Below are 72089 nucleotides of genomic sequence, written 5' to 3' on the forward strand. Positions count from 1 at the left end.
CTAATGGGGCTAAAATTGAAGCCATAGTGAATTGGGCTTAGCCTAAATTAGTGAAAGAGCTGAGAGGATTTCTTGGCCTTACCTGTTACTATAGGTGGTTCATCAAACAATTTGTTGTCATAACCAAACTGTTGACTAATTTGCTTAAGAAAGGAAATTTTTGTTGGACCATGGAGGCTACACAAGCATTTGAAGAATTAAAGCAGGTCATGGTCCAAGCTCCCCTCTTAGAATTTCCTAACTTCACAATACCATTCGTCATCAAAGTAGACACTATTGGCAAGAGTGTTTGGAGTTGTTTTAATGAAAATGGGAGGCCAATCGCTTTCACTAGTCAGGCTTTGAGTCCCGAGCATTTGGGATTGTCTACATATGAAAAGGAATTGGTGTCCCTATTACATGCACTTGAAAAGTGGAAACATTACTTGCAATCCAGTCATTTTGTGATAAAAACAGATCATTTTATCCTAAAATCCTTAAAGATCAGAGAATTACTACTACACTACAGCATAAGGGTATTACTAAGTTATTGGGCTTGGATTATGAGATCCAATACCGCAAATGGGTGAAAATGTAGTTGTGGATGCTTTGTCCTGAAAATCTGAGGAAGGTGATTGTTATGGACTAACCATCGTTCAGCCTAAGTGCACTAAAGAGGTGACGAGCAGCTACCAAGATGATGATATCGCTCAAAAATTAATTATGCAATTAAGTTTGGATCTAGCAGCAGTTCCTGGTGTTTAGTTACAACATGGTATTCTGAGACATGATGGAAAAGTTTGGGTGGGAAGCCATGGTTCCCTCCGACAAAGATTGATAACAAAAATGCATTCAACTCCATGGGGAGGTCAATTAGGGATTCATTCCACTCAATAGAGACTACAAGCAATGTTTTATTGGCCGAATTTATTACAAGACGTGAAAGACCAAATCAGAGAATGTGAAGTTTGTCAACAAAACAAAGGGGAAAATGTGGCATACTCAGGTCTTTTATAACCTCTGGCTATACCTAGGGCATGGGAACATATTACAATGGACTTTATGAGTGGGTTACCTAAATCACGTATGAAAGATTCGATATTGGTGGTGATAGACAAGTACACTAAATTTTCCCACTTTTTTGCCCTGACTCATCCATATGATGCAAACCAAATAGCCCAATTGTTCCTAGATAACATATGCAAACTGCATGGTATGCCAAGCTCCATAGTTTCTGATCGAGACCCGATATTCCTAGTATATTTTGGAAAGAATTGTTCAAGGGATTACAGGTGCAACTTAAGCCTAATAGTGCCCATCACACTCAAATAGATGGGTAATCTGAAAGGTTGAATAGATGCTTAGAAACATACAAGCCACAAGCCATCCGATTGGAGCAAGTGGATATCACTGGAGGAACTTTGGTACAACTCTAATTACCAATCTGCCATCGAAATGATACATTTCAAGGCTTTATATAGTTATGAGCCTCCACAACTGACAATTGAATTGATAGCCCAAACAAAATTGAAGGCAATGGATGTGGTGATATGGGAAAGGCAGCTGATGGATAAAGTTTTACGAGACAACTTAACAAAGTCCCAAGTAAGAATGAAGGTTTATGCAAATACAAAGCGCAAAGAAGGAGTTTTTGATGTAGCTTATAAATTGCAGCTCCCGAGTGGCTCCAAGATACACCATGTATTCCATCTATCCAATTGAAGAAGAATATAGGAGAAAAGAATTCTTATACAAGCCCGCTATTGCACCAGTGATGGCAAAATTCGGACAGAGACCTTGAAGATTCTGGAATGCATCATGATTAAAAGAGGCAATCGAGCAGTGACGGAGGTGTTGGATCAATGGGCAACTTGGCACCGGAAGAGGATACATGGGAGGATTACACCTTCCTAAAAAGTCAATTTTCACACTTTGATCCTTGAATAATATCAAGGCTCTTTGAGGGGAATGGAGTGTAGCCGGCCTAAGGATTCGGTAGCCTAATAGCTTTTTTGTTGTTTTAGCCCAAGTAGTAGTAGTAACCCATGTTGTTAGCATTAGCTTAGCTATTTTTGTTATCCAATTAAGTCCAGTTTCTAGATGTTTCTAGAGAAGGGACATGTGTCAACTGATGAGTAGGTTTGTGAGAGAACTTTTAGCTCTATATTAATCCTTTTTGCATTGTATTTAGAGCATATCTATGAATGAAAATCTATTTTGTTTATTTTTTATTTTATTTCCCTTTCCTAAATTACCTCAGTAGAAGCATAATTGCTACAATGTTTATGTGTGCCCGTAGCTTAGATCTCTCTTTTCACAAGAAAACAAAGCTATTAGTTTTAGATTGAAGAAAATAAGTTCTGATATTCACTCAATGAGTAAGTAAATGACTAGTACTAGGAATACTCATTCAAGAGAGAGAGAGAGAGAGAGAGAGAGAGTTTCCCTAATAAACAAGAGAAAGCAATAAATTTATAAGAGGCAACAAAACTTACCAACATATTGATTACTTGAATTGTGCTTAGATCTTTTTCGTACCCTAATTTTCATAATTATAGTGCTTATATTTGTTGATATCATCATTAATTTATCCCTCATTAGCTTCTATTTGTCAGGCTTAGGTCAAATTAATTATAGCGTGTATGCACACAATAAACAGTTATGTTTAATTAAACCCTTTAGTCATGTAACCAAAAAAAAGGATCAATATCTCCTAATTGATCAATCATTTAAGTGTTTTTTTGTCAACAAAAGATTGAGTTTCCATTAAGTAGGTAAAGAGATATAGGAAGCGGGGTGCTTAGTGGGCACCCTAGTTACATAGTTGCTAATACAAGAACTGTCTGCCACACTCGTAACGGGTTCATTACAACCAAAGGTAGTGTCTAAACTACTAGGAGGATCTACTGCCAGTGGTGGATTTACATGAGGGAGTTGTGACTATCAAAAACACAAGTGCTTACAAGTCGTTTGTAGGTTGTTCCGGCACAGTCAGCTTGGTAGATGTTGGCTACAAATGATGGGGGCGTCAAAAAGATCCAACTTGCTCCTAGGTGCTTGTGTGCTCCATAGTTTGCTAAGTTGCCTGCTATATAATTTTGCTCCATGTATATGTGTTGAATCATTAGATCATCCAGTTGTTGGATCAATGACCTGCAATCATGAAGGAGATTAGTGTAAAATGGGGGATCTTGTTTAAAGAATAGTACCTCTTTTGCATCCACCTCAATTATGAGTGGCAGAAAGTCATATTGTTTTGCTAGTCGGAGACCCAGCAGAAGTGCATGTATTTCGACCTCTATAGTAGAAGTTGCCAAAATATATGGGGACAAACCTAAGCTCCAAGTCCCTAAGGAGTTACAAAAAACACCACTGATACCTTGCTTGTTTGGTTTAAAATAACCATCCAAATTTAACTTATAATGATCACTATGTGGGGGTGCCATTTAACGTGGAGCGAAAATTGTTTAGGCGATCGATGATATTTGTTTGTAAGGAAATGGTATTTTGATGCCTTTGATATTACAAGTGGGAGACTGATTAGTATGTTTTTATTCTCAAAAACATATTGATTTCATGTTAACCAAATTTTCCATAGGCAAAAGGAGAAGAAAGTTTTTGGTAGGATATTTTTAGGGCACGGACCAAATGGCAGGTGTAGGAAAATGTATACCCAGTGTGGTTGATTGTGGTGTTCAGCCAAGAATTTGGGATGATTCTTGAGGTATTTAGACGTGACCAGAGTTGGTTAGCTTTTGGACATTGAAAGAAAATGTGTTGTGAAGTTTCAGGTGCCGGGTGAAAAATGGGGCAAATGTTTGAGTTAATGATGGAGATGCATGCTAGATAATTGTTTTTTGGAAGTCGATAACCAAATAAAGTGTAATAGTTTTTGCAAAAGCCTGAATTTCCATACCCATGTGAAAATATGTGAGGGTATAGTGGGATTGAGAGAATGGTAACTGATTTAACCGAAAATTTGCCATCATTTGTAAGTGCTCAGACAAACTTATCGAATCTTAGGGAGGTGTGGGGCAGGTACATGCTATGAATTTGTTGTATGATATCATATGATAGTTGAAAAGATATGGTACTTAGATTCCATAAGGCATTTGAGGTGTAGTTTGCTACTGTGGAGAGCTCTTCAGTTTGCATTAGGGGACCATGGATAAGGGAATGAAGATTTGTGTTATTATTAATCCAGGGATCAAACCAGAAGTTAATGTGTTTGCCATTTGCTATTCTCCATTTATAACCTTGTTGACAGGCTGTCCATCCTGTCAAAATATTTTTCCAAATAAAAGATCGTTGTGAGAATGGGAACTTGGGTTGTATTTGACAATAGAACTTGTGCCCAAAGTTGCATTGGATTATGGAACAGTAGCCATGCAAGGTTGGCTAGAAATGCTTGATTTTTGGTATCTAGCTTTTGTATACCTAGACCCTCTTCCGATTTTGGACTAGTAACCTTGTTCTATTTAATAAGGTATAGTTTTTGCTTCTGTTCGGTAGTACCCCAAAAAAAATTGTATTGGTAGCAATTTAAGTGTGACAGGATATTTTTTGGGACAAAGATGTATTGCATACGTGATTAGAGAGAGTGTTTAGAGTGGATCGAATTAGGGTTATCCTTCCTACCATAGTAAGATGATTAGATTTCCATCCCGCCAGTCGTGTCTTAAAAGTATATAATAGAAATTGGAAATCATTTTAGTAGGTCTACGAGTGAATATAGGGAATCACAGGTATTTTCCAAAATGGTGCCCTTCAGTCATATTGAAATTTTGCAAAATAAATTGTTTATCATTGGATGCACAGTTTTTGGAGAGAAATATTTTAGATTGGGCAAAGTTTATGGAAATTCCTGAGATAGTAATGACGTAGTTTAAAGTATCTACTATAGTATGACAACTCTTCGTTGTTATATTAGAGGTGAGAATGATGTCGTCAGCAAATAAAAGATGAGAGATACTTGGCCCACAATTGGATAGTTATATAGGCGACCAAAGTTGGTAATCTACAGTTTTATGAGTATTTCCATGGTGAGAATAAATAGATATAGAGATAAAGGGTCGCCTTGACATATTACTCTAGTTGGATGGAAGAATTCCGTAGGACTACCATTAATTAGGACGTAGATGGATGGTTTGGAAATGCAAGACATGATAAGTTGGATAAGCGGTCCACGAAAATTTAGTTGAGTAAGCATATGGCGTATGAAGGACCACTCTACCCGGTCTAATTTCATAAGCATATGGGGAATTTTTCCTTTCAAGCGCTGAAATTTAGTAATGATTTCTTGGACAATAATGGTATTATATGTCGCTCGCTTGTTTTGTTGAAAACTGGTTGGGGTAGGGTTGATAATTTTTTGAATAATTGGCTTGAGGCGATTGATAATAATTTTTGTAATTATTTTATAGATAATATTACATAAACTAGTAGGTCTATATTGGGTGTATTCCATCTGCACCTGGAGCCTTTAAGGGTTGAAAGGAGTTGATTGCATCAACTATTTCACTATCTTGTAGTGGTAGGAAGAGTGTAGTTTGATCTGCTTGCGAGAGTGAGTTGTGGGGGTATGTGAGATAGGAGTTCATGGGGGAAGATGAACTAGTAGTGAATAGATTTTGTAGTAGTTTAGGATGTGGGAATGAACGTGTGAAGGTTCAGTAATCCAATTGCCTCCATCATCTTGAAATGTTATAATTTTATTTCTATTATGCCTTTAGAGAGTTGAGAGGTGAAAGAATTTGGTATTGGCTTCGCCTTGATTGAGCCAAGTAATCCTAGATTTGAGTTTACAGAATTCTTCCTCTTGTTGAAGGATGTAGTTAATTCTCCTATTAAGTCTTCTTCTAGGTTTTGTAAAAATATATTAGTTGGGTACTTTGGAGAGGATTGAATACCCGCTAACCTGGATAGAAGTATTGTTTTCTTTTTAAAAAAAATTACCAAAATGAGTTTTGTTCCACGCTTGGACAGTGATGGTGAAGTTTTCAATGGCAGACAATAGTTGATCATATGTAGACCACACTTATTGGATTAAAGATCTTAATTGAGGGTGTGAAGCCCAGATTGTTTCAAAGCGAAAGACTTTGTTTGATTTGCTCCTGTGGTAGTTCAGTTGTAATAATAACGGGCAGTGGTCCGAATGTGTACAAGGGAGGTGAGTAACTAGAGAATTTGGAAATAAATTAAGTCATTCATAGTTGTCCATTAATCTATCTAATCTTTCTAATATATGATTACTCATACTGCCACGACCCAAATCGAAGGGCTGCGACGGGCACCCGATGCCTAACTCAATCGAGTACCAACGTAACGTATCCTTCTTATCATACTATCATAGGTAAATGGGTCAGAAGGGCCGTCGTGAGATAACCAGATTAAAATATAAGGAAATTGAAAATGTTGGTTTATGTTTAGTCAATAATGGCATGCCAATTGGAAGAGTTGATGAAAAGAGTTGGTGTGGATGCTAGGAGGAAGCTTCCTCCTTTGATGTCACCCATGACATCAAGAGGAGGTAGTTTGATGTCACCAATGACATCAAGAGGAGGTCTTTACCTCTATAAATAGATGCACTCCTTCATTTGTAGAAATCATCCCAAAAATAATACAACACATTGTAGTGAGTAGAGAGTTAAGAGAGAAATTCTCTTAAGTGTAATTGGGAACTCTCCCCTTCCTTTGTTAATAATAAAAAGGCAATTGTTCTCTGGTGGGTGTAGGATTATTTTGATCTGAACCACGTTAAATATTGTGTTCTTTCTTTTATGCTTCCGCTAAAAATTGGTATCAGAGCTGCAGGATTCTTTAATGATCTAAGGAGGAAGAACAAGCAAAGATGAGTTCCATGAAGTTTGAAATCGATAGATTCAGTGGACGCAACAACTTCAATATCTGGAAGATCCAGATGATGGCGTTACTGCGGAGGGAATGTTCAATCCATGCTAATGACGGAAAGTATCCTAAGGATATATCAGCTCCCGGCAAGGAGAAGATTGAAGGGGATGCATTGAGTGCAATCCAACTATCCCTTGCACCTAACGTGCTTTGTGAAGTGAGTACGGGTACCGAAGAAACGGCCAAACAGTTATGGGAAAAGCTAGAAGTGCTATACCAAGACCGATCAGTGACAACAAGGATGTTGTTACAACGACGTCTTCACACATTTAAGATGGGGTCAGGTACTTCGTTACAAGATCATTTAGATGCGTTCAATAAACTTGTCATGGACTTACAGATTGCGGGAATTAAAAAGGAGGAGGAGACCCTTGCATGTGCTTTGATATTTTCATTGACTTTAGGATATCGTGATATTGAGAATTCAATGATGTATAGCAAGGAACCTATCAAGCTTGAGCAAGTACGGCAGGCACTTAACTCTAGTGATGTGCGGAGGCACATTGAAGGAGACAGAGATGACCAGGCAAGTGGGCTCTTTATGAGAGTCCAGACTAGCCAACAGGGAAAGAGCAAATCAAAGCACAGATCAAAGTCTCGTGTGAACAAGAAGAATACAAAGTGTTGGGGTTGTGGCAAGAAGGGGCACTTTGAATGAGATTGCCCAATGTCAAAGTTCAAGGAAAAGGCGAGTGCATCTACAATTGAACAGGTACATAATTTTGATAATGATTATGTACTAACAACATCGTGTAATAATAGTAGTTATGGAAACAAATGGGTGTTAGACTCTGCTTGTACTCTACATATGACGTTCCGAAAAGACTGGTTTAGCAGCTATGAGAAAAGTGGAGGAACCGTAGTAATGGGAAATAATACAACTTCTAAAATAGTTGGCATTGGCTCAGTTCGGGTTCGTTGCGATGATGGAGTAGTGAGGACTATTACACAAGTCCGTCATGTTCTTGATCTGAAGAAGAATTTGATCTCCCTGGGTACTATGGAAGAATAAGGCAACAAGTACATGAGCGAAGCAGGAACTATAAAGGTAACTAAAGTTTCTTTATTCATGCTAAAAGGCAAGCTGGAGAACATCCTTTACACATTGGCCGAAAGCATCATTGTTGGCTCTACAAATGTATCTACAGTGCAGTTATCTAATGATGACAAGGCAGGACTATGGCACATGAGACTAGGTCATATGAGCGTACGTGGACTGGATATGGTGAGCAATCGTAACCTTTTGGAAAGTGAGAAGATCAGCACACTTGACTTCTGTGAGCACTGCGTTCTAGGGAAGCAGAAGAAGGTTAGCTTCAGCACTGGCAAACACAAGACAAGAGGAGTGCTAGACTATATCCATTCAGATTTATGGGGTCCCTCTAAACTTCCATTGAAGGGCAGAAAGAGGTATCTTCACACTTTTATTGATGATTTCTCACAAAAGATTTGGGTGCATTTTTTGAAGGCAAAAAGTGATGCTTTTGAAGCATTTAAAGAGTGGAAGATTTTGGTTGAAAATCAAATGGAGCGGAAAATCAAGTATCTTTGCACAGACAATGGCTTGGAGTTTTGCAATGAAGAGTTTAATGAATTCTGCAAGGGTCATGGGATCTCAAGATATAGGACTGTTAGGCATACCCCACAGCAGAATAGAATTGCCGAGAGAATGAACAGAACTCTTCTTGAAAAGACTCGTTGTATGCTCCTACAAGACAAAATGTCCAAAGTATTTTGGGCTGAAGCAGTTCACACTGCTGCTTATATTGTCAATCGATCTCCAGCATCGGCAATTGACTTTAAGACTCCGAATGAGGTATGGTCAGGTGAACCCTCTAACTATTCATCCTTATGAGTATTTGGGTGTCCAACTTATTATCACGTTAATGAAGGAAAGCTTGAACCAAGGGCTAAGAAGGCCATATTCGTAGGGTATGTGGATGGAGTAAAAGGGTACAAATTTTGGTGTTTATCTTTACTCAAATTTATAGTTAGTAGAGATGTCACCTTCGATGAATCTTCTATACTTGACCCCCGTAAAGTTTCCGTGGAGTTTTCAGGAAACAAGAACGACGAGTAGGTGGAGCTTCCAGTGGAGCTTGCCAAAGAAAAGGATTAAGAGACTCGGGTTAAAGATGAGTCAGAAGATGTAGACCTTGAACTTGCTGTCAATGAACCATACACAATTGCGAAGGGGAGGGAGAAGAGGCAGACACAAGAACCGGAACGCCTTATAGATCAAGCAAACTTGATTGCATATGCGTTAGTAGCTACACAAGAAGAGATTAAGGATCTAGAGCCCTCCTCGTATATTGAAGCAACTTCTTGCAAGGATGTTGTACAATGGCGATTATCCATGACTGAAGAGATGGAGTCTCTTTACAAGAATCAGACATGAGTCTTAGTGAAAAGACAAAAGGGGAAGAGGACAGTTGGATGCAAGTGGGTCTACCGAAAGAAAGAGGGAATTCCTGAAGTGGAAGATGCTAGGTTCAAGGCGATATTGATTGCAAAAGGTTTCAGTCAGAAGGAGGGAATTGACTACAATGAGATTTTCTCTTCATTCGTGAAGCATAGCTCAATTCGCGTGCTACTAGCATTGGTTGCACAATTTGACTTGGAGCTTCAACAGCTTGATGTCAAAACTGCTTTCTTACACGGTGATCTAGAAGAGACAATCTATATGGATCAGCCTGAAGGTTTCCTAGCTGAGGGAAAAGAAGATCGTGTATGCCAACTAAAGAAGTCTTTGTATGGTTTGAAGCAATATCCTAGACATTGGTACAAGAGGTTTGATGCATTCATGACTACACATGAATTCTCAAGGAGTGCATTTGATAGTTGTGTGTATCACAAGAAGATGTCTGGTAACTCAATGATTTATTTACTGTTGTATATTGATGATATGCTTATTGCTACTAACAACATTACAGAGATAAATGCTTTGAAGAAACTGTTGAGTAAGGAATTTGACATGAAGGATTTAGGAGCTGCAAAGAAAATCCTTGGTATGGAGTTTTCAAGAGAAGACGGTGTTGTACATCTTTCTCAGAAGAGGTATATTGAAAGGTTCTCGAGAGATTCAATATACATACGTGCAAGCCTGTAAGTACACCATTAGCTCCTCATTTTAAACTTTCAGAGTTACAAATGCCTCAGTCTGAGGATGAGGTAGAGCATATGTCAAAGATTCCTTATGCCAGTGCAGTTGGTAGCATTATGTATGCTATGGTATGCACACGTCCAGATATTGTTCAATCTATAAGTGTGGTAAGTACATACATGTCCATCCCAGGAAAGAGGCATTGGAAAGTTGTCAAGTGGATATTGAGATATCTCAAAGGAGCTTCTGGTGTTGGTCTAACCTTTCGAAAAAGTGGTGGAGGTATTTCAATTCCTTGTTATGTGGATTCTAACTATGAAGGAGATTTTGATAGAAGAAGGTCCATAACTGGATACATCTTTACCCTCGTTGGCAGTGCCATTAGTTGGAAGTCGACTCTGCAGTCGATTGTTGCTTTGTCTACGACAGAAGCAGAATACATGGCAGCAGCGGAGGCGGTGAAGGAAGCTAGCGGAATTGAGTTTGGTTCAATTTGGAATCAACTCTTAGACGTGATAGTCAGAGTGTTATTCATCTAATGAAAAATCAGAGATTTGATGAGCGCACTAAACACATTGACGTCAGATTTCATTTTATTCGAGATGTTGTTGAAGAGGGAACTATCAAGGTCGTGAAGGTTATCACAGACGATAATGTTGCAGATATGTTGACCAAGATAGTCCCGTTCGCTAAGTTTGCACACTGCAAGGACTTGGCGGGGGTGTGCATCAACTGATGCAACTCCGAAGAGAACAGTTGTTAGGTGGAGGTGGTATGTTCAACAATGGTTTGATTCTTCTTGTTTCTTACAACGGGGTTGCCCAGTAAGCTTAGAAGTTTTGGCCAAAGTTGTTCACATGCACGCTCAAAATGCAAACCATGGTGGAGATTGCAAATGTTGGTTTATGTTTAGTCAACAATGGCATGCCATTTGGAAGAGTTGATGGAAAGAGTTGGTATGGATGCTAGGAGGAAGCTTCCTCCTTTGATGTCATCCATGACATCAAAAGGAGGTAGTTTGATGTCACCAATGACATCAGAGGAGGTTTTTAACTCTATAAATAGATGCACTCCTTCATTTGTAGAAACCATCCCAAAAATAATACAATACATTGTAGTGAGTAGAGAGTTAAGAGAGAAATTCTCTTAAGGGTAATTGGGAAATCTCCCCTTCCTTTTTTAATAATAAAAAGGCAATTGTTCTCTGGTAGACGTAGGATTATTTTGATCCGAACCATGTTAAATCTTGTGTTCATTCTTTTACGTTTCCGCTAACAGAAATACTACACATAGGACGACCCCACATGATATAGAAACTTATATGTGTGACATACGGGTCTATACAGCCGACATGATCATTTGTATACTCAAAACATAGGCCGACAAGGACATATAAGTATTCATATGCACGATATATGTCTATAAGACTCTAAGAGTACATAAACGTCATAAAGGTCGGGACAAGGCCCCGTCATACCAATCAATACATATCCAAATCATACTGACCAAATAGGCAACTCCGGAGCAAGTGGAGTATACCAACACCATCCGCTGAGCTAATAGCCAACTTGGAAGATTGTCACCCTGTCTATCGGGACCTACGAGCATGAAATACAGTATCCCTGGTCAAAAGGGACGTCAGTACGAATAACGTACCGAGTATATAAGGTAGGAAAGCATAAATAAGAATAGTAATGTAAAGAGAGATATAGGAGATACAACCTATAGCATCTAAGTGCCTCTGAGGGCTATTGACATGAAATGCATGATATATATATATATATATATATACACACACACACACACACATTAACTTTTAAAAACATACGCCTTTGTGGGTATCATCATTATCATATCGTACCCGGCCTCGAAGAGGAATCGGTGAAAATGTACCCGGCCATCATAAGGCTCGGTAGAATCGTACCCGGCCACGTGGAGCTCGATAAAACCCAACTGATCAGTGGTTGAAAAATAGGTGTCGTACTCGGCCGACTATAGCGCGATTCAGTAGAGTAAAATAGATACTATATATAATGCATGCTGGAATCATAGAATCACGTTCTAAACCTTTCGGAGTGATGTATGGTCGTTGCATCTTCGATTAACATTATGGACATAAATACCATCAATATGAACCTCGGTAGGATTCAAGGATCATACATACTTTCTTAGAATAACTTTATAAGTAAAGAACAACATGGACAACCTTAGTTTCTAGGAGCAGATCCGTTATGAAATAGTGTATCGTTTACGTTCGTTTCACTTTAGATCATGCCAAAAGAAATAAGGAAGTTCGTTAACATATCTTAACCCCGTTTAGTACTTAATACCTTTCAATCAACTCTTCAAACAAGTTAACTCAATCTATCATAGCATAAGGAGATTCAAAATCAGTGCTGAGCAAAGGCTAAGTCTGTAACTTATGCTAGTAGCTCGTTTACGTAAATTCGGGCAGCATCTCCCATGTAACAAGGGCCTCCTTAAATACCATATACCAACAACAACCAAAGAAATCCAGCAACATATAAATATCAATAACAAGATACTATATAATAACAACAGGTCACAACTATTTCACGACGAGTGGCAAGCTCCGATTGGAATCCGTAGAACCCATATCGCCCCTTATAAACTTCTTAAATTACCTTAATAGTATCATTAACATGATAATAAAGTCATTCATCAATGATTCTACCCTTATACCATATATTTATAACAAAGGAAATAATCCACGACTCCAACTATCCTCAATTAGCAACTTTATTCACTAGTTCATGTCTAGTCCATCTATTTTACTTAATCAACATCAAGATAACCTTAAGCACATGCAAAAACACAATACAAATACCTCCTATAGTATCTTTAAGTTGAAATCCAAGTTATATTTAGCTTACAACAGCCCTCAATGGCAATATAACACCATAGACGTGACTTAAGCTAATCCAAGTATTATCTTGTAGTATCTTGCTCAAATAATGAAACCAACACACAAACAACTTCAAGAACATGTAGTAGAGTATTATACATGCTTAAACCAGCAGCAGCCACTTGAAAATTCATCCAAACACAGTATCCTTAATGACAACACAACCTCAAAAAGGTGTTGTTCTTTATAGAACTAACTTTTGATGTTGAAATATGGTGTAATCACTTTAGAATCACTTCAAACCCTTATGGTATCTGTTGGGAGGGTTAGGAGAAGTTTGGAGATAAATTTGAGTTGAAAATTAGCAAAAAATAAGCGTCCAAATCATTTATAAAGTGAAGTAGGTCGATCACAGCCTAAGTGGGTCCCATTGGGAGCTGCTTGCGCGGTCTCGCGAAAATACAAATATCTCTCTACTCCGAGATCGTATCGATGAACAGTTTAATGCGTTAGAAACTAGACTCGAAGATCTTCAATTTGATATGTATATCACCCCGTAATTCCAAGAATAGTAGAAAAGGCACAACTACATTTGACCTAATTTTCAGCATATTTATGAATGTAACATGTAATGACTTTTGCCAACTTTTGTTCCACAACTCGCTTGACTTTAAAACTTAAATAAGACTATCATACGACTATAATAACTTATAACATAACCTCCTTATCATGTTAAGCACCCTAGTCTCACCCCAAAAGTACATGTTATAACATTCCCAACTTGTCGACTTTCGACGAAACTAATTTTCTTTAATTCATTTAGCTTCTAACCTTCCAAACCTCTTGTTACTTGGTATTTGTGATCTTAAGTATTTGTAACCTCCAAGGTAACATGATTAACTTACTTTATAAACTTTTCAAAGATGATTTTATTTTTGAGCTTACATCAATTGACTTACGACGTACGAAAATATGGGGTGTAACACATACAACGATTGTTAGTCCAAGTGTAAAGACTACCTTTGAAACCTAAGTCTGCAAAGTGACAATAATTTATACAGTCTAGGAAGTGGTGAGATCTATTCAAGTTAATATCTCTTCTACCATATTTATCACCCGCTGAACGAATCTCATTAAAATCTCCACCTAGTATCCATGGACCCAAAAAAAGATCCTTTATACACTTAAGATTGTGCCATAAAATATTTCTATCTGATAATGAGTGCTAGCATACAGTTCATAAAATAACCATTTTTGATGATGGGGAGACCTTGATCATGCAGTGAACTTCTTGCTGAGTAGTGGCAAGAATTTTCACTTTAAGTGCTTCACGATTCCATAAAAGAACTATACCTCCATATTGGCCCACTGCAGACACCTGAGCCATGTCAGATAATTGAAAATCCTCATTTATAGCTTGATGGTCAGCTAGGTGGGTTTCCTATAGAGCAAATAGAGATGGGCGGTAATAGTTTAGTAAGGACCTAAAGTTTCTGCGAAAATCGGGCCATTGGGCACCCCTACAGTTCCAAACAATGAAATCCATATTCATATTATTTGGTTATTGTATGGTTTGTTCAATCATGGTTGTTGTGTGTTCAGTGTTCCTCATGACCTGTACATGGAGTGAGGGAATTAGTACCACTGCGTATTTACCCACCCGATTTGTGGTGGGCCTTATGCGTAGGGAGCATGTGTGTAGGTTATGAGGGCACTTTAGATGAAACTTTTTTGCGTACTCCTCCTTTACCACAAAAATTTTAATTCCTGCTAACCACAGTGGTTCTAGCGGTGTGTTCTTGTAATGCTCCATTGTTGTTGCTATTTCTTGCTTGAGATTTTCGTTTGGTTCTTCATGATTGGGAGGGGGGTTTGTTCCGTGGGGAGGGAGTTAGTGGGTCGTGCGGGACTAGGGGTGAGGTTGTTAGTTGTTGGTTCATTTAAGGGAGTGTATATGGTTATATCCAGGGCATTTGGGAAGGAGTGTTGGTGACGGGTAAAATGAAAGTTGGAGAATGTGAGGGTATAAGTGTGTGTGATCCCAATAGGGGGCCGGGTTCGGCAGTGGTTGGTAAGGTTCTAGGTGTGGTGCTTGCATCATATACCAATGGTACTGGCCATAGATGTATGTCGCTAGACGGATCCCCTCGTTGACTATTTGGGCTAGGTCCATTGGGTTGGTGAGTAATAGCGTGACCTCCTGCCCATTCACTTCCAATGTGAATATGAGAGCATGGTCTTGGAGGAGTTGTGGGTATGAGGTTGGCTCGATCACTGCATGGGGTGTTTGAACCGTAAAGATACAAGAGTTGGGGTTCATCACTGAGTGAGTGGATTGGAGATGATGGTAATAAGGAAGGGTTGTGGGTGGACGAGGAGTGGGATATGATCTGGGAAGGAAGAGTGTGTGTGCTCGATGCATGGTTTATAGTGGTACTAAGATCAGTGTAGGAGTTTGGAGTTGTCGTGGACTGTGATGATTGGTTGATATTTGTAGAGCCTGTAGTGGTGAGATGTGGTGGTGAGCAATGTTTGGGCTTGCGTGTATTGTGATATGTGATATGGGTTGAGGAGTGTTTGGTGTAGTTTCTTCTTAAGCTGGATTTCCTAATTCATTGTGAGGAGTTTTGTATATTAGAGGTTTATCAGGGTGATGCTCAGAGGTGGATGCACTATGGTAGTTACGGGTTCAATTGAACACATAATTTTTGACGCAAAGTAGAAATTTATGTATAAAAATTTATTAAAGTTATAAAAATAATAAATTTGAACCCATAACTTTAAAAATATAATGGGTTCAATATTAAAAATCTTAAAAGTTGAACCCATAGAGTTTAAATCCTGGATTCGCCTCTGGTGATGATTACTCTTAGTATTCTGAAATTGAGAGGAGATTTGGTTTTGGATAATAGGGCTAGACGGTGTGTGTAAGTCTTCAGACATGGAGGTGTGTGGGGTAAGGGAGTTGTGATTTATGGCAGGTGAGTCTACGTGGTGAGTGTTGTCTTTAGCAAGGTGTCTTTTGGATTCAGATATTGGCAGGAATTCATGTGTAGTATGGGCTAGTGGGGTGGTGGACGTAAAAATTGCACGGGGCACCCTATTTGGTAGCTCCTATTTAACTTATATACATTTTTTTAAACTTTTAACTTGTACCCACATTTTAAATAACTTCAGCCCCCTTTCTCCTCCTCTTTGCTAAGCAACTCTCTCGAATCATATACAGGAGAATCTCAGCTAAGCAGAAAATATATTGGATCCATGACAACTGGATATCCTTCTAAATAGAACAGCATAAACTTGACATTTAAATGTAAATTAAAATTACAAATATTCACATTTTTCACAGAAAATATCACCGACGTTGAAAGTTCTATGAACCCTTAGAAGAAAATGAATATCTTTTAGACCAAGAAGTGATTCTTTAAGAACAATAGCAATACAATCCTCTGACAAAATTTTATGCATTCGAGTAGAAAGAATATAACGAAGAGAACCTTCTGACATATATGGCAATGAAACGCATAAAACTTCATTAGTATCGTCGAAATAATTTTTGACTGCTATTAAATTTCCACGAGGATTAGTAAAAATCGTATGTGCTTCTAGTTGCAACTCGACCCATTCATTTTCATGATAATCAAAGGAGTTATTAGTATCTAGGTTAACTAAATAACTTCAGCTCTAGAGCTAAAGTTCGACAGTTACAAAACAAAAACTTCAGCTCTAAAGCTGAAGTTCGTCAGTTACAAAACAAAAACTTCAGCGCTAGTTACAAAACAAAACTTCAGCTCTAGAGCTGAAGTTCGCCAGTTACAAAACAAAAACTTCAGTTCTAGAGCTGAACTTCCGGCCCGTCTACTAGAATGCTGAAGTTTTGCGTGATTGTTTTTGCTACTTCAGCCTCGTATGCTGAAGTTATGCAAAAAAGCGGGTACGCTTGCAATTTTTTTGCAAAGCGGGCACAAGTTAAAACGTTACACAAAAAACGGGTATACACGCAAATGCGACTGTAATGGAAGTGGTGGGCTTTCTAAGTTTTGGGCCTCCGCTTCAGTGTCATTGGGAGATTGTGGGTCATCTAATTGTAGTTTGGCAAATTTATTTGAGTGGTTAAAGTTTTGTGGTCCCCATTGATTAAAAAGGGGATTACTTGCAGTTCTTGAAGCTTGGTTAATTATGTAGTTAGTGTTAGGGGACGTACCTATGTGTGGCGCGTGAGTCAAATCTTTCACTGTAGTCGGCGAAATCCCTGTGTCGGAGAATGTTTGTTGGTGTACGCGAGATTTGGTGGCGGTTTTTCTCAAAAATTGCACCGTCTTCCATTCTTGGGAAGGATTTGTGTCTTGTGGTGCACTGGTAGTGGCGTTAGGAGAAGGTGAGGTAATTTGTAAGGAGTTGGATGTTGATGGTGGATGGATTAAGGTGGAGCAGGTCTTTTGTAAATGACCTAGTTTACCATAAACTGTACATAGGAGATGGATTCCCTCGTATAATATAATTTGTTTGGGGGTGCAATGAAAATGTGTGATTTCAGTTGTTTTTCTAAAGACACCTCGACACAAATTCTTGTGTACTGGCCTCGATTAGTTGTCGAGGTATAGGTATTAATTTTTAACAGTTTACCAATTATATTGCCCACTTTTTGGAGTATATCTAGGTCGTAAAATTCCGTTGGGAGTTCAGGCAGCAACCCAGATGACTGAGTATGTGAGCTTTGTTGTGGAGGATAGGAATTTGGGTTCCCATTTTTTGATGGAGAGAAAATGGTTTAGAATGAACTGAGGCCCGTCGTGTAGGGCTCTCGACATGTTTTTCTTCTTCTGAAACTTTAGTAGAAAGAAATTTGAGCCCAGATCAACTAGGGGTAATTCTTCCATAGCCTTCCATTGTGCGTAGATCTTTTGTCGTAGTATTTGGAGGCCCACTTTACGCCCAAAGACCTTCAGGATGACTGAAAATTGCCATGATGAATAGAGTCTTGAGACTTGATTTTATCTTCAGTAGTGATGGGAATAAAGTTGTCTGGGTCGCCAGGTCAGTGGTGGTATTTCTTTCATCGGTTAGATCAATGGCATGCAGTTGAAGGTGAAGATTATTGAGATCCGGAGATAATTGTGTGTTAGTTATTAGTTTATTCAAGAAAGAGGGGTGGTCGGGGTTTGTGACGTGTGAGGGTGTATCAATTTGCATAGTTGCATTATCTGGTGGTTCTGGGATTTTGGAGTCTGTTGAGTGTAGTTGTTATGCCATGATTGACTATGATTTGTAGGGTTGGAGTGTTGTGTTGGTGCGGCAAAAGTAAGAGATAAGTTGAGGGCATTATGGAATCAGTGAGCCTGTACTTCATTTAAGTGTTTTATTACATGAAGTGAGGAAGAACATCTTGTTTAATATATAATTTAACTTATATACACCGTCAGACTGTTAGTGCAAGTAATATTTTACACCATTAGATTATCATAAGGATATCTACACGTAGCTCTTGTGAAAATGTGAAATTTGCAATCTTGAAAATATGTGAAAATGTGAAATTTGCAATCTTGTAAATAAGACAGCTCAACTGCTACAATAAGTAAATGCGATATGATGATCAGAAACTGTTTATGCTGACAACATATATTACTTAAACTCTACTCTTTATTCCATCAACACATCCTTACACTTACTTTAACACACTCGTTTGGTACGAGGGATAAGGGATAATTAATTCCAGGATCAAATTTGAGATGAGTTAATCTCATATTTGATTGGGGTAAAATTGCGATATAACTAATCCCGGGATTAGTTATCTCGGAATAATTTGTTTCCAACCAAACGACCCCTTAGTGCTCCAACGAAGTTGAGTTGATAGCTCATTACAAATAGTAAAGTTTTTCATGATGTCTGAGCAATTCTCTGCCTCATCTTACAAAGAAATCTATTAACCATAGATAAGAGAAAGGATGAGAATGTTACAAACTAGGCGACAGTGAGATATCAAATTGTGGTCAAACTATAGATCCCCCAAAAGGAGTACCAGCAGGTGACGAGAGCTTAAAGAAGTAAAACTGATGAATTTCAAACTATTAATTCTGAAACTGTAATTCAGAAACAACAACAGCCATAGAGGCGGATCCAAGATTTCCGGAGCTTGGGTTCACCATTACTTTTTAAAAAAAAAAATTAAACCAAAAGGTTGATAGGTGATTTAATCCCCTGACCTTAGGCTATTGGAAATAAGAGACCAAAACCAGTGCATCACTTGGTGTCTTTTGACCTTGGGTTCCATCAAGTATATATATTTATTTTTGCCAAATAATGTACATCATATCTATACTATAACCCAAGGACCACGGGTTCACGTGAATCATGTGTTATATGGTAGATCCGCCCCTCAGCCCACTAGAATCCCACAAGTGGGGTCTGGGGTAATTCAGAAACTGTTCTCAAATATACATGTTTCCAATCCCCATTTCTTGAGGATATATAATCGTCTCCCATTGGTTTCACATTTTTGGTGCTAGCTGAGGCTTCCCGTCATATCGGAATATACTGTTGCAGTTTTTCTGCTTCCGGTCACTGCCTTTTCTAATGTCTTGTTCAAATGAAATAATGCAAGTTCTCCAGTAATAATTAACATGGCAGTCAGGAGAAAAATAAACAAATTACTATTAAAACTCCTGCTTTCCGCCTCAATGACCTTCAAACCACTTCACAGGCATTTCAGCCTCTCCGGCAGTCTGACTCACGTACAATGCCAAGAACAATAGGAAGCAAAGAGTGGCGAAAATTGCCGGGTTCAGCCATCATGCCCCGAGCAAAGGAAGAGGCGCCTCGGATGATGGGCTGCATAGACTACACTGGCACGCTAACAGAGCATAGTATTTCGTAAATGCTATAATCTGCAGCATCGTCAAAATCACAGTGTCACTCGACTAAGAGAAAGATTTCACAGTTAATATACATAAATATTAAGGTCATCGTCAAAAAAAAATTGGAAAAATCATGTCAAGAGTATAAAATGCCTTCAGGTAAGACTAGCCTTCTAGAGAAGCTATTGAGTTTTCAACCAAGCATCAAGAATATAAACAGATAGTTATCTCATTATTCATCACCTATGCTTCTGATTAATCTAAACGGAGACTTAACAGGGAAGACAACAGAGTGGAGTTAATTCTAATTACTAAAGATCATTTCATATCACTTTTCTTTTAGATGCATAAAGCAAGAAGTGAAAGCAGCATAAGATGGAATACGGAATTCTACATCTACTTATACAAACTGATGACGGGGCCCAAGGATCCAGCTCTCCCGAGTCAGCATCAGCTAATTGTTCTAAGTCGGAGTCGAGTTCCAGATGGAGAGCTCTAATCCCAAATAATCATACAGATGGCTTAAAGAATCTACGATGTGTTACAACCATTATATTGCACTCAACTCACCCCTACAATTAGTCAGTTAATAAGGCACTCAACCATGAAATCATAGCTCAGCTACAAAGTATAATAAAGCACTCATGCTTTTTAAACAGTATTAACTATTACTGACCATCCTGTAGGCAGCAGATAAACAATAGAAACAAGTATTGCCTCAGAGTGAATTGAATGCTTTTGTCTCTTCAAATGTTCATATAGATCTTAACCAACTCTACATCAATTTGAAGGTCGGCCATTGAACAACATTAGCATAGATCATCAACAAATATGAGAAGAATTTAGATGGTGGGTCGTGGGTGAAATCACACATAAAAGCATACTCCCCAAAAACCATTTAATGACTGTCTCGCTTTTCCATTTCAAAGGAGATCTATAGTCTTTCTTTAAAAGTCAAAAAGAAATACGAATCAACAACAAAGAAATCCTTCGCAAGCAAAAGTGTCCACAAGATAATAGAGAAAAAGCAAACAGGGTGATTCGAACATACCTTGAAATTACAAAAAGAGTTGTTCATCTGATTTCCAAGTTGCTAAGGAAATCCGAGAGCCTGTGGAAACCAGTAATATGGAAGAGCGGATCAAATGGTGGTCATAAACCAAAGCAGAGAATAACACAATGTAAAGATGTAACCAAACATGACGAACTAAAGGTTCAAGGATATATGACCTGATATCTTTAGCAATTACTGTGTTTCCATCTTCAGAACCAAGATGGCGCAGCACCACTTCCTCCAAACGACCATCACGGTATTGATGCTGCAATGGAAGACCATAATGTCCATAAAATGCATCTTAAACCAAAAATATCAAAATATGAAGAAAGGATACAAAAGATGACAAATCCAGAGAGAACATCAAACCTTGTTTGGATGGTTGTTACCCATCGTTTTATAATGTATTGAATTGGGATACAACGTTTGGATGGATTATATCATTTGTTGTGGTTTAATAACATTTTTAGTGTTTGATTTGACAGTAGGGTATTGCAAAACTGATAAGTTTACTAAAACGCACTTAACTGTTGTAAATATATACTAGTATTAGATTTATCAACAATTATTCATAAGAATAATTTAAGACTTCTTTTTTCCTAATTTATCACCAATTATGCCTTTTAAATATATTAAACAATTAAATTCATGCAATTCCTAGTGAAATGTATATTCCCTTGGAAAAAATAGTTTTTCCACAAAAGAAGAAACAGATAAATAAAAAGGACCAGACCTTACTTTTTAAGAGTTGATTTCCTTTGTCTTAAGTAAATTAAATGAATTTGTTTTTAGTAAAATACAGTTATTTTGCTTGTGAGGGCAATAAATTAATCATAAAAATCTAGCTGGACTGATGATGGACTTATGATTGAGAGGACGGATAATAGATGTCTGACCATGACTCATGTCAAACAGCCATATACATGCCGCCTGACTAATATTTTTAATGGACACCAGCAAAGACAAACAAAAATCATGACAAGTATTGATTGCATAAAGTTTAAAAAAAAAAAAATCATGACCGAGTAAATAGTGATTGCATAAGAAGGAAAGGAAGCAGTGTTATCAAAGGCGAAAAGCGCAAAAAAGCTCTAAGATTCGTTGGGGCTTTAAGCGCAAAGCGCAAATAAAGCGTGGGCTTTAATGAAAAAAGGCACAACTGGAGAAAAAAATAAAAATATGTATATGTAGTCCAAGACGAATAATTATAACCATGAATAGCAACTATATGGACAAAGAAACTGGAAAAAAAGTACGATAAAGTGAAATATCAATAGTTTAGTGTCGTCTGTTCAAGATTACACTTATTGGCAAGTAAAAGTATGCCTTGGAGCCTTGATGCGACACTAAAGCGCCCACAAAGCGAGGCGAAGCGCTCAACATGTTTTGAGCCTCGCTTCAGGGCTAAAGTGCGCCTTTGACAACATTGAAAGGAAGTACCTATAGATTCAATATGAGTTCGAGGCGTGTAGCTTATAGTTACAGTTAACCGACTCAATCGAGGTGGGATCAGAAAGGGAAGTGACATCCAACATGGGAAGCTCGGTAAAAAAGTAAGAGGAGCGGCCAAAGAACGAGAACCTCATATAGATGGATCTGCGAATGATTGTTGAACCGAGAATAGAGGACTGGGGGCATGCAAGAAGATAGGCTACGTGGAGCAGTGGTTCTGGAGCAGGTTCTTCAACTTGATCAATGCATGTTCTACTTACTTCCTTCTAGAAGCGAAGGTTGGCAAGGGAAGACCCATTCATGTTCTATTCTATGCCATGCCGAAAATTCAGTATAGTGATACAAACCTATTGACTTGTTGTGGATGAAGTCAATGAGCATACACGTGCTTTAGTTCCATTATGTAATGAAAAGATTGCACAACTTAAGTAGAAGAAGGTGAGAGAGAGCTCCTCCTTCTCTTTAGGAAGGTCTAACCTCCTTCTCCCATCCAATCATTCTTACCTCGTTTAGATCAGCTTTCTTTGGATCATTCACCTAGTGCACTATTAAAACTAGTTTCCTTCTTTATTAATGGAAAGGAAAATTCTTTTTTCCGTTGGACCAAAGTTCTGAGACAAAAGAAAAAGCTACTGAGCATGAAGTTTGGTATGAACGGATTGAGAGAAAGCCACGATGTGTTAGCGGAGTTTATTGTTCTAAGCTTGTCACGTTACGGCCTTGACTTCTGAGAGACACAGTGAAATCAATAGCAGGTGGGTTAGAAAGAAGAAGCGCAGCAATTCATGGTGTTTTAGAACTACCAGAAGTTTGGCAGGTATATGAGAATAGTCACTATGCAAAGACAGGAAAAGTTTTATCATCCATCCGGAGTTCTCTTTAAATGCGGGCTGGTCTGATGTCGCAGATAAGGTCTGGAGGTTTGTCGAAGAAGGTGCCACCACAATTTCACGCCGATACCCCCTCAACAACCTACTATAAGTTATGACAATGCAGCTGAAGGTCTTGGTTGCTGAGAAGAGAACAAGCAAAGCAGATTGAATTTGCCAGGAGTCAACAAACTTGTGATAAATCTGATTCTACGAAATCCAGAGTTGCCGCTCTTAAAAGGTGCTTGGTGGGTTAGAGAGAATTTGAAGACGGACAGATTAATGCTCGAAATCCCCCCCCCCCCAACCCCCATAGAGAAAGAGAATAGAGTTTTCATATGCAGATGGTATTGGCAAGGAAAAATCTTTCTGCTGAACTGGTGGTGCAACAAGGAACCCGACATCACTAGTTGACTTCGTGGTTTCCTACTGTAGTTATGGTCATCAAACATATTCTAATGGGTCAGCCACATGTTTGGAGGACTAGTGGAATCGATTCTTAACGCATAGGAGAGGCAAAATCTATGTTGGGTTAAATTACGAATAAAGGTTCAGGCTCAAAGAATTACAAAGGAGATGGATCTCGGACACAATTTTTTCCGTAGAATTCGACCAAATTGAAAGATGAATATACGGTCTCATTTTGGCCAGAAAACACCTCTTCCCAGAGAATGAAATATTTTCACTAAGTAGAGACAAACTTATGGTTTAACTAAAGGCCGTCCTTTGTTCGGCATTTGCTTGGACCATGTAAAGACAACCCAAAAGTTGTTACTAAGGGGAAGGACCCACGTGGAGTTGTCACATTTGGCCAAAGTCTCACCATCTCTTCAAATTCAAATATTTATTGCTATGAACGGTCGATATCAGCACATTCCCACCTTTGGGCCAAGCGCAATCTCATCTGATTCTGCCCTCCCACAACAGAACAAAACCCTCACAAATATACAAGCCCAATCTACACTGAAAATAAGCAAGCCCACTCCCTAATACCCAATCTAATACAGAACACACTCCTAATAATTTACCCAAGCCCATCTACACAAAACCACCCATCAGAAACATTTTTACTCACATGACTTTTCTCCCAAACTCCTCAAACCATCGAGCACACCTCTTAGTGCCCAATCCCCACATACACAATCCTCGATCTAAACCTGCGACCGACCTTGCTCAATCCAACAGCCCAAGCCTTTCCCCACCCAAATAAATCCCCAATACCGACACCCAGAATAACAGAGCAGTAACGGAAGCCTTAATGCACTGATTTGATGCAGCTCATAGATAATGATACTGAGCATATTGCAGTTAACTTTGTCGAAGACATCCATCTTCTCCATTGGTACTCAAATGAGGATTATCCCTGTTTGCATGTATCTACCCCAGCCATGGCTAAAGCTGAATATTCACTGTGGATCCGACAGAAGGCAACTAAGGTGGGTGAACTTCTGGGAGTGAGTAAGGAAAGGATAGAAGATCAGATTACTGAGTTCTTATTGAATATCAAAGGATGCCAAAATCACAATTAAGCCAATCAATGATGATAATAGCACCCAATTCTCGGGAAAAGGTCAAAAAGGGATCCGGAGGTAAAAAACTTCTTGGATTTTATATCAACTATGAGACTGGTACAAGTAAAAATAAAGGAAGGAACGTCTCATCTCTGATGTAGCGATGAAATTGAAAATTCTGTATTTGAATGTCAGAGGCATCAATGATCCAGAAAGAAGGAGCATAAGGAAGCTATTGTTCAAAAAATGGAAGGTTGATTTCAAACGTTTACAAGAGACTAAATTGGAACACTTTCAGCTTTAGTTTGCTAGTAAACTTGGGCCCAGTAGAAGGGCTGGCTTTGCGGCATTAGAAGCTGAAGGCACTAAGGGAGGACTTGTGATTATCTGGGATGGCTTTGCGGCATTAGAAGTTGAAGGTCACCTTCTATCTAAATGCACTTCAGAAACTTCTTCACTGGTCTTGAGTGGGTGCTTTGAGGGATTTAAGGCCTCACACACAGAAACGAAGGTCTACAACTTTGCTCGAGTTATCTGCAGTCAAGGGCCTCATCACCAAGCCATGGGTAATCTGTGATGACTTTAATGTCACCAGGATTTTGGGAGAAAGAAGACACAGCAGTAGAGCTACCGGAGAAATGGAGGAATTATCTGAGTTCGTTGACGAGCTCAGACTTGTAGCTTGTTGACCCCCCACTCACTGGTGGTCAATTCACTTGGTCAAGAGGTCCCTCTAGCTCAAGAATAGACAAGTTCTCATTTTCAACAGACTGGGTTGACAATTTTAGTAATATCAAGCAGTCTTTGATGCAAAAAGTTGCCTCAGATCATTTTCCTCTCATCTTTGCAATGCAGACAGTGGTCAAGCAAATTCTTATTACTCAAATTTGAAACATGTGGCGGGGCCGTGAGGGCTTTGAGGAATTGGTGAAAAATGGTGGAATTCATTTCACATTTATGGCAGCCCGGACTTTGTTTTGCGGAAACAATCACAGCAACTAAGAAGCAAAGCTGAAGGAGTGGAATCAGCACATCTTTGGAATATTGGAACATAGGAAATCTGAAATTTTGAGAAAAGTGCAGTGGTTTGACAAGGAAGCAGAAGCTAGGGAACTCACTGAAGATGAAAAGCTCCCCAAAGCTGAATCCTCCATAGAATTAGAAAAACATTGCAAGATTAGAGGAAGTAGCATGAGAAAAAAATCGAGGTCCTTATGGCTAGAAAGGGGACAAAGCACCAAGATTCACAAGATGATAATGCTCATAGGAGATACAATCATATTGACGCGCATTGGGGACCTTCATGGGTAGAATGGTTTAGGCTGTCTAGTTGATCTCATTGGGTCCTTGTAACTAAGATTTGCCTTGTTTTTGTCTTTCTGGAAGTCTTGTAACTAGGGTCTGTTTCCATTAGCACTATCTTTGTGCTAAGTTCAATTTTTAATGAAATATGTTACCATTTCAAAAAAAAAAAAAAGATTTCCATTTGGAAAGAAAGAAATAAAAACTGTAGAGCACGTACAAGTACACAAATATGTGGCAGTTAAAGTTCTAGATTAGTGTCCCCTAATTAAAAAATAAAATTGTAAAGATATTCGGGCATCATAACATTTCTTACCCTGTAAAAACAACTAGTCCCAAATGGGCAAGTCCCACTCCCAAAGTCAAAGTGCTTGCAGTCGATAGATCTGAAAACAGGAAATAGAAAGAATTACTTCAAAAGAAAAAAGCACTTCAGAAAAAGAAAAAGAAAATGTTTTAGAGAAGTTGGGGCATGATAGCAACAACAACCTAGTGGAATCCCACAAGTGTGGTCTGGGGAGAGTAGTGTATACACAGACCTTACCCCTACCTATGAAGGTAGAGAGGCTATTTTCGAAAGACCCTCGGCTCAAGAACGTAAAAAATGGAGCAATATAGAAACAATAGCAACAACTATGTAATAAGACAGTGTAAGCAAATAATACAACGAATAATAACAGAGATCCAAGGAAATGAAACAACAGGAATAGCGTCAATCTCACCGCTAATACTGACATACCGTATATAAACAAAGGACTAGGAATAGGAAGGTACCCGACTAGTACAACTACTATTAGCAAGACAAGGCAAACTCTAGACTGTCTATCAACCCACCACCCTAATTTTTGACCTCCACACCTTTCTATGGAGGGTCATATCCTCGGTAAGCTGGAGCAGAGCCATATCATGCCTAATCACCTCACCCTAGTTCTTCTTAGGCCTCCCTCTACCCTCCTCTGACTCGCCACGGGCAACCTCTCGCACCTCCTAACCGGGTATCAGCGTCATCAGCGTCTCTCCTTTTCACATGACTAAATCATCTCAACCTTGATTCTCTCAACTTCTCTTCCACAGGGGCAACACCCACTTTGCCCCTAATATATTCATTCCTAATGTTATCTTTTTTGGTAAGCCCACACATGCATCGCAACATAGCATACTAATTAAAAACTTTATGAAGCATAAAAATACTTCCTCAATCAATCAAAGCTTGGCATCATCACAGCAATGTGATAAATATAAATATTATAAAGCTAAATCCTTTCTAGATTTTTAAGTTTAGCTTTTAAATGTTCATGTAGATCATTATGAAAGACTGAACATCAAAATAGCTGAAATGTTTCCTAATATGAAAGCTCAGGATCATACTAACTACTTTGAATGCATGGCAGAATGTAATCAAGGAAAACGTTACTGTAAAAGAGGTACATCTCTAGAGAGAGAATTCAATAATCCAGTCATAAGAATTCACCATTTCTGGTAGATTGGTAATGCACAAGGTCCAAACCATTCTTCAAAAGTACATGTTTGGGTAATCAATTAAGCTTCCAACACAACTCACATAAGCTAACATCCTTGTTCCGTTCAACTTTTTCCTTGATGATGCGAATTTTTGGCAATCCACTACTTTCTCCCCGAAAGTAAAACACCTGGTGTGTTAGAACAAAAATATACAGCATCCGTCTCATTCAAAACCAGAGTCCACTATGTCCTAAAAGTTCAAGAAAATGATCATGTAACTTTAAAGTAAAGATGAACATCTCGAATAGGATGAGAAATGTCTCTTCCAAAGAAGCTTGTTCCTAACAGCAATCTTCCCATATTCTTATCTATTCTCTATCCAAGAACATTTCTTGTTTTCCCATCCACCACTTTCAACTTCACCAAATATCCAAATATGTGAGTTCAACCCAAATCTTCCTGAGTTTTCAGTATAGCCACCCCATGAGATGTTGTAAAAGGACAAGTACACCATTCCTTTTCATACTATATCAAGCCCTGATTAATTTCTTCCATGAGCTTTCCCATCTGAGAATGTTTCTATCTATGTTAATTCTGCTAACAAAATATCGTCTTCTCTCTAATAGCTCATATAAGACTGATAATCTTCCTCCCAACTTCCTAAGTTCAAATGACTTTCTCAAGAAAATTTTCCTTTCCATTGCAATAGTTAGCTTATATGATTTAATTTCTCCTTGTCATATACTAGGCTTGAAGTTACTCTAAATCTAACCTCTAACTTTGCCAGAAGAGTAATCAGTGAAAATGATAACCGCCGCAAAGACTCTGTTGACTGAATATCTCAATAATAGACCTAAACTACAGCACCCACAAGCTTAGCTAAGCTTCAACACCTTCAGCACTACGTACTTGTTTCTTAGCAGATGCATGGAACTTGAAACCATTCGCGCTCTTCTGGAATATATTCACCTAAATATAGTGATATGCTTCAGCTGGTTGGCTCTAAAGAATGCCTGTAGAAGCTTCCAGCTTGTTAACAGATGCTACCCAAGGAAGCTTAGAATCAGTTAACCATCTATTATTGCAATGTGCTGTAGCTGTAGACATGTGGCATATGTTTCTAGCTTTATTCAATCTCGAATGGGTGATGCCACAGAATATCGGAGATGTTGTCGAGAGCTGGGCCTTTGGAAAGTTGATAGGGCCATCAGGGGCACCTAGAGGATGATACCAGAATTTTTTTGTGCCAATGGACTGAAAGAAACCTCAGATGTTTTGATGGAGTCTCAACTCCAATCCACTTGCTGAAGGCCAGATGTTTTCTTAGTATTGTTTGTTGGGCCAAACAATCCTATGTAAATAATTCTACTGTCTTTTTAGATTTTTTGAGCTCCCCCACTCTAGATTAGCCTCATTAAGGTATAATTTTTTGGTTATTGGCTAGCTCCCAGGTCCTATCATAACATCTTGTAAAGGAGCTAGCATCTCTATATTTGTAATCACTGCATCTGCTTGATGCCTTTCAATGAAGCAACTTACTATACCAAAAATATTCACCTAATATATCTTATAAATAGCATTAGCATGCTCATAAACACGGACAAACAAAAACAAAATAAACATCCACTTTAAACAAGACAAGATATGGCACAAAATCTAAGAACCAGTTTCAAATTTGACTATCATCAAAAGATGCAATGGTTACCCAAGCTACAAGGGGCACTCCTGGAGATGATCATATTCAACAGAACACTCACCAAAACTTGTCTGACACATTCTAAGTATAATCAATATATGGTGTCCAATGCGGATGGATAAGTTGGTGTTGTATCCAAATTCCCACATAACATGAAAGTCCTTGTTTTGGACAGGTCATGTGAAGTGTTTCCAAAGGCTCACCTAACTACCTAAGGCACCCTTAAGCTCTGAAACTAGGTGCAGAATAGGTTGTGCCTTTCACCTTATTTAGGTGGCGCTTCAACGTTAGCACCAATGGACTAAGTTGTACATCTCATCCCCATGGGCTTGATCTTGAAGAGCATGTCACTAAACAATAAATATTTCTTCTAGCTGTAATCTTTTCAAACTTTTATTCACATAATTATTGTTTGGGTGTATAGGTATTAATCTTGAACTACATATATAATTTTTTTTATCTTTTTCTTCATTTGCACCTTTCTTCATTAAAGGTCACGTTTTACTTGCACTTTACGCTCAAATTTCAGCTCATTTTAGATCTTTGCCTTTGATAACACTAGTCATGTGCATGTTTAGATCTTAATGCTATTTACAAAAAAAAACAAGGGAAAACATATAACAACAAACAACATTTCTCAATTTCCAAGATAGAGGTACGGCTACATGACTTCCCACTGTCCATTTTGCTCAATTTGAAATAGTTTCACTCTAATATTCAATAATTCAAGTTCTTTGACACGAGAAGTTCTAAATATTTTATACTAATATATACATGCAAATTCTAACGGGATTAAAAAAACTCTTAGCAAAATTATATTTAATGTAAACTTTATTCCAACTAGTTGGTAATGCATAGGCTGATCTTTTCCCTCCAACATCTTCTATACTTCACCAAATCTGCATGAATTCCAAGAGATTGTACGCCTTTCACGACTTCCTTTCAAGTCATTTTAAGTCTATCTTATCCCCTTCTAATACCTTCAGGCATCATGGTTTTAGACATGCTAGTTCATGCATCAAATGTATCATTTTTTATCTTGTTTTTATATGACCACACGTCCACCTTAACATTCACACTTCTGTCACTCATCTTCTGAAAATGCTGGACCATTAAAGGCTCCACATTCGCTCCCATAATACATAGCTCATCTTACAACCATTCAATAGAATGAAAAATACGTACAGAAAAAGAAAGAGAGTGATAAACCTGAGTTTTGTTTTGTAGCTGTCAACTATTTTTTCCTTCTCTTCTTTTGTGAAGTACCAAATAACACTCGGAATGATAAAATATGAAAGCTTGCGGCATATGGGGCAAGCCCTCAGTGCAGAATTAACATCCATTCCAGAGGAAGAACTGCCACGCCAATTCCTGATACACGATATACAAAATGGATGATCACACTCAGAAAGGATCCCAAACTTCCTCTCAGCTACCATTGACTTGGAAAGAACACATTCAAGGCATACACTGCATTCTATTTCTTGACTGCGCTTCAACAAATCAATGTGCTTTTGCCTGTTCTCACATGTTTTTATATGCTCCTCTCTTTCCTGAGGCCTGAAAGGATGCAAGCAATGCTTCCCACAGGTTGGACACAAATCTCCATGAATATGCGGACACTTTTCTCCACGATGGCAATTACCAGCAGCAGCAAAAGCACAGATCGACCTATCAGCTGGACTAACACTCCTCAACTCAATCATGTCATCATTATCCAATGTATCGTGAAGCTCTGAGTTTTGGTTCCATGTCGGTTTGCTTGAAGCTGAATACTCAGTATAAATACCAGGCACAATACCCGCACTTTGCGCACCCGCTCCAGGAGCCACATTGGTAGAAACAGAACTTGAAAGCAGATATTGTTGAGGCTGTGCTGAAGATTGAGCTGAAGGCTGTGATCGAGACAACTTAACGTGCTCATATCTACACCTGCTTCCATAAGCACAAGCTCCTTTTTGGTAGTAGGTGCATACCTGACACAATAAACCAAGAGAAAACAATTCGATGGTGAACAATCAATTAAGGCTTGATCATTAAACTAAAAAATGCCAAGAACGTTACATTATTAGGACTAGTTTTCCAATCATGTGAAAACTCGCAATGCTCCCCCTTCAGACATGCCCCATGTGCAAAGAACTTGCAAAGAACCCTGGACAAATATTAGAAGCATGTGTAATTATATAATATGGCCATCTACCAGAGATTCACCAAAATAAACAGAACTTTAATTTAATTGAAAGTAACGATATACTTAGTCAATTTAATTTTTGTATAATTGCATTAGGTAAGGTTGTCTACATCATTACCCCTTTAGGGTGCGGCCCTTCCCCCGGACCCTGCATGAATGTAGATGCTTTGTGCACCGAGCTGCTTTTTTTAAACTTAAGGTAAACTAACAACTTGACGAAGTAAAAACCAAGTAATACCAATTTACCTCTTCAAATATTAACTTTTATAGCACTTATCATACAAAATAGTGCTTAACTTTTAGAATATGCATTTTTTTTTTAAATTATACGGATGCACATAATAAACAAACAACGAATAGTTTAAATAACCACTTAAATTTAACAACACAGATAGCACTGAAAGAACCATTAGTTTCCTCGAAATTGCTCATACAAACTCATATTGAATACCATTAGACTAAAGAATCCTCCTTAATGGCATATATTCAAAGTTTCTTGCAGTCTACTTTAAGGCAAATATCATAAGCACCACAAACACATAAGCTAAATGCAAAATTATATCTATCAATTCACTAAGGGGTTATTTGGTATGATGGAAAAGCAAAAATAATCCTGGGATAAAAATTTAGTATCGTCTTATCCCTTGTTTGGTTACTAATCCTGGGATAAGTTATCCCGCAATTAAAAATAGTACCCGAATAACTTAACCTACCAGAGAGTAGAATAGTAACCCCGGGATAAGTTATCTAGCAATAAAGCAGTAAAATTGATCTCGGTACCAAGATAAATACAACATACCAAGCAGTCAATAAGAAATAATACCAGGATTACTAATCTCGGTATAATTAGTCTCAGCATAACTAATCCCCACATAATTTGTCTCCAAAGCAAACGACCCCTAAGTGAATTTTGCAACAAAATGGTTGAAAATGAAAAATCCGTAAGCATGTTAAGGAAAAATACAAATAAAGTCAATAAAATTCAGCTCATAGAGCCTAATCGCAAAAGTAAACGTTTTACCTCAGATAAAATTTAGGAATCACTGATAAACAAAAAAGTAGCCATTAAAAATTCAATTCGCTCTAAACGAAGTTGTCAGTGAAAAAAAGGCGATCATTTCAGTTCAGTTTCGGAAACAAATTCAGATAAGGTTCTAATAAACCACCATGTTACAACTTAGAATCAATCAAAAGGAAAATCTGAAAAAGCACCTTTGCGACATGGCTTCGACCTTTGGGTTGGCAGTCAGAAATCTTATTAGGTGGCGTTTGGGATTTTAGTTTTAGGTCTAATTTTGAAATACTATTTATTTAGGTATAAAAGAGCTCTTTTGGAAACTTTTCGAAAATAATTTTAGTTTTTGAACCCACTGTTTTTGTAAAAAAACTTAAATTTAAGAGAAAACAGTTTTCTAGTATTAATTTTTGGAAATTTGTCCAAAACTTTCTCAAATGTATAGCCCGTTTGGTCAAGTTTTTTTGGGGGGACCAAAAGTGTTTTTGGCCAAAATTTGAGGTGTTTGGCCAAGCCTTTAGAATAAAAAAAAGTGACTTTGAGGAGAAACGGAAAAAAGTAATTTCTCTCTGAAAACACTTTTCTGAGAAACACTTTTGAGAAAAATACACAAAGTAGTTTTCAAAAGTTTGGCCAAACAATAATTACTGCTCAAAAACTGCATTTCAAATTAATTAGCTAAAGTTTCTTACCAAAAGCATTTTTTTAAAAGAACTTTTGAAAAAAAAACATTTCTCAAAATAAGTTGATTTTTGAATCTTGGTCAAAGAGGCTTGTAAACAGGAACATTGTTCAGGTAATGGATTCTAGCTAGATTGGTTATGTGTAGACGAGTGGTTAGCTAGTGCAAGTTGTAGCTGTAAAACTTATGTAATGTTAAGTTGTTATTATTTGTATAGACGGTTAATTAATTAGGCGGTAAATAATGTAGAAAGGTAGTTAACACTATAAGAGGTAATAGTGTGTAAATATACTCCATACAAATACATTTCATTTCTTATAAGAAGATAATGGAAGTCTTTCAACTCTATCAGAATCTTCTCTTGTCTTCTTCCCCGTTCATCCCCAGAGCTGAAGCTTCCAGCTATGGATGTTATCATAGCATCAGAGCATGTGTCGCGAGTCTCCGGCCACTGAACATTTTCAATTCCACTTAATTTTGGAGTTTAATTGTCTCTGTTCGCTTTGAATTCGAAACTAAGGTTCTGCAATTTGAGCTAAGTCTATGCAATCTGAGTAACTATGTAATCTCTTTGAGTTTACCTACAATTTCCTTGGCAATTGGCGAGGAAACAAGTACTACGCCAGTTGGACCTACTACAGGAACTTCCGATAACACAATTGTTCTCATTCATGGCAATGTCTTCCCTACAATTGATCATAACCATTCTCTGTACCTACAACCAATAGACATTCCAGGTAACTCCTTAATCTCACTTCAGTTAACAGGATTTGAGAATTATGCCATTTTAAGTAGATTTATGAGAATTGGATTGTTAGGTAAAAGCAAACTATGTTTTGTTGATGGTAGATTCCTTATTTCTAGGTTTGAGCCGGAATTATATGATCAATGGGAGAAGGTAAATGATGTACTTTTGTCCTGGATCATGAATGTTGTAAAACCAGGACTATTGAGCAGTGTACTGTATGCCTCAAATGCACACAAATTATGGGAGGACTTGAAAAAAAGGTTTGACAAAGTAAATGGTGCTAGGGTGCAATACCTACGTAAAGAGATTCATTCTCTTACTCAAGGCACAATGACGGTAACAGACTACTTCTCTAAACTGAGAGATATTTGGGATGAGTTTGATACTATAATGACATGTCCCAGTTGCCCCTATCCCGAGTCAAAAAGGTACCTTGAGCACTTTGAGTATCAAAGATTAATACAGTTACTAATAGGTTTAAATGAATATTTCAGTCAAGCTAGGAGTCAGATCACAATGATATATCACATTCCTTCTGTAAACAAGGCATACTTCATGATCATAGATCAAGAGAGCCGAAGAAACCTTGCTAATTTCACACAGGTCACAGGGTCAATAGAAAGTACTGTCTTGTTTAGCAATAGGGGAGGGAACTATGTTGGTACCAATTTCAAACTTGGACCCAAAAGAAACATACTTGTTTGTGACTACTATCATATGAGGGGCCACACTAAGGAAAACTACTATAAGTTAGTTGGATATCCACCAGATTTCAAGTCCAAAAGGAGGGGAGGAACAATTGGAACTGCTAACTGCAATGCAAAACAAGCTGGCTGGATGACTCCTCTTACAGGAGATGCAGCATGTGGAGTTAATAGTGCAGTCAACAATGATGCAAAACTTGGGCAACAACCACATGTAAGGGGAGGTTTTACTTCTATGGCACCCCAGCAGTTTAGCAACAAACTTCTGCATCTTTCTTCACACCAGAGCAGTATTAGCAGATCAAACAAAGGCTTAAAAGGGGATTAGATGAAAGATCCTCAATCAAGTCAGTAGTTGCAGATACAGAAGCAGATCTTATGTCTATCTATAGTAATAGAGAGTGGATTGTGGACACAGGTGCCTCTAACCATATGGCCTTTAGCTTACAAATATTAAAGACATGTAGATTAGTACCAAAATCAGACATGAGCAAAGTGCATCTACCCATAAGAAATGTAGTGTCAGTCACACATACAATATTGACTTCTATATTTAAGAACCAAGACATATCTAATGTGTTATACATACCTGAGTTTAAGTTCAATCTTCTCACAATATCTAAACTCACTAAAGAACTGAAAATACATGGTAATGTAATTTCCTGACTTCTGAATCTTCCATAACCTCTTCAATAGACAAGTGAAGGGGATTAGTAGTGAGAAACATAAACTTTATGTGTTGTAGGAGAAGAAGGTGAAGGCCTCATGTCAGGATTCTAGACAGCTGGTGAATAATTACACTAGTACATGTTCTATGAATAAGACTAGTCATGCTCACATGTTTGATATATCATATTCTAGTAGCATATAGCATAAGAGACTAGGTCATGTACCATCAGAAGTAATAAAAAAGCATGAGTTGCTTAGACATTTAAAATGTGATACTCATCAATATTGTACTATTTGTCCAGAAACAAAACAAGGAAAGTTGCCTTTTCAGCTAAGTAATACTGTACCGGCGTCTACTTTTGATTTACTGCATTGTGATATATAGGGACCTTACAGAGTCCCTACATGTGATGGAAAAAGATTTTGTCACAGTAGTAGATGATTACACTAGGTTCACTTGGACCTTTTTTTATGCACTCAAAGTCTGATACTACTGTAGTTCTCAAGGAATTTTTCGCTAAGATTAAAAACATATTAAGTGCTTGTGTTAAGATACTCAGAACAGACAATGGTAGTGAGTTTTTTAGCACTGACTTCTAGAAATGTCTGTCCATTTTTAGTACTGAACACCAAAGCATAAGTGTGTACACTCCCTGACATAATGGAGTAATAGAAAGGAAACACAGAACTATCCTTGAAATAGCCAGAGCACTGAGGTTCAAGGCAGGCATTCCCCTTAGATTTTGGGGTGAATGTGTTAACACTACTGTCTATCTACTGAACAAGCTGTCATATAGAGTCATCAACTTCAAATCACCATTTGAGCTACTTTATTTGCATGCTCCCTCTTTGAGTCATCTCAAAGTATTTGGTTGTCTTTGTTATGCAATTGTCCCTAAGTGTATGGATAAGTTTGTTTCCAAAGCCATCCCAACAGTACTTTTGGGTTATTCTCCTATACAAAAGGGATACAAACTATATGATCTCCAGAACAAGACTCTCTTAGTAAGCAAAAATGTGGTTTTCAAAGATGATTCATTTCCTTTTAAACAGCTGAAGTTTGCAGGCACACCTATATTCCTAGTTATGGACTTACTACCATCAGATGAATCTACTGTAGAGATATCTCAAACTCTCACTACTCAGTCCAATCCTATAGATGATTCAACTGAGGGGGATATTTCACCATCTTCTTACTTTCCTAAAGCCTAAGCTCATGCATAAATCACTTGAAATAGCCAATTCTTTACCTGAACCATCTAACTCCATAGAGCTTAGGAGATCTAGCAGACCAAGAAAATCACCAGTGTGGCTGCAAGATTATGTCACGAAATCAGTTGGCAACTCGCGTGCATATCTTATCTCCTCATATGTCGTTTACTCACATTTGAAGCCACCTTATCAGCAAACGTTGTCTCTTCACTCAGCTATATCTGAACCTAAAACTTTTAGAGAGGTTGTCTGTGATCCTAAATGGGTGCAGCCAATGAAGCAGGAAGTTGCAGCACTTGAAGATAATAACACTTGGACCATTGTGGACTTGCCATTTGATAAGACCCTCATTGGCTGCAAGTGGATATTCAAAGTTAAATATAGAGCTTCAGGAGAGGTTGAAATATATAAAGCTAGGTTAGTGGTAGCTAGAAAGAATGTCTAAATTACACTGAAAATTTCTCACATGTTGCTAAAGATTGTGACTGTCAGGTCCATCATTGCTTTGACTGCCGCTAAACATTGGTTGATCTACCATATGGATATACATAATATATTCCTCAATGGTAATCTCCTTGAAGATTTACATGCATATCCCTGAAGGTTTTTGCAGTCATGGGGAGACAAAGGTCTGCAAATTGCACAAATAACTATATGGCCTTAAACATGCCCTATGGCAGTGGAACATGAAACTAATTGAAGCCCCGGTGAAGATGGGATTCAAGCAGAGGCACTTTGACTACTCTATGTTCACTAGAAGAACATATGATGATATTGTGGTAGTCCTAGTGTATGTAGATAATTTACTAATCACTGGGACCAATCCTAATCAACTAAATGAGATAAAAATGATATGCAAACCAAGTTAGAGATGAAAGATCTTGGTGAGTTAAAGTTCTTTCTGGGGATTGAGTTTGCGAGGTCTAAGGAAGGCATAATAATGAATCAGAGGAAGTATGTCATGAAACTAATCTCTGAATCTGGCCTAGGTGGAGCAAAACCTGCTAGAACCCCTCTTGAAATGAATCAGAAACTAACTTCGGTAGAGTATGACAGTTGGGATAAAACTAATGATGAAGATGAGGTGTTAAAGGATCCTAGTAGCTTCCAAAGGTTGGTTGGAAGACTATTATATCTCACCATGACCAGACCTTACCTGACCTATCTTTTGTAGTGCAAGTTCTCAGTCAATTTATGCATTATCCAAAGGTATTACACATGGACGTTGCTCTCAGAGTGGTAAGGTACATCAAAGCTAATCCTGAGCTTGGCCTTCTGATGCCTGTTGACAACACAAATAAACTGACAACCTATTGTGACTCAGATTGGGGAGATTTCCTACAAACAAGAAGATCAATCACTGGCTACTTAGTCAGATTTGGGAATGCCGTAGTGTCATAAAAGTATAAGAAACAGGAGACTATCTCCAGGAGTTTAACAGAAGCTGAGTTCATAAGCATGGCCACCTGTGCTACTGAAGTGACCTAGTTGACAGGGTTGTTTGAAGAACTTGGCGTGAAGTTAGAACTAAATGTTGATCTCTTGTGTGACAACAAGACAACTATTCAAATTATTGTCAACCCAATCTTTCACGAGAGGACTAAACACATAGACATAGATTGCCACATTGTGAGGGAAAGGACCCTACAAAGAGTGATGAGAAATGAGCATGTAACTACCAAAGAACAACTAGCTGATTTGTTAACTAACAAGTTAGGTAAGGTGCAACATGATTATCTACTGAAGAATCTTAGGACGAAGAACTTGTTCAAGCCATCAGCTTGAGCGGGAATGTAGACGAGTAGTTAGCTAGTGCAAGTTGTGGCTGTAGAACTCATGTAATGTTAAGTTATTATTTCTTTTTTAGTTGATTAATTAGTTAGGCGGTTAACACTATAGAAAGATAGTTAACACTGTAGGAGGTAACAAGGTATAAATATACTATGTGCAGATACATTTCATTTCTTAGAAGAAGATAATGAAAGTCTTTCACTTCTCTCATAATTTCTTTCTCTAAACTTCTCTCGTCTTCTTCCCCATTCATCCTCATAGTTGAAGCTTCTAGCTATGGATGTTATCACTATGGTCTCTGCATTTTGTGGTTCGATGTAGAGGAATCTTTAATTTATCTATAAAAGGGAAGTAGAATATAATTAAAATAAGGGGTATATTTTAGAAGATAAAAAAAATAGTCACTTAGGTTTTGGGGCAATTCAAAGTAATACCTTAAATATATGTCTGGATAGTTTTATTCTTTTAAGCTGTCAAAAGTAAGTTGTTTTCTTATTTCTGTCAAATATATAATAAAGAGACATATAGCCATCCAGATTTATACTATAAAATTATAGCCCCCCGGGATGTAATCTCTTCTCACTATCCCCTTAGTGTATGAGACAAATGTATGTATTTCGATTAGAGTCGTATTTTATGGTTATGATTCTACGATATATCTTTTTCATTTCGTCAAAAATCAATTTAATGGTATAGACGCTTATGATCTCCCCCTCTATGCCTTGCGGTAATGATTTCTCTGGCATTACGACCTTTACTACAACGATGCTTTCCATAGATCAAATTATTTCATGGATTGGATTTCACTTGACTGTCTACAGTTCCATTGTGTGTGCTCAGAGTAGAATTTTTGTATAAATGTATCGCCTTCTATTAAATATTTTTATCGCCGATTACTTTTAGTTTAAGAGATTAAGTGGACAACTATTTAGGTTATTTTTTCATAGTTAGTTTATTGAAATAAACTAGGGCTGCCAAATTTGGCCCAAGCCCAAATGACCCGCCCAACCCGCCCAATGTTGGGTTGGTTATTGACCCGCCCATTTATTGAACTTAGTCCATCTTGACCCAACCCATCTCAGCCCAATTAAAGTTGGACTAATTTTTAGCCCAAATTGATCCATGAGTAAGTTTGTCAAAATATCTTATAAATAATTTTATTTTTTGTTTAATATTTTTAAATATGACCATAACAAAAGCAAAAAAGTCTTATTTAGTAATTATATAATTTATAAGAAAATAACACATATTAATTAAAGTTTAATAACAGTTGAGCGGGTTGGGTTATGACGCGAATTTTAACCCATCTTGACCCAACCCATCTTATCCCAAGTAACTTTTGGGCGGGTCAAATGACTCAACCCATTTTGACCCGCCCAAAATTGACCCAACCTGCTCATTTGACACCCCTAAAATAAACTATAGGCTTAGATAGACGGGCCTCTGGAAATAGTTAATGTGTGTGTGATAATTGATATCCATCAAAATTGATGTGTAATATATGTTGCTATATATCCTAATTTATGAGGAACACTTTTCTTTTTAGTTTGTCCCAAAAAGTATGTCATATTGTTATATCTAGAAATAATTTATTTTTATTATCCTTTTACTCTTAATAGATGATTCACAATCACGTAAATGTAAAACTTATTTTAGACTACAAGTTTCAAAAATCTTATTTCCTTTTTAAACTTTATGTCTAGCCAAATAATGTCATATAAATTAAGACAGAGGGAGTTATATACAGAAATATACATGTGATATATATTATTGCATATTTTTTAGGTTAATTTCAAATATGAATTTCTATTCTAGGCCAGTCCAGATTACCTCTAATTTTCCTAAAATTTTATAGATAGCTTTGTCACGATGTTTTCAGAGAATTTGAATCACACGCACTAAAAAAAAAAAACTATTAAATAGGATTATCAGACTAGGCACACTTTAAAAAAGAAAAATTTGAGTAGGCACTTGTAAATTAGTAAATATTACTTTCAAATTGCTGTGTATATATGAAACTTTCCACCTATAAATTTAATTATTTTTATTTAGAAAAAGGCTTTAAAGTAAAACGGAACGTAAGAGCAGCCCAAACCCGAATTAGTAGAATCCGATAGTATTGAAAGGGCAGTGGAGTTTCACTACTCATACCTCCTCCTGCCGCTGACTGACCATTTCTTCGAACAAAACAACAACAGACCATCCTCAAATCAACAGAGAACAAACAACGAAGAAAAAAGGATGCCGTTGAGTGCAACAATGGTTGGAGCCCTTTTGGGATTAGGCACCCAAATGTACTCTAATGCCCTCCGCAAACTTCCTTACATGCGCCGTAAGTATTCTTGAGCATTACCCATTTTTTTTTTAAGTTTTAAATAAAAGTTTTTGAAATTTGGTTCTGACTTTTATTTTTTGTTTTGATATTTTGTAGATCCGTGGGAGCATTTGTTGGGTATGGGAATAGGAGCAGTGGCTGCTAATCAGATGGTGAAATGGGAAGCTAAGAGTAATGAAGATCTTGATAAGTTGCTTGAGAAAGCTAGGCTTGCTAATGAACGCCGTTATTTTGGTACGTTTCATTTTAAGAAATTCTTTTGTTGAATCAGATTTTTTAGTACCCTTTATTTGTTTTTTTTTATTTATTTATTTATTGGTAAGTATGCAATTACTTAAAATAGATGCAATATTTGAAATTGACAACTGGGGATGTGCTTAGATAAGTTCTGCTGCTGAAATTTGCTAAAAATTGAATCTTTGCTTCCCCCGGTGCTTTGTTCTAGTGGTAAGATGTGTGCACGTTATTGGTTTGAACCTTGCTGCAGACAAAAGTCCGGTATTTAAGTGGGGGAGGGTAGAAGATAGGGATCCACTGAGTTTCGAACCATCACACGGGATTTCTTGATTATCAAATTTTTTTGAGTCTTTTCCTTAAAATTTATTGTAGGATATACATGTGAGAGGGTAATGTGAGAAAATCCTTCCTTGGGGTACTGGTTCAACAGATTTGCCTCTTTTCCTTAAATTTAGTGACGGCTAGGCTTGCTAATGAGTGTCGTTATTTTGGTAAGTTTTATATCAAGAAAATTTTGTGTTGACTTCAGGACCATTTTCTTGGGTAGTACCCTTCGCTGTATTTGTGTAACTATGCAATCACCTAGGAAAGGTGCAAGATTTGAAATTGACGTGGGATGTGCTTAGATGAAGTTGCACTACTGAAAGTATGCTAAAGTTTGAATCTTTTCTTTAAAAGTTAAAATTGTTGAAGGGTGTATGTGTGAGTTGAAAAAAGATTTTATCTTTTTCAAGTACACTTTATTCTATGTCTTTTTTTTTTTTTATCTATTGGCAACTATGCAATCACTTAAGAGAGTTACATGATTTGGATGAGGGCCATGAAGCTATTGAAACTCTAAAAGTGCTAAAACTTGAACTTTTTCCTTAAAATTTGTTGAAGTATGTATCTGTGAGATGGGTAATGTGTTAAAAGACTTCTTCTGATCTAGCTAAGCCTTGGTGGGCAGAGCTATTTGGTGCTTGTTTTGGTGGGAGGTAGCAGGTACTTGATTCCATGATTATAAGTTCATTCCATATCGGACCAGGCCGGAACAGGGTTATATACATTCTCATTATGAGAAGGGGTCATTAGGGCCTATCTAAATAGATACTATGTTTACATATGAATTCCTACATCATTACATTCCATTTAGGATTAGGAATACGCGTAATCAGACCTGCTTTTTACATATCTCTATTGGGACCCTATTCACCTCTTTGAGTGAATCGATATATTAAATGAAAGGTTGGAAACAGAGCTGGGAGATGAGCGCTAGCCAGAACGAAATGGACATATGAGCAATCGAGTACGAGAGCTCGACCGATCAGACTGGGAAGCGTTGGAATAGGCGAGGTTGCACACAAAGTTTTAGGACGTGGGAACCTTTTCTGATTATATGCCTGCAAATTTTAGGGATGTCTTTAATATAGTCGATCACCTGTTTTGAACTTTAGAAAAGCTGTCTTCTAGGATATTGGATATTGCTGCCAATTGGCATCCTTTCTTTTGAAAGAATCCTATTGTTTTGAGTCTATCTTATCTATTTATATTAAATGTCATGAAAAAGATATAATAACCTAGTTTACTGTTGGGTTGCAAGTATCTAATTCTTGGAGGTTAATGGATCTTGTTGTTAATTTGAGGCTTTCCAAATCGTCATATGGTTGGTAATCTTTACAAGGATTATTGACCTGATCTTAAAGCTGATGTGTGTACTGTGAGATTAAGTTGAGCTCTAATAGTACCAAAACTAGCCTCCAAAACTCGTTATGCATTTTGATTGACAGCCCTAATATGGAAGTATGTATAATTTGCCCCTTAGATGACTATTGCACCTTAAAGTAAGTTAAGGAACCAAGAAAAGATACGGGAAGAAAGGTATACCAAAATTAATCTTTGCTCTGTGTGGGTTAGATGCACGTAATTGATTCGAACCCTGCCGCAGACAAAAGTCTGGTAATTAAGTGGAGAAAGGTAAAGGGGTGGACTCATTATCCACTGAGTGTCAAACCATGAGCCTTTGGTTCTAGGGGATTTCTCGATTATCAAAAAAGAAATAGTCTTTGCTCAGTTCAGCCATACATGGTTGCAGTTAACTGGGCCTTTTGTCTCTATTGCTCCCTTGCTACTTCTACTGATCGACTTTCTATCTTCTAGAAATTCTTTTCAGGCAAAACTAGTATACCAATACTCATGGCAAAAGGGATGATCAATCTCGGTTGCATCTCTTTCATCCTTTGCCACAAGTTTTGCACCTGCACATGCTTTGAAACCTAGTAATACGCAGGCGGTTGTCTCTGCAATGCGCCACCTTTAAATAGCTTCTGTTCCCAAAACAGTTAAACTGTTGCTACCATTGTTGAAGTAAAACAAAAAAAAAAATATTAAGTAGTTGAATAACAGAACCAAGATTAATGAATTTAGAATTAGATCAGACTAAAATTCTCAGGAGATATAGCTTGCATATGCTATTCATATTTCTTTTATTACACGGCATGTCTTCATCATCATAGACTAGGCTACGAAAAGAAACACTTTAAGGGTTATGCTTAATTATATTTTGTTTTCACCTACATAATGTGTGGTTTATGCTATATGGCCTTAGGTGCTGTTTGGTTTAAATGTGGTATTTATACAACCGGTAGGTTTGAGCTTGGGCGTTAGGTTTATTTCTGAGGGTAACTGGCTGGATGGTGTTATTCTGAAGGTAATTGATTAGGCTCAGTCAAAAGAGGGAAAACAACATCAAGCCCAACCCATTCTCACAATTTGAATTAGAGCTGATAGTAGCCCTTTTGCCTAAAGAGACAGACCCAAGTGGGTCCATTTCCGGTGGCATATAAGTACTCATTACCTTCCAACTGTGTTAGTTCATATCCTACAAGTTCCTTCTTATGCAGGAGAGTAGATTTTTCCAGTCATACTCATACATGCATAGAGTGCAAAACTTCTTCAATAGCAATTTCGATTTCCTTAGGGATCTTACGAGTTTCACCCACAATGTAACCCGAGTTGTGGCTCTCTTTCGTATCCAAATCAGTTTCTACCAGTCCACCAAACTTTTCTCCGACCAACTGAAAAATATAGGTGGACCATAGTTGGAGAGAAATCCATGTGATCCAGCCCAAGTAGTTTTTGGGTTCTTTGACGCATCAGGGGAACACCATCTGAGCTGCAACTCAAGGCAATTCCAAAACCACGTAGCCATTTTGGCTCTAGTTGCCTCCTCCACCGAGTGGAATTATAATAAAATCAACACATGGCTAAGATCCGAAATACCGCATGTATTGGATGTCCACTTTTGCAGTTCGGGGGAAACCTTAAAGTCCTCACAGTGCAGCTGTTCCACTAGGCATCTTATAAGAGTAGCAACTTTGGATTTTGTTGTTTCTGCATTTATCAACAATCTATTAAATCCATTCTGATCCAACTTGCATTGAATATGCTCTACTGGCCAACTGAGACCCTTGACAACACTTATGTGGCTCTTGAAAGGCTGTTGAAGTGTTGGACTGGAGTTGGGAATTGTCTTTTTACAACAAACCTCCATTCTTTGGCTGCTATGTCTGACCATCCAGCATACAGTGAGAACTCAGGGAGAATTCTGAACCTTTTCCTTTGTCTCTGGCTCTCTGCATGGTGACAATTCTCAAGTATTTGTTGAATCTATAGAAGTTCTGAAGAACCATGACTTATCGAGATTTCTCCTTCCTCACCAATCTGCTATTGACATCACCAGGTTTTTCAGAAGCAACAATCGTTATCTGGCAACTTTGTAACATGATTAGTATAGAGCAACAATTCCAGCATACAAAATCCAGCTTACTCTTAATCCAGTCATATCAGACATCATGGCTTTTCTTTGATCTCAAAAAACTTATGCTCAACTATAAAAAGGTTTTCTTCTATCCATTGGTGAGGGAAAGCAACTGGTTTTTAGAAGCTATGTTGCTCGGGCTCTTCAAAAATGCTGCCGGATGCATGTCAAATCTTCCAAAAGTAGTGCATTTTTTGAGGATCTGACACGAGTGCGACACCATTTTTGGAGAGTTCAAGCAATATAGTTTAGAAGATCACAAGTTGGATTATCGAGTGAAAACTGGTCAGCGAGGTTAGGTTTGCGGGGAGGTGAAAGATGGAGGAGAAACTTTGGTATGGGCTTGGAATGTTCGGAAGGTTAATTGGAGGGAAGAGAAGGTAAGGCCTACCTCCCGTGCTCTAAAACAAAATTCTTCGAAAATACATGAGGTTCTTATAATATTTTAATGATGCTTTCCTTTCCAACCATTCTACTGACAATCTGGCATAGTACTATATTTAAACAATAGAAACATCTTATCAACACCCCAAAACCTAGGTCTCCCCCACGCTTCAACGCTTCATTCCCACATAGACTCCCTGTTCGTGGATCTAGATTTAGTACACGTGTCCCTCCCCTTGCTGATCGTAGTTTCAAACGACCTGCCGCAATGAGGGATAGGCGACCGGTTATGGCTGTGGCTCCGAGGGGCAGACCTGTGGCTCCATTATCGAGCAGGTCTTATGACCGGAGACCACTTAGATCGCCGTGAATTCTTTGCCAAATTAGGTGGAGTGGGAAGTGTTCATGTTATTTTCTTCCTTTTACCATTATGCTATTAGTCAGGGAAGCTATAGTAAAACAAACTCTAAACTTGTATATCATTATTTTTAACCGCATGATCAAAACATCTTTTTAGTACAAACTTGAAAAATTTGATGGTCCGAAAAGGGAAGGAGGGAGGACGAAGGCAAGACAAAAAAAGTTAAAACGCTAGATATCAAATACGCCTCTGTCCCAATTTACGTGATGACATTTGACGAGCACAAAGTTAAAGAAAGAAAGAAGGACTTTTGAAATTTGTGTTCTACAACAAGTCATGAACATTTGTATGACTATAAATCATCTCATTAAGGGTAAAATGAGAAGTTTAAGTTAAATTGTTTCTAAATATAGAAATGTGAATCTTTTTTGGATAAGCTAAAAAGGAAAGTGTGCCACATAAAATGGGATATAGGAAGTAGTAAAAGTAATAAAAGGACATGGTGTAAAATTCAGAAAAATGAGACACTAGGAAGCATGTCATAAGAAATCCTAATTTTTATGGTTAGACTTATAAAACTGTAAGTAATTTGCCATTTATTCTGGCCTCAAGGAAATCTAGGGTTTTTAGGTGAATAAACTCAATTTTTTCTGAAGGTGACATGGGTTCAAATATAGCGAGCTACAGCTGTGGAATTCTGATGCCTTGATGTTCTTCCCTGTTGAGCATTGAAGTGTAGCCTAATGATTCGGGTTTAGTCTCTGAGATTATGAGATCCTGGGTTCAAATGCTATCCAAATACTGGTACTTGCTATTAATATGTTAACAAATCACTTGTATGGAGGTGTTTGTTCTATCAGTTTGCGGTTCAAATAGCAGTATAAGCATCAGGCAATAAAAAGTATTGTGATCGGTGTTGCTGATAAAAAGCCCCTCTATTGTCATAACTAACGAAAGCAAGAAGAAATTAGCGCAGTTGATATGTTCTCCATTTTTCATTCGACGGAGTGTGAACATTGTAGACATAAGCCTATCGCTTATCAAAATGTTCAAAATCCAATTTTTACTTTATCAAAGAAAAAAAAAGAATAGTAGAAGCATAATACAATTCCGAAGGTCAACAAAACTGATGGAGAAATGATCCAATTTTCCCTTATGTTCAACCATGAAATAGGATCAAGTTTTTGCTTCATGTTCGCGTTGGTATGCTTTAAGGCGTGGGCAGTCTGAAAGTTGCTCTTCTGGATTCTATTTTTCTGTTGGCGTGGCTTTCCCTTATGTTGTGTGTTCTCCGTTGCTAGTTTTTTTAGGCTCTTGTTTTTCGTTATTTCTAATCTCTTCACTCGAACTTTTGTTGCAGATGACGATGAAGATTAATACCATCGGTGGTTTCCAAAGAATATGTTGTGACAGCAGCTTATGAAGGGTCAAGTTGTTTTCCTCTTTGTAAGGTTGCAGTACATTGATCTTTGTATCGGCGAATAACACTTTGCAATAATCATATTTGAATGTCTTGCAAAATGTGTTCCTAATAATGAGATTATTCATAGTTTCCTATGACTCTTTGGATCATTATATGTTATAAAGCTCAAATTTCTTAAACATAAAAAGACTTTCTTTTGGATCGCATCAAATAGAGTGAATTGATAGGGAAAAGATGTTTTGGCTAGCACACTGCATATATTTTTGATGATCTGGCATTCCATTTTCTATCAGCTCGGTATTGACAGCAGATATATATGTAAAGGTTATATATATTGGTAGAGAAGTGTTTTGTTTACGAAGGGAGTCTTGGAGGGTCACGGTTCGAGCCGTGGAAGCAACCACTAATGTTTGCATTAGGCTAGATAGTCTACATCACACTCCGTGAGTGTGGCCCTTCCCCTGATCTTGCATGAACGTCGGATGTCTTGTGTACTGGGCTGCCGTTTTTTTGTTAGCCTATATTGTTTCACTGACAATCTAATGCTGAAATCTGGTCTACACTTCAAATTTCGTTATGTTGTAGCGCCATGAAATTATTTTCCCTAGTTATGATCACATCAGTGCCCCTTCCCCTTCACTTCTTTCCTAGTCTGATTTTGCACCTCTGAATCGCGCAATTTGGACAACTTAGCCGTCTCCTAAAGTAGCAAAGTTGATCTGAGCAATGCAATATGAAACATAAACCTGCTATGTGGGTTGAGACAAGTTTCCTGGATGAAGATTAAAGGCAGCCTGGTGCATTAAGCTCCTGCTATGCGTATGGTCCGGGAAAGGTCGGACGACAGGGGTCTATTGTACGCAGCCTTCCCTGCATTTCTGCAAGAGGCTGTTTCGCTTGAACCCGTGACCTTCTGGTCACATGGCAACAACTTTACCAGTTACGCCAAGACTGGATTGGTTAAAGAAGTTTTCATATACATGTTGATCCTTAGAATTTAGATGTTTCTTGCTTCTTACATTTGAGAACATGATTTACCAATAGGCTGTATGTTAATGCATTATGCTTTTGAACAGGTTACTGTTTTCTTTACCAGATTAAGATTGCGAAAGATAGTTATCTATTCTAAATCAGAGGGTGTAACAAATATTGTACATTGTCGGTGCACAGAAGCCGAACTTTTTCGTCATGGATATAAGATTTACACATTGGTAGTGTAAAGATTATTCTATACTATCATTAAACATTAATCTTTGGCCGTTCAAAATCGAACCGAAATCGTTAACCGAATCGAACCAATATTGGTTTATTGGTATCGGATTATTGGGGTAATGGACGGTGAATGGATTGAGATTTTATAATTAATGGCTTAACAGTTTGGGAACGAATTACTCAATTTTCTTATCGGATAAACCGTTAACCCGTTAAGAATTCTATATTTAGACTTTCCTATGGATCTTGAAGTAGCAAGAACTCATAGGACTCGATGTCCATTCCAATTTATAACTTTCCCACCCGAATTTTCAATTCTATCCAGCTCATCAGGTTTGTTAGAATGCGTACGGGAAGTCAGTCAACAAAACCACCAACAAAAAAGAATCCATTTAAATATTATACCCAAAATGTTTTATTAGGTTTAGCCGATAAACCGCCCGATAATCGTTAATCTGAAATCAATCCGCATGTTGTCTTATTGGATGGCTAGCGGATTACTATATTTATAATCCGATAACCGATAAGCCGAATCGTTAAGCGTAATTATCCGTCCGATAAGCACCCCTATTTGATATAGTTATTTGTTTGCCTTGTGATAATTGGTTAGTTGCCATTTTTATTGGGTTGCAACTTAATACTTATTATAGAGAGGTAATTTTAATTACCTTGTAGGTGACTTTTGTGTAAATATCTAGGGCGAATGGAAGAAATAAAATATTTTGATGCCACTATTGATTTTTGATTTCGTTAAGAAAAGTCTTGGGAAAATAGCCACTGTCAAAATTTGCAATCACCAGAATTATTGATATGCTAATCATCAGGATTTATCACCAATATCATCAGGATTTACCACCAAAATATGGCAATCACCAAATTTTTTCATATGGTAATTACTAGGATTTGTCACAAAACATAACAATCGTCAGAAATTTTAATATGGCGATTACTAGGATTTGCCATAATATATGAAGTAAATTCTGGCAGCGTGCTTCAAAATTCTGGCAACGGCTTCAAAATTTTGGCAGCGGGGACTATTTTACCAAAAATATTTTAACGGGTCAAACTATAAATAATAATTTAAAAGAGTCCATCCGATATAATTTCTTCCTCCGTTAATACATAGAACTTAAACTCTTTAATTTATATATCTATTACATTTTCTAGGTTGCCAAACGATAGATAGTCTACCTGTAATAAAAACATGACCAGCGCCCAAAATGAAACAAAAAGCGTAATATGCAGAAATAAAAGAAGGAAAATACCTTTCATTTCTCTAGATACGAGAATAATATTTTTTCTCTCGTTATTTTCACGTCAACGGTGCTCTTCATAATACGATTAGGATGTGAATGTTGGAATATATATCACAGCGGAAGCAATAACAAAATCTTATTCACGTGTAATTTAAACAACTAGCACGTATGGAGATTTTAGGATTACCTTTTGAAGCGTAAACACAACAAATCTAGGTCGTTCTCCAGTTCCTCATTTGAAAACACACTAGCAGATTTCCACAGTCTTCTACTGTGTTACCCAAACAATAACCGAAAATAGAGAATTTTGGGTGGGCAAAATTCTAGTAGAAACCGCAGTTAGAATCATGTAAAAAATGTCCAGCCCTTATATCCATATATATAGCTGCGTTTTTTAGGTCAAAACCGTTTTCAAAACCTGTTAGGTTTCCTTCTCCCACTAAGGGACGGTTTCCACGTTTTTTTCCCACTAAGTAACAGTTTTCACTATTTTCTATTATTTAGGCACAGTAGGGACCACATAATTTAATTAACAAGGCTTCCTATTATGATATTAATTTCGAAATTCTGAAACTAATTTCCATCATAATAAATTACGAATTATTCCACTAAAAATTCGTAATTGCACTCCTTTGTTCAATTTCGAAATTCTTCCATAAAACCTTATTTAACTCCCCATGTTAAGATTCAGATACTAATCAATCAAATTAAATTACTGACTATTTAATTTATTGATTACTTCCTTTAGACTTACACTTAACTTATTTCATGTGTCGGATACAAAATCCACCGGCCGGGTTTACACATGAAAACTTATAAGCTTTCATAAAGGAGTATCATCAATCTCAAAATCGAGACATGGATTCCATCAACTAATTATTACTTCGCCAATGTATATCATTGTTATCCAATTTACCAGGCTTATTGACTCGCGAAAGAATCTCGCCTTTTAATAAATCAAAACAACAAGTGACATACACAGCTAATAATAATTATATCAGGATTAAGAGTGTAAGTACATTAAATGGACTAGAGAAATTATTTTATAAAGTCAGTATAAAATACTCATCTCTACTTGATCCGTTCAATACATACAAAATGTACTAGCACAAGAAGTTGGAATTAAACCATTCCCATAATCAAGATAAATTATATTTAATCTTGTGCTACAATCATTCCGATGATTTGTCCAATTCCATCATTAGATTGTGAACATTAACTTTTATGTCTTACAAGAACCGATGATTTAATCTTCCGTGTATAAGTTAAACTCTATACACTAAATCATCTACTATGTAAGCAATGGACGCACAAACCAACACATGATCTATTTAAAATGAAACTTTATTGAATTTAAACAAGTAAATAAATAACTGTTCATAAAGAATACTATAACAATACGCATGGCTTATAGTATATTCTAACAGTGAAAACGAAATAAATAAAAGCTAGATTGAATCAAATCAATGTATAATATAACCAGCCTTCTAGAATTATTGAATGCTTATTGTTTTTCATTTTCACCACTAATAGCAAGGAATCATGACAATAGTCACATTAGAGAAATTATAATTATTATTTTTCATTTTCACAAAACAATCTTTTCAAATAATCATTTCTTTTTTGACTTGTAGCTCATTATATTTCGAAAAAAGGATGGTGCCTAAATATGACTACCACCATTTTCTTTTTCCTAGTTTATATTTGCATATCTGCTGTTCCAACAAGATAATGCAGCAGAATACTAATAAAGATAAATTGCAACTAAAAAATCTTTAGAAGTTAACTAACAATCCCATGAAATTTGATCCATAGAATTAACACTAGTATACAATCCACAAGGCACCAGTGTAGAATCCACAAAATCAAAATCAAAGTTAGAGCTATCAAACGTATTCTCCACCGTTTGATCATGATTAACCTTGTAAACATCCTCTTGATCACAAAACTTTGTCTGAATTGGAAATTGTTCCTCTTGTTGTACTTGCATTAATTCTTCAGTTCCATTGGCAGGATTTAAGGTTGTTGGTTCAAGACCAGTTCCATGCCACATGCTATTCTCATTTATATACTCCGTTTCCCCTTGTCGTATATTCGTAGAGCTTTCCATTAAAGAACAACTCGCGAAATCCAACATGGAATTTTGAGTAATGGCGTGATTTATGTCACTTGTTTGGAACTGAGACGTAGTTGTTACAGTCTGATTTCTCTGATCACTCCATATGAAAGTAGGGTTTTGGTATTCAATGTTAGGAACAATAGGTGTGTAATTGCATGTAGTAGAAGTAGTATTATTATTGCTATGAGGGAAAGGAGAGAAGGATGCAAGAGTTGCTTTTATGTGATCCATTGAAATTACTTCTTTATTTGTTGAAGCATCAATGGTGAAAACTGAGGTGGAATCTTGATGATGATGAGTTTTGGCTTTGGTTGAATTGTTGGTTTTGTTCTTAATAAGGAGATTGTGAGTATTTGGATCTAACCCTTGAGCAATAAGCTTCTTTTTAATGCAAGAATTCCAGAAATTCTTGACTTCATTATCAGTTCTACCAGGTAAATGTTTGGCTATTTGTGCCCATCTATTTCCCAAGATTCTATGAACATCAATTATGGTTCTTTCTTCTTGTTCAGTAAAAGAACCCCTTCTCAAATCCGGCCTCAAGTAATTTATCCATCTCAATCTACAACTCTTTCCACACCTTTGTAGCCCTACAAAATGTTCGAACATATAATTAAGTAAATAAAAATAATGTATATAACTTATACATTTAAATGAGGTAGTCGTATATAGTTCAACATGGTGTATATCATATCAAGAAGATGTTTTGAATTAAGTTTCATGTCACCCATTATTTAAAAAAAAGAAAAAGTCTCCCCATTGGAGCTACCTTATTATCATAGAAAGGAGAAAGTTTTTCAGGTAAATAAGAAAGAGAGGTTGTAAGCGCATTCTCTCCTTTCCATCTTCTGGAAGGAACTCTTTAAGCATGCTAATAGAATGGTTGACACTCACATCTCTCGTTTACAGTAATTTCGCTATAGCTTACTGGAAAATATTTACATGTGCTTTGCTCATGAATGAGAGACGTATATTTGTGCCGAGGGTCTATCAAAAACAGTCTCTCTACCTCCACAAGGTAAGAGTAAAGTTTGCGTACACATTATTTTCCCAGATGAGACGGTCACGCAATTCAACACATAAAAATATCGATCAGAAAACAAGAATTATAAAATAACAATAAGAAAAAAGAATTTTCCAATAAAGAACAAAAAGGGAGATGTATATAATATATATAGACCTGCTAATTTAGGAACAGAACTCCAGCAGCCATGGCCATGGGAGGTAATATGTCTGATGAGTTTTTCATCTTCTTCTGGAGACCAAAGACCTCTTTTAACTTTCTGTTTGCTGCAGCAGTGATGGCCCATCCCTTTAATTTGTCCTTCTCACCCTAACTGCACAAGTCTTTATCTCTATATATATGGTGGCTGCTCTCACAATTTTATTTCACAACTTCTCTAATGCATACTAGTATAAAATACTAGTATAGTATTTTTTCACTATACTACATAGAGAGAGTGGTGTTTTCTTTCTCCAAATATTTGTAATTGCTATACGTGTGAGACAAAGATGAAGTAGACATTTTCTCAATCTCCATAATAGAGAGAGGGATAGAGAGAGACTTTAACTTGGAGTGCACTCATGAGAGGACCACCTTAGGTACTCATTTGAGTGATTTAGCAGCTTCTCTAAACCTTGTCTTTTGGACATTTTACCTTTAACTTGATTTTCACTCTTTCTTAAAACTTGTTTGGATGGTTATTACGTGTCGTTTCATGATGTATCATATTGTATTGTATTTTATTGTTTGATGAATATAATGTTTGGATAGATTGTATCGTTTGCCATTGTTTCATGATATGACACGCCAATAATATGAAGAATAAACTTACAACATTACTAAGAAAAAATAAGATACAAAGTAGAATTATTATATAAAAAAGTAGGATAAATGATACAATATGATTATTTAATAATAAAGAAGGGCAAGACGAGAGAAAAGTCAACGTAACGACGCCACACAACCACATCAAATCCGCCGTTACATAAAATGACACTTTTCATCGTTACGTAACGACGGAATTAACGATACAATACAATAGGTAATAACCATCCAAACAAGCTGTTATCCAAAATTCGATTTATGTTTTTGCACTAGTAGTTAGTATATACTCATGTATACATGATCAAACCATTAGGTCAATAGCTTCTACTATGTATTTTAGCATTTCTTAATAGTAGGTAATATTATTTTATATTTGGAGATTGTCTCTCATACAAGAAATATATTTGTTAATCTCATTTTCAATATTATATTTTCTTTCATCTTTGTATATCAATCTAACAATTTCTAAGTGAAATGATTGGTATCATATATTTTTCATCTTTCTGTATCAATTTAACAATTTCTAAAGTGAAATCGGAAATAAGATAGTGTTTTTTATAGTTTAAAAACAATATTATGATATATTTACACACGTAGAAAATCGTATGAATTTCTATTAGCTTCCGATCCCTTTTTAAGGGGAACAAAAAGAAAAGTATTTTGCAAAGATTATTAACTTATATATATATCACTTAAAAGGTAGAAGTAACTGATATTATTTCAGATAATAAGTGCGGTTAATAACCTTAAAAATAAAGTAGCCAACCAACGAAATTATAAATTACACTAATATATAGTGTGAGCTTTTTGTAGTTAAATCCTTATGCAAAATTTTTTAAAATCTCGCAAGCGCACAACTTGTTAATTCGTTTTGCTTTTGTGGACCAATAAAGCATGTATTCCTAAAGGCAAATGAACCCTAATACAAGAAAGGCCTTAACCATATGAAAGGTGAAGGAAATATATAAAAAACGATAATGAAAGCCATATTTGTCATGATAAATACTAAATTTAGAATCCAATTATTGTCACCTAAAATTAAATTTTAAATTCAAAATCTATAAAGTTGAAATTCTGACGGCGCCTCTACCTACATCAACGACTTTTCCAAACACTTATATTTATGTATTTGTCACAAAAAAAGTAACGTGGGTGGCTTAGTCATAAGTGTTACATACTCAAATAATTTTTTTTTTTGGTTTCCCACCCGGTGTCCGATATCCGCATTGGAGCCCGACTATATCCAGATTCGCGCTGCGTAGGGCCCCATTCGGGGGAAGTGCTCCCTACCAAGGGGTTTTCCATATTCAGAACTCGAACCCGAGACCTCTGGTTAAGGGATGAGCAGTCCCATCCACTGCACCACATCCTTTAGTGGTACATACTCAAATAATTGCATAATAGGAAAACAAATAATGAAAAGAAGAGTACAATTATGAGTCAAATATGTAAAGACACAATTTCACTTTTAATGTGCTATTGATGAGATTGACTTTTTATTTTAGACATGTTTTTTTTAACATAGCCAACAAGTTTACCAATTAAATCCTGCCGACGGACACGACAATGTATACTATAATGTTAGATTTCTAGTGTTATGATGTTATTTTATTTTTTTGAAAATGCGTGCAAATACATTCTTAAAAAGTTATGATGTTATATGACGAAACTGTGGACAAAAATCTTAAAATATGTAATGGTATGATATTCTTACTTTAGATCATTATAAATTTATACAACTGTTATTACTCTGTGGAACAAAAGACAAGTCATTATTGTTGGGAATGAGTGATAGTATGTCCATTTAGGGGAAGACCTAATGATTTTGAATAAGATCGACCTCTATCATATATTTCTTAGCATCCAATTTCAATACAAACCAAGAATCTTCTTTAAGTATCTCTCTCCTTGTTTTTTTTAAATGTTCCGATTAACTTGCATGTACTTCAATTAATTTTACGAGGTATCAGTTGTTATCTTCCAACAATATAAGTATCGGATAACTCTGTCCTTCAAAATTTGAACAAATTAAAAGAAATCATTTAGTGTTTCTGGCCTCTTCACTCTCCCAAAACTAAAAAACTAAATTAAACAGAGAGGGAGAGAACTAAAATATATTCAAGATTGTGCACTCAAAATGTACTGTTTTTTTTTACGCTATCATATATATGTTTACATATATAACGTGTAATTTTTAATAACAAATTCTAAACGGTGACTTTAAAAATAGAGGCATAACTTGCATTGCTTAAATTTTGTACTGGTATGTAAACACATTTCACTCTTGGGTATATATAACTTTTTTTAATTGTGGTATTCGGGCCAGCTTATGTTCATCTCAATTAATTTTACGGGAACATGCTACTACTTAATGGAGCTACTAGCACAAGTTCCAGATAACTCTATCCCCTGAAGTTAATTATATATAGTGTGTTTGCTTCTACTAGCTGGAATTTGAACCCGAAACTTGTTCACAACCTATTTCATTGGCCACTAGATCACACCGTAGATTACCACTATGATCATTGTTATTACTTGAATCCGCATAGCTGAGATATTGTGTGCTATGAAAAAGAAAGAGGACAGTAGAAAAGTAAGAGAACAGTAAAAATGAAGAGAATTAACATGACCTAATTAAGAAGCACGACATCATGTACAAAAATGAGTGAAACTTATTTTCTTTTCTTCACTCAACCGTTGCTTGGGAGAGTCAATTTCTTGGTGTCAACGAAAATGGTGATGATTGGTCTGTCTCCTTTCATGATTTTTCACCCCATCTTTCCCTTTCCTTGTTTTTCCTTTTCACAATACTTTCCACAAAGAGTTTAATTTCCATCTTCTTTTTATTCAATTCTTTTTTCAGTTGTTCCTGTGGAGGAAATCACGTTAAAAAGCAAAGCTAGAATAAGAGGGCACATGCCTTTTTTATGCTGAAATTGATATATATCACATGTAGAAGAAGAATATGGAGCAGGGATAGAGCTAGCAGTTGCGCACAGCTTCGGTCGAATTCAATAGCTTTTGTTCAAATTCTGTATTTATTTTAAGAAATTAAATATAATGAATATATATAAATTATTAATTTAAAACTCAATAGCTTAATTAAAAATATTAAAATCCTGACATCGATTTGATACTGAGTACAACTTTTTGATGTCAAATCAGCTTAGAATATTTACATTTTATCAGCTCAGTCCTTTTGATGAATGCTTATGATTTCATCTGTTTGAAATGTTTAAGGTCTAGCTGTTGCGGAAGCCAAATATATATAGTGTGAATAAGTCACAATTACTATACCAAAAATTATGACAACCACCAAATAATAAATAAGACAATAAAGCAACAATAAAAGGAACACCAGAATTTACGAGGTTCGGCTAATTTTGCCTACTCCTCGGACACAACCAATATTTTATTCCCCTCCAAAATACAAGTGAAATAATACTAAAGAGAGAAGATACAAATGCCTTAAGAAGATAAGAAGACAAATGAGAGGTGTGTTTAAATCCTAAACATTAGGCCTCCTTTTATAGGGAAAAAATCCCAACCAATTTGGTCTTCCACCGATGTGGGAGTTTTGGCATTCAACAAATCTCCACCTTGGCAAAATTCTACATCTTCAATTCTCTCTCAATAACAAATTTTGGTTATGTCTTCATCTTCAATCTTCAGTGTTCAACAATATTGATCAAATCCAAACAATGTTGAAACTTGATCGTAGTCACCACCTTTGTCAGCATATCAGCAGGATTCTCTGTAGTAGGAATTTTCTTTACCGTGACTCCACCTTCTTCTATGATTTCTCGTACGAAATGATACCGAACATCAATGTGCTTCGTCCTTGCATGATAAACTTGGTTCTTCGCTAATTGAATAACACTTTGACTATCACAAAAAATTGTGATACTTTTTTGTTCAACACCAAGCTCTTTTAGCAACCTCTGAAGCCAAATTGCCTCTTTCACAGCATCTGTAATAGCCATGTACTCTGCCTCTGTTGTAGACAAAGCAACTGTTGACTGCAAAGTAGACTTCCAACTAACTGGTGCTTTTGCAAAAGTAAACACATAACCAGTAGTTGATCTTTGTTTGTCCAGATCACCGGCAAAATCTGAGTCACAATATCCAATTACAGACTGATTGCATTCCTGCTCAGAAACTAACCCAACATCTACAGTATTATGAATATACCGTAGAATCCACTTCACAACTTGCCAATGCCTGTTTCCTGGATTATGCATGTATATGCTAATAACTCCAACAGCTTGTGAAATGTCAGGTCTCGTACAAACCATTGCATACATCAAGCTACCAACAGCATTTGCGTATGGTATATTTGACATATACTCTCGTTCAGCTTCATCCTTTGGCGACATAGTAATATTTAGCTTAAAATGGGGAGCAAGTAGAGTACTAACTGGCTTAGTCTTTTCATGTATGCCAAAACGTTGTAGTGCTCTTTTCAAATATTCTTTCGGAGATAAACAGAGTTTCTTTGAACGTCTATCTCTTATTATCTCCATGCTAAGAATTTTCTTTGCCTCACCCAAATCCTTCATCTCGAACTCCTTCTTCAGTTGAATCTTCAACTTATCAATTTCTTCCGAATTCTTGAAAGCTATCAACATATCATCAACATATAGGAGAAGATATACAAAGGAGCCATCTTTGGCATAGATATACAAAGCAACATAAACTCGTCAAATCGCTTGTACCATTGGCATAAATGAAAAGACTAAGCCAGTTAGTACTCCACTTGCTCCCCATTTTAAGCTTGTGCAAATACACACAATGATCGTATTTGCTTCTCTTGTACCCTTGCCGCAACATAAACTTAAAATGGGGAGCCAGTTAGTACCATTGTCAAATCGCTTGTACCATTGTCTAGAAGATTGTATGCAATGGTCTGTACGAGAAAATTCTTGGCATGGAGATAATAAGAGATAGACGTTCAAAGAAACTCTGTTTATATCAGAAAGAATATTTGAAAAGAGCACTACAACGTTTTGTCATAGATGAAAAGACTAAGCCAGTTAGTACTCCACTTGCTCCCCATTTTAAGCTTGTGCAAATACACACAATGATCGTATTTTCTTCTCTTGTACCCTTGCCGCAACATAAACTTAAAATGGGGTATGCAATGGTCTGAGGCAAAGAAAATTCTTGGCATGGAGATAATAAGAGATAGACGTTCAAAGAAACTCTGTTTATCTCAGAAAGAATATTTGAAAAGAGCACTACAACGTTTTGGCATAGATGAAAAGACTAACCCAGTTAGTACTAAGTTAGTACTCCACTTAGGCTATAGTCATCTAATTTAGTACTCCACTTGCTCCCTATTTTAAGCTTGTGCAAATACACACAATGATCGTATTTGCTTCTCTTGTACCCTTGCCGCAACATAAACTTAAAATGGGTATGCAATGGTCTGAGGCAAAGAAAATTCTTGGCATGGAGATAATAAGAGATAGACGTTCAAAGAAACTCTGTTTATCTCAGAAAGAATATTTGAAAAGAGCACTACAACGTTTTGGCATAGATGAAAAGACTAACCCAGTTAGTACTCCACTTGCTCCCCATTTTAAGCTTGTGCAAATACACACAATGATCGTATTTTCTTCTCTTGTACCCTTGCCGCAACATAAACTCGTCAAATCGCTTGTACCATTATCTAGAAGATTGTTTCAATCCGTACAACGATTTTTCAAGTTTGCACACCATATTTTCTTTTCCAGCAACTTTGAATCCTTCTGGCCGAGTCATGTAGATTTCCTTCTCCAAGTTTCCATGTAAAAATGCAGTTTTTACATCTATCTGAACTAGTTCCAAATCCAATTGTGCTACCAAAGCCAACATAATTCTAATGGAGGAATGTTTTACAACTGGAGAAAACACTTCATTGTAATCAATTCCCTCCTTTTGAGCATATCCTTTGGCCACAAATCTTGTTTTGTAGCGAACATCTACTTGGTTAGGAAATCCTTCCTTCTTTGAAAATACCCATTTGCACCCAATTGCTTTATTTCCCTTCGGGAGATTGGCCAATCTCCATTTATGATTCTGATGAAGGGACTGTATTTCATCATTCATGGCAATCCTCCACTTATCTTCTTCTGAACTTTGGAATGCGTCTTTATAAGTGGTAGGAACATCACCAACTACAATTGAGGTTGCACAAGAAACCGTCTCTATGAGACGAACAAGTTTCGTTATTGTTCTTTTTGTCCTGCTGGTTGCTATTGATTCAAGTTGTTGTTGAGGTTCCTGAGTTGGAATCTCCTCTACTGGCTCTCCTTCCAGAGGGTAATCTTCATTTGTTTTCTCCTCTGCTTCTTGTGTAGGAAAAATAAATTTTCCCTCAAACTCCACCTGCTTAGAAGCACCTTCATTTTGTTTGGTATCTTCTGTTACCTTATTTACCATAGCAGATTCATCAAAGGTAACATTCCTGCTGAATATTATTTTCTTTGTCATAGGACACCATAAACGATATCCTTTGACTCCAGAAGTAATTCCCATAAAAATAGCCTTCTTTGCCCTTGGATCCAATTTTGACTCTGTCACATGATAATATGCAGTTGAGCCAAACACGTGCAAAGAGTCATAATCTACAACAGGCTTTCCATACCATTTTTCAAATGGTGTCTTGCCATCAATAGCAGCAGATGATAGACGATTAATGAGGTGGCATACATATATAATTGCCTCAGCCCAAAATTCTTTGCCCAAGCCAGCATTGGACAACATACACCGTACCTTCTCCAACAAGGTCCGGTTCATACGTTCTGCCACTCCATTCTGTTGTGGTGTATGTCTAACAGTGAAGTGTCGGACGATGCCATCATTTTCACAGACCTTATTGAAATGATCATTTTTGTATTCACCTCCATTGTCTATGCGAATACACTTGATCCTCCTGCCTGTTTGATTCTCCACCATCGTCTTCCATTTGAGAAAAATTCCCAGCATTTCATCTTTGCTTTTCATTGTATACACCCACACTCTTCGGGAAAAATCATCAACAAAGGTTACAAAATAGTGCTTCCCACCCAATGAAGGTGTTTTGGAAGGACCCCAAACATCAGAGTGTACATAATCCAAAATGCCTTTAGTATTATGGATCGCTGTACCAAATTTAACCCTTGTCTATTTCCCTTTGACACAATGCTCACAAAACTCCAAGTTGCAAGCCTTTACTCCTTTTAACAATCCTTGATATGATAGAGTTTTCAAGGATTTTCCTCCAGCATGCCCCAAACGCATGTACCATAGCTTGGTTGCTTCTACCTCTTTGTCGTCACTGGATGTTACTATCGCTGTCCCAATAACTGTACTACCGCGATAACGGTACATGTTATTGTTCTTCCTATTGGACTTTATTACCACTAGTGCACCGGAGCATACTCTCATCACTTTATTTTCTGCAATGATTTTGAACCCTTTTGATTCTAGGGCTCCCCTAGAGATGAGATTTTTCTTCAAATCCGGTACATATCGAACATCTGTTAATGTTCTGATCATTCCATCATGGTTCCTTAATCGTATTGAACCAATGCCATATGAGGTAAGAAGGCTGTTATCCGCTGTGACTCCATATTCTTCTTCTTGAAATTCCACGAACCAGACCCTGTTGGGACACATATGATAGCTACAAGCCGAGTCCATCAACCATACGTCTGATGATGTTGATGACTCTGTTGTAAATAATGAGAAGTCTGAATCATCACAATCAGCTACATTTGAATCCATAATGGCCTTTCCATTGTTATATTTGGCCTTATTCTTCAACTTCGGACAGTCTTTCTTCCAGTGCCCCTTTTCTCGACAAAAGGCACATTCATCTTTGCTGGGTTTAGATCTTGACTTGGATCTTCCCTTCTTTGTCCTCATTTGATTTTGAGGACGACCCCTCACAACCAGTGCTTCTCCTTCTCCGCCCTTTTGTTTTTCTCCCTTTCTTTGTTCATAGCTATACAAAGCCGAACAAACTTCTCTGAGAGAAATTTCGTCATTCCCATGGAGTAGAGTAGTTTCAAGGTGCTCGTACTCATCAGGAAGTGACCCCAATAACATCAAGGCCAAGTCACCATCATCAAAAGTTGCATCCATATTTTGCAAATCTGTGACCAACTTATTGAAACTGGTGATATGTTCGTTCATTGTGGTACCAGGAACATAGGTGAAGCGAAACAATCTCTTCTTCATGTACAATTTATTTTGACTATTTTTCTTCAAAAATTTATCCTCTAGTGCTTTCCATAATTTACTTGCAGAAGTTTCCTTTGTGTATGGATATTTCTGCTCTCTAGCAAGGTAGGATCGAATGGTACCGCAAGCAACACGGTTGATAATTCTCCAATCTTCTTCTCCAATAACATCTGGTCTTTTTTCTTCAATGGCAAGATCTAGCTCTTGTTGAAAAAGGACATCTAGAATCTCGCCTTGCCACATCCCAAAATGTCCTGATCCGTCAAAAATATCTACCGCAAATTTCTCATTTGACACAATTCTTGTCATAAGCGAAGATGCCAACGATGACGTATTATTGACACGTGATGTAGATTCTTCTTGTTTATTGTCTCCCATTTTGACACGAATATTATTTAATAGCCGACGACACAAATCAAGATTATTTCCTTTCTGGAGTGGAAGATCAGACTAAGCTGCAACCACAGAGCATACTAAGACAGAACCTTGACACAGTTACCAAGATAAATCTTTTCTGATGTGGAAGATCAGACTATGCTGCAACCACAGAGCATACTTAGACAATATCTTGACTCTGATACCAATTGTTGCGGAAGCCAAATGTATATAGTGTGAATAAGTCACAACTACTATACCAAAAATTATGACAACCACTAAATAATAAATAAGACAATAAAATAATAATAAAAGGAACACCAGAATTTACGAGGTTCGGCTAATTTTGCCTACTCCTCGGACACAACCAATATTTTATTCCACTCCAAAATACAAGTGAAATAATACTAAAGAGAGAAGATACAAATGCCTTAAAAAGATAAGAAGGCAAATGAGAGGTGTATTTAAATCCTAAACATTAGGCCTCATTTTATAGGGAAAAAATCCCAACCAATTTGGCCTTCCACCGACGTGGAAGTTTTGGCATTCAATATTAGCTAGTCTTGTCGTTCTACCTTTTTCCGTCTCCTTTTCATCTTCCTTTCCATTTTTTCCCTTGTTTTTCTACTCCACGTAAATCTCATGTATTCTTCACTAAAACTTTTTGATGTCAAAGAGCATTTAACTTCATCAAATTTTAGTTTTTTGTTATTTAAGAGAATAGCTTAACAAACAAATAATACTTGAAAAACATCTTTTATAAGACTGTCAGCAATATAACAATGCGAGAGGAACACTATCATCATCATTCATCGCAAACAAATAAATAAATATGTAGGCAAAAATCTTGGTAGATCAAGTTCAAATCTACCGATCACAAAGAAAAACGTTATTACATTTCTATTTATTTATTTATTTATTTATTTATTTATGTTTAAGCTCCCGTTATGCGTGTGATCCGGGGAAGGGTCGAACCACAAGGGCCTATTGTACGCAGCATTATACTCTGCATTTCTGCAAGAGGCTATTTCTGCAGCTCAAACCCGTGACCTCCAGGTTACATAGCAGCAACTTTACCAGTTACGCCAAGGCTCTCCTTCAGACAGAGTTATTTGATACTTTTATTATAAAAGATAATGTGTATCTCGGGTACATGTAAGTTGATCAAAGAAACACTGTTTGCAATAAATTTTCAAGATATGGAACATTAACTGCAATAACAAAATAAGAAAAAAATATTTCTAATCAATTATGACTAAAATTCTATTTATTCCTTGATTCTTCTCTTCTGATTATCTCTGTGGTTCGAGAGTTGGAACAACGTATTTCTCACATGTAGGATGATATAGACCTTCATGGGATGTATTTGATTTCCTTGAAATTATATCTATCCGGCCACAACTTGATCTCTTTGTGAATATCTCATGCGTTTATGGGATTTTCAAGCTTGATTTGATTTGGTATTGAGAATTTTTTTTTGAATCAAACCGACATATAATAATATATAATTTTTATATAGACTTTTAAAACTTTATATAGATTTTTTTTTAAAAATATCTAGAAATATTTGTGATCCTCTCAGGGGATGAAATATTTAATAGAATTATGAAGTGCATCTATTTTTATTTACTTTAAATAATGGTTTGTATCATCATATTCTTATCAAGTGTTACTTTTAATTATTAAATTTGATTAACCTTGAAAGCGAACATCAACAAAAAAAATTAGTGTTAAACGACTAAGAAAATAACTATGTGTTACTAAAAAAATTCTCGCATTAGAATATTTCAATGAATCATACATTTGTCATTTTCTAAATTTTTACTAAATATATATTTACTTATTAAAACTTTATCTATAACTTTAACAAAGTAAAATTAAAATAATATTCATATAAAAAAAATTGAAAAACCCAATAAAACTTGCAAATTCGAATCAATGTATTGATTTGGTTTGATTTTGATAAAACTGTACCAACCCGACTCATGTACACCTCTAACTCCAATTTGTATCTCAAGGTCATGTAATGTGATCTGAACAAATATAACTCCACAAAATGAAGGGCGAAATTAAAAAATAGCTAGATTTACAAATGGTAATTGAAAATAGCCACAGTGTCAAAAGTAATTGAAATTTAGTCACTTTTCATGTAAAGATAAATCTGAATGAAAACACAATTTAAAATCCGAAAAATATTCCAGCATAAAATACTGGAGTTTGAATTTTTTACATGTGAACTTCCAGCATAATGTACTGGAGTTCCAGCATAATATGCTGGAAGTTCATACACATGTGCTCCAGTCTCCAGTATATTATACTGGAACTTTCCGTGTGTGCTGGAGTTCCAGCATAATATGCTGAAAGTTCATACACAGATGCACCAATCTCCAGTATATTATGCTGGAAATTTTCATGTTGCAGCAAAATAATGGCTATTTTTCAATAAATTTATAAACGCTAATTATTTTTTAATTACCAATCCGAAAACTAATTAGTCCGTGTTATTTTCACCACAATGAAAGGGGGAGCCCACCAGATTGATGTGACATAGTAAATCTTCATGCGAATCATAATAAAATGTGAAATGATAAGCATGATAGAGATTAGAGAATATTATTTTCATGTCAATGTTGATTCTGATGGGTTTTACATACATAATGTAAAGCAAAATGATGCCCTAGAAGGTAGGAAGTCAATTAGGCAATATTACTTTGCTGTAAAAGGAAAAAAAAAAGAGTTTATCATCATTTACTACAATGGACCACCTAAATGCTAATATCATTACTTTCTAGATAAAACTCAGTTTTGCCGCCACTTATGAAATCTATTGTGTTACCATTTTTTTTCACCTTACCTTTTGTAAAAATAATTTTAATCTTTTTTTTTCGTTCACAAGGACACTGTGACTTCACTAAACTCATTCATCTAGTTATTCAAGCATAGTAATTGGTCTCCACATATTCCATAAAAGGCGGATCCACAAATTCAAGTTTATGGGTTCCTATCGTAATCTCAAATTCGGGTTAACGTAAAAGTTATCGGTTTCCTGGAAACCCCTTAACTGTACTCTAGATCCGCCACTGATTCCACATCTTTTCTATTCAAATCACCTGAGAAAAATTACTCATAACATTATATTTGGTTACCCAAGTTGATGAAATTATATAGTAAAGTCACCATTTTCTTTTTGGTAACAAGAAAATCAACTATATATATTATTGTTTCTCGGAAAATTAACATTTGAAAGTTAAGCAGCATAGACATGCAGTTGTGTCAAAAAAGTTCTTGAAAAGACAATTATACAACAACTTAAAAAGTTATTGCGGTTTAGTCGCCCCAACTTTTGTTGACTTAGACTGTTGACCACAATTTAAGGCTTTCTCTTTGCATCGAAATTGAAATCACAAGAGAAGAGTATAACAAATAAATTGAATTTTAATATGTACAATTAGTATCATCTAATTCGTGTTGATATTTTCCCAACTACATGTTATTTTCAAATAAGATGATATAATATGTTTTATACACTGCGTAGTGCAAAAATTAATTTAACTTGCCTAAATGAAATTTTTTGAACCTTGTTGACATAACAAAAGTCGCGATTATAAATAATCTCGCTCGTGCATATGGTAGAATTTTACGCTCTATTCTTTCACAAACCCTAACTATACTCTGAATTAATAACTCACACTATTGAATCAATGTCGATCCAATAATTCATCAGTGTAAATCCAGATATAAAAATAGCTTCGTACTATTACTAGTTGGACGAGTACAGTGATATGTTTTGGTAGTTGATTCTGTTATCAGATTTCGTCGTCGCCAAATTTGGTTCAAGACTGAAAGTGACAATTATTTGTAAAAGACCTGCTTATATCTTGGGATGGAGCTAAAATAATAAGTACGGGTTTGAACCTAATCAATTTTGCTTAAATTCTGCATAAATATTAGAAAATTCACTAAATATATATAAATATTCAATTACAAACTTAGTAACTAAAACGAACTATGAATTCGATTGCAAGTTCAAAGCCCATAAAGTTTAAATTTTGGTTTTGATTATGCTTATATCAACCTCATTTTTTTAATTTAGGGTCATTGTCTATGCAAGTTATATGCTGTTAATTTAGCTTCATCTTCACTACAAACAACTGTACAAAATAACGTGGAATTCAGAGATTCAATGACGTGATTCATATTTTTCCAACCAAAAACATCCCCCATTTTTATTATCTTATCCTTACTGTCGTTTTTCAACAAGCTTCTTGTTCCTTTTCAAGTGGATTTTCTTTGTCGTTCCATAGTGTATACTTTTCTTCTAGAGTTATTAATTTGCTACTCATTTTGCTAATAAACTAATTATCACACACATTGAAAGTAGGAGTGTCAAATGTGCGGATTGGATTGATTTTGAACAGGTCAAAATAGGCTGAATCGTTAAATGAGCGGGTCAATAACTGACCCAATTTTGGACGAATTGAACGGGTCAATTGAGAGTTATCAATAATTGAGAATATGTTAAGAGAGCATACAGGGCAGACCAATAATAAAAAGCTTAAACAACTGCATTAATTTCTTAAATTATGTAGCTCATTACACGTCAGTGTCTAATCAGATGTTAACTAAATTTTGTTACATTATGATTTTAATATGATAATTTTATTTTACATGTTATATACTAGCTTGTCAATTCTTAATATTATCTTAGTGGAAAATGATCGTTTAAATTTGAAGCTAAAACACAGTCTTCATAATAATAGCTTATTGTGGAATTCTCTCGATCTCTTGAAGGATTGGATTTTAAAATTTCCAGTCTATAACTCGTTAATTACATGATGATTAAGAAATATTATTAGGGTAATTAAATTAAATTTGGCTTACGAGGTTTATTTGACAAAGTTCAAATTTTCCAGCCAGTGATTAATTGGAAAATTAGGAGGTGAAGTGCATAAGCAGAACATTCATATTTATACTTCACATAAATGAATACGAAATAACAAACTTCTGAAGTACAATTATTTGGGTTAACTACTTTATTATTTTGACTAAGAGTGACTCGATAAATAGTGTTTTTGTAGTGGTCAGCTTATACATTTGGGATAACGTAATTCCAATCTGGAAGTTAGTTCCTCTATGTAAAGGGATAATTGAAGGATTGTGGATATGGAATTACTTCCTTGTAGTAAATAAAAGTTGTTCCAGTAGAAAATATACAGAATTATATCTCGTACTTTTTATATTTATTTGATTACGTTGTATAATGTTGGGTAAATACGTAAATATGATCAGCGAGGATTTATTTAAATAACTTCAACTTATTTGAAATTGAGATGTAATTATGACAATAGTAATAATAAAAGTTGTACCAACTGAGAGAAGGGAATAGAAGAGTTTGAGAAAGGGAAGTGGTTTAACTATCTATGAGAAGTCACTAATTTGAATTAGAAGATGTAGGAAATTATTATTCAGTAGTATAACTCCTTGCAAGTTGGGATTTGATGGTTATAATAAAGCCCATTACTAATACACTTTGGGTGATTGGTAGGAATAATCCTATAAAAGACTGGGTTTTTTACATACCTATAAATTATTGGAAACTTTATTATACTCCATACTCAAGTGTCAATTTAATTACTTACTATATACAAATTTACCAATTATATACACTTTAGGAATTAAATGAGTATCCTTTTATATTAGGAATCAAATTATTTCACATCCTTATTCTCTCTCCCTCATGGTTCTCTCTCTCTCTCTCTCTTTATATATATATATATATATATATATATATATATATATATATATATATATATATATATATATATATATCCCGCCTTGTCACGCCGTGTTAGCCCACCACCTTAATTGTCACGACCCGAATTTCCCACCTTCGAGTCCGTGATGACGCCTAACATTGAACTCGCTAGGCAAGCCAACGTCATGGTTTATTACACCTTATTCCTTTATCTTTCAGATATATATGACTTAACAAGATGAATCAACAGAAATAAATGCGGAAGAAACAATTTAAAAGCTTAACTTGAACATTAACGGAATCCGAAATAACATCTACCCAGAACTGGAGTCACAATTCACGGACTGTCTACGATTACTACAAGTAATGGTCTGAAAGTAAAATATACATCTGTTTCGAAGGAAAAGTAAAAATAGAATACAGTAAAGGTAGAAAGGGACGCTAAGGCCTGCGGACACCTGCAGGACTACCTTGGATCTCTTGAACTGAAGGCAGCACCCTCGAACTCTGATTAGCCACTGGCTACGAAATCTGCATAGGAAGTTCAGAGTGCGGTATCAGTACAACCGACCACATGTACTGGTAAGTGCCTAGCCTAACCTCGACGAAGTAGTGACGAGGCTACGGCGGGGCATACAACATATACAACCTTCAACAGTTTATACCAAATGGAAAGAAAATACAGAATGTACATAAACAATAACTAACATTAAATAAATCCGAAATCCAACTGTACTACTACTCCTACTTTTCAGCTATAACCAATCTTTAGGGGGCTTTTCAATATCTCAGTAATAGACTTTCAACAAAAATACATGCCGATAAATATAACTGATGCAACGTGCATCCCGATCCCACCATGTAAACAACATCAGTATCAATAATCCAATAATAACAGTATCAATATTCAACGACAACAGTATCGACATTTGCCCTTATTCCTCCTTGTTGCGGCACGTAGCCCGATCCCACCCATCCTCCCTTATTACTCCTTGTTGCGGCGTGCAACTCGATCCCACCAGACAATCACTTTCCTCCCTTATTCCTCCTGTTGTGGCGTGCAACCCGATCCCAACATATGTATATATCAACACCATTCACAAAGAGAAAATACCAAGAATTTCACAAGTTAACTCAATTTCCACATTTTTACACTTCAACTCGTATAATGGGTTATCACCGCGATTACAAACTTCACCCATGAAGACTAATCAACAAGACCAACCAAAATGCACCATAGGTCACCAACAACTCAATACAAGCTAACAATATAGATAAACGGAACCATAAAATAATTAGATACTCCAAATACGAGGGCAACAATTAATATAAAGCAATTAGGCATGGAGACATTTATGACAAATAACAATTAAAGCATAGAAATAGTTTAAGCAGATAGCAATTAAGACAAGGAATGATATAATAGGAAACATGGAAGGGAAACAGAAACATGGTAATTTTGGTGGCGCATAGGTACTCGTCACCACACCTATACGCCACACACATGAAATTTCACATAGCAAATAAGTCGGGGATTCATATTCCTCAAGTCATGGTTAGACCAAACACTTACCTCTAGCCAACGGGTAATTCAACACTCAACCACCGCTTTACCTCTCGATTCCACCACCAATTCACTCATATCTATCCATAATTAATTCAATAACATCAATAAATGCTCAATAAACCAATTCTAATGCATGAATATGAATTCCCAAATGTTTTGCCCAAAAAGTCAAAAATTGACCCCGGTCCGCTTGGTCAAAACTCAAAGTTCGAACCAAAACCCGACTACCCATTCACCCACGAACCCAAATATACAATTAGTTTTGAAATCTGACCTCAAATTGAGGTCCAAATCCCCAAAATTTGAAAATCCTAATTTTTACCCAAAAACACCCAATTCCCCGTGAAAAACCCTAGATTTAAAAATGAAATCATGTAAAAAGATGTTATAGTTTGAAAAAAATAAGTTAGAAATCATTTACCTACGATTTGTGGAAGAACTCTCTTCAAGAAAATCGCTTATGAGAGCTTAGGGTTTGAAAAATTGAAAGAATAAGATGAAATCCCGTCAAAATCCCACTTAACAGGCCGCAGATGTCGCAAATGCGAGAACCATCGCGCTACTGCTTCCTTCGCAATTGCGGCAAAAAGATCGCAAATGCGATTAGTACCTCCCCAGCTTGATCTTCGCAAATGCGATCAAGCCCTCCCAATTGGCAAGCCTTTTGGGCTCGCAATGTGATGATCCCGTCCAGTCGTCTCATGCATTACCGCTCCGTTTCCTCCATTTATGCTTCTTTATGCTTCGTTATCCGTGTTTTATGGTATCGGGTTGGTCGGATCGAATCCTGAATGATTTTGGTAAGGTTTGAGACACTTAGTCTCTTTTAAGGGAGTTTGAGTTGGAAAAGTCAATTGGACGTTGACTTATGTATTAGAGGGCTCAAATGTGAGTTCCTATAGTTCAGTTAGCTTCGGGAGGTGATTTATGGCTTAGGAGTGTGATCGGAATGGGTTTTGGAGTAGTTTTAGGCTTGAATTAGCGAAGTTGATATTTTGGCGATTTTCGGTTGGTAGGCGAGATTTTGATATTGGGGTCGGAATGGAATTTCGAGAGTTACAGTAGCTCCGTCGTGTCATTTGGGATGTGTGTGTAAACTTTAAGGTCATTCGGACGTGGTTTGGTTGGGTTTTGATCAAAAGCGTATTTCGGAAGATTTTAGAAACTTAGGCTTGAATCCGATGTGATTTGGTAGATTTGATATTGTTTGAGGCATTTTGATGATTGGAACAAGTTTGAATAAGGTATTTGGTTATGTTTGTGCTTTTGGTTGAGGTCCCGGGGGCCTCGGGATAATTTCGGGTGGTCGTCGGAGAAGTTGAAAGGTTATTGCAGCTGCTGAGATTTTTCTGCTTCTGGTGTTTTTGCACCTGCAGTTTGGGGACCGCAGGTGCGGTGCCGCACGTGTGGAAGGGGGAGCTGCAGAAGCGGATTTTAGAGAAAGAGTCAGGAACCGCAAACGCGGTATTTGGACCGCACCTGTGGAGTCGCAGGTGCGGAGATTGGATCGCAGATGCAGTTTGCAGCTGGTAAATGAATTCCGCAGAAGCGGAGGATTTGACCGCATATGCGGTACCACAGAAGCGGGTTTTGGACCGCAGATGCGGAAAAACCTGGGTAGAACATATAAGATATTTCATTTCGCGAGATTTAGCTATTTCACCATTTTTGACTTCGGCTTGGGAGCTTCTTGGGCTATTTGAGAGGGGGATTTCAAGATAACTTCATTAAGGTTAGGAATTTGGACCTAAAACTCGTTCCTATGCTATTATTTCATGGATTATGGCTAGAAATTATAGAAATCAAAGGTTAAAATTGGGGAAACTAGGGCTTGAGAACTTAGGCCTTTAATTGTGGATTTGAAGGAGCATTTGAGGTCAGATTTGAGAACTTTTGATATGTATGAACTCTTGGGGAAATAAGAAATTTATTGATGTGAAAATTTCTAAATTTCGAGACGTGGGTCCGGGGGTCGGGTTTTGGTAATTTCGGGATTTATGCCCTTTGTTGATTGTTTTTGCTTGGGATTTGTTCCATTAGCATATGTTGACGTACTCATTCTGATTTTGGATAGATTCGACACGCGTGGAGGCCGATTCGAGGGGCAAAGGCATCACGAACTAGAAATTTAGCCGGTTCGAGGTGAGTAATGTTTGTAAATGATGTTCTGAGGGTTTGAAACCCCGGATTACACATCGTAATGCTATATTGAGATAAGGCACACACTCGATGACGAGCGTGGGGTTGCACTATTGGGGATTGTGACTTGGTCAGTCCCGATTGATGATTTTACCGCGTATTTGATCGAAAACTATTTTCTATCATCAGTATCTGGGCTGAATGCCATATTTGGGCCTAGTGCCAACTATTTGAACCCTTCGGGGATTTTTATTGATATTTCCTCACTGTTTTGACTTTACACTTGAACTCAGTCCTGTTATTTTTCACTGTTTTCATACTCAGCCATGGTTACTCAGTTTTAAGACTTAAATGATATTTTAAATGATGTTCGGGCTGAGAAACACTGTTTTACTATTGCCCGAGGGGCTTGCGAGTATTTTTGACTGAGTAAGGCCGATGGACTAGTTGTGAGGAAACACTGATACTGATATGAGGCCGAGGGCCTGAGATATGTACGCCACGAGGTAGCTTGATTGATATGAGGCCGATGGCCTAGTTGATGCCACAAGATGGCTTGTTATTGCGCTTGGGCCGTAAGGTTCCCCTCCAGGAGTCTGCACACCCCCAGTGATCGCGGGTACCCATTGTGATGTGAGATTGAGCCCGAGGGGCGAACTTCTATTTGTTTACTCTACCTTAATTACCTGTCAATTACTTGTTTATTTGTGAAAGAGAATTTTTCTTGACTTTCCACTGTTGTACTGCTTTTAAATGGTTTCACTGCTTCATTATAGAATGCCTTGTGCCTTACGTGTTTTCTTGCTTTCAGTCGTTATTTACATTTGTTACTTACTGATTTGGAGTACTCACTTTACTCCCTGCACCCCTATGTGCAGATTCAGGCATTGTTGATCCTGCCAGTGTGAGTAGAGAGCTCCCGGCGGACATTCGGAGTTCACGAGGTAGCTGTTTGACTTCCGCAGACCCGTGTTTCTCCCTCTTTATCATTTCTATCTCATATCAGACTTTTGTACTAGTTGT

General features: G+C 36.8%; 3 protein-coding genes across 3 annotated transcripts; 1 reads left to right on the top strand and 2 right to left on the bottom strand.

The window, feature by feature from the left end:
- Positions 1–18893: 18893 nt before the first annotated feature.
- Positions 18894–32621, bottom strand: LOC107794489 (putative RING-type E3 ubiquitin transferase C3H69). The gene is made up of 7 exons (XM_075255909.1): positions 32460–32621; positions 31121–31208; positions 30266–31032; positions 26216–26285; positions 20942–21030; positions 20763–20822; positions 18894–19741 (listed from the first exon to the last, which is right to left on the bottom strand). The coding sequence occupies exons 1-6, from the start codon at positions 32468–32470 to the stop codon at positions 20786–20788; spliced, it is 1062 nt and encodes a 353-aa protein (XP_075112010.1). The 5' UTR covers positions 32471–32621; the 3' UTR covers positions 18894–19741; positions 20763–20785.
- A 7545-nt stretch (positions 32622–40166) lies between these two features.
- LOC107794490 (uncharacterized) lies at positions 40167–46794 on the top strand. Its single transcript, XM_016616984.2, has 3 exons — positions 40167–40400; positions 40500–40637; positions 46545–46794. The coding sequence occupies exons 1-3, from the start codon at positions 40310–40312 to the stop codon at positions 46559–46561; spliced, it is 246 nt and encodes an 81-aa protein (XP_016472470.1). The 5' UTR covers positions 40167–40309; the 3' UTR covers positions 46562–46794.
- Positions 46795–50857: 4063 nt separating this feature from the next.
- On the bottom strand, positions 50858–52698 carry LOC107794493 (uncharacterized). The gene is made up of 2 exons (XM_016616988.2): positions 52375–52698; positions 50858–51784 (listed from the first exon to the last, which is right to left on the bottom strand). The coding sequence occupies exons 1-2, from the start codon at positions 52502–52504 to the stop codon at positions 50862–50864; spliced, it is 1053 nt and encodes a 350-aa protein (XP_016472474.2). The 5' UTR covers positions 52505–52698; the 3' UTR covers positions 50858–50861.
- Positions 52699–72089: the final 19391 nt, after the last annotated feature.

This window comes from Nicotiana tabacum, chromosome 1, assembly GCF_000715075.1.
Source record: "Nicotiana tabacum cultivar K326 chromosome 1, ASM71507v2, whole genome shotgun sequence".
Classification (NCBI taxonomy): domain Eukaryota; kingdom Viridiplantae; phylum Streptophyta; class Magnoliopsida; order Solanales; family Solanaceae; genus Nicotiana; species Nicotiana tabacum.

Coding starts and splice junctions, on each gene's coding strand:
- LOC107794490 (XM_016616984.2), top strand. CDS start 40,310: ATGCCGTTGAGTGCAACAATGGTTGGAGCCCTTTTGGGATTAGGCACC. Junction 40,401..40,499: donor CAAACTTCCTTACATGCGCC/GTAAGTATTCTT, acceptor GATATTTTGTAG/ATCCGTGGGAGCATTTGTTG.
- LOC107794493 (XM_016616988.2), bottom strand. CDS start 52,504: ATGGGCCATCACTGCTGCAGCAAACAGAAAGTTAAAAGAGGTCTTTGG. Junction 51,785..52,374: donor TTCTGTTCCTAAATTAGCAG/GTCTATATATAT, acceptor AACATTTTGTAG/GGCTACAAAGGTGTGGAAAG.
- LOC107794489 (XM_075255909.1), bottom strand. Junction 26,286..30,265: donor AGCTACAAAACAAAACTCAG/GTTTATCACTCT, acceptor TCCTGTTTTCAG/ATCTATCGACTGCAAGCACT. Junction 20,823..20,941: donor GTAATTGCTAAAGATATCAG/GTCATATATCCT, acceptor TGGTTTCCACAG/GCTCTCGGATTTCCTTAGCA.